Source organism: Thamnophis elegans, chromosome 3 (genome assembly GCF_009769535.1).
Source record: "Thamnophis elegans isolate rThaEle1 chromosome 3, rThaEle1.pri, whole genome shotgun sequence".
NCBI lineage: Eukaryota > Metazoa > Chordata > Lepidosauria > Squamata > Colubridae > Thamnophis > Thamnophis elegans.
The window spans coordinates 140,385,902-140,457,990 of record NC_045543.1 but is presented as its reverse complement, the minus strand read 5'-3'; the positions used below and the strand labels follow the sequence as shown (position 1 = coordinate 140,457,990).

The 72,089-nt window shown below is 42.7% G+C and overlaps 1 protein-coding gene across 3 annotated transcripts; it reads right to left on the bottom strand.

The window, feature by feature from the left end:
- Positions 1-14,310: 14,310 nt before the first annotated feature.
- Positions 14,311-65,397, bottom strand: LOC116505859 (mothers against decapentaplegic homolog 2). Of its 3 annotated transcripts, none has more exons than XM_032213302.1 (12): positions 65,299-65,395; positions 63,140-63,229; positions 48,814-49,095; positions 29,381-29,470; positions 28,070-28,263; positions 25,808-25,942; positions 23,974-24,048; positions 22,973-23,026; positions 20,383-20,595; positions 19,474-19,611; positions 19,032-19,176; positions 14,311-16,473 (listed from the first exon to the last, which is right to left on the bottom strand). In XM_032213302.1, exons 3-12 carry the CDS (start codon positions 49,047-49,049, stop codon positions 16,350-16,352), a joined length of 1,404 nt encoding a protein of 467 aa, XP_032069193.1. In that variant the 5' UTR covers positions 49,050-49,095; positions 63,140-63,229; positions 65,299-65,395; the 3' UTR covers positions 14,311-16,349. The 3 variants fall into 3 exon arrangements, with proteins under 3 accessions (XP_032069193.1, XP_032069194.1, XP_032069192.1); XM_032213303.1 differs by lacking the exon at positions 65,299-65,395 and adding an exon at positions 63,498-65,103; XM_032213301.1 differs by lacking the exon at positions 63,140-63,229 and having other exon boundaries at positions 65,299-65,397.
- Positions 65,398-72,089: the final 6,692 nt, after the last annotated feature.

Sequence of the window (72,089 nt, the reverse complement as noted above, 5' to 3'; positions counted from 1 at the left end):
AACCTGGAACGCCCACTAGTGGGCGGTAGGGACCAGGTTGACTACCACTGTTCTAGAAAGAGTACAGAGAGGAGCAACAAAGATGATTAGGGGATTGGAGGCTAAAACATATGAAGAACAGTTGCAGGAACTGGGTATGTCTAGTTTAATAGAAAGAAGGACTAGGGAGACATAATAGCAGTATTCCGATATCTCAGGGGCTGCCACAAAGAAGAGGGAGTCAAGCTATTCTCCAAAGCACCAGAGAGTAGAACAGAAGCAATGGGTGGAAACTAATCAAGGAGAGAAGCAACTTAGAACTGAGGAGAAATTTCCTGACAGAACAATTAATCAGTGGAACAGCTTCCCTCCAGAAGTCGTGAATGCCCCAACACTAGGAAGTCTTATTGGATAACCATTTGTCTGAAGCGGTGTAGGGTTTTCTGCCTAGGCAGGGGGTTGACTAGAAGACCTCCAAGATCCCTTCGAACTCTGCTATTGTATTATTGTATTGTACCTCCAATGATGAAGCACCCACACTTCAGAGACAAGCTATTCCACTGGTTGATTGTTCTCACTGTCTAGAAATTTCTCTTTAATGCTAGGTTGGTTCTCTCCTTGATTAGTTTCCATTCATGGCTTTTTGTCCTGCCCTCAGTTGCTTTGGAAAATAGATTAATCCCCTGGTTTCCGTGGTTCTGTGGCCTGCATGACTAAATGTCGGAAGGCGCACGGAACACTGTTACCTTCCCACCAAAGGTGGTTCCTATTTTTCTACTTGCATTTTTTTACGTGCTTCAAACTGCTAGATTGGCAGAAGCTGGGACGAGTAACGGGAGCTCACTCCGTTACCCCGGCGCTAGGGATTCAAACCGCCAAACTGCCGACCTTTTGGGTCGACAAGTTCAGTGTCCTAGCCACTGAGCCACCATATCCCTGCCGGGCTACAAGGTTGCAATTCTCTCCTTGAGCTGTATTGTGAACAGGTGAGAGGGGTGTGGAGGCTCCTCTTTGAATCAGAGGACTTTGTCCCAGGGAGATCAGTTTGCGTTTGATAGGATTGGACGAAGAGATGACCAGGACCGGACTCTACTCCTGTCCAAAAGACAGGGGAGAAGGGGATTTAGGTCTTCGGATACGCTTCAAGGCGCTAGTCGTCACTTATAAAGCCCTTCATGGTATTGGACCTGGGTACTTGAGAGACCGCCTGCTGCCAATTACCTCCAATAGACCGATTAGATCCCACAGATTAGGCCTCCTCCGAATTCCATCCGCCGGGCAATGCCGACTGGCGACTACCCGGAGGAGAGCCTTCTCTGTGGCTGCTCCAACCCTCTGGAACGAGCTCCCTGTGGAGATTCGAACCCTCACCACCCTCCAGGCCTTCCGCAAAGCCCTTAAAACCTGGCTGTTCCCACAGGCCTGGGGCTAAAGAGCTTTTGCCCCCCCCCCCTTCGAATGGTATGGTTGTTGTGTGCTTTTAAATTGTGTATTGTTCTGTTCGTCTTTTTTATCCCTTATCTGTACCCCCTTCCCTGACTTGGATTGTGAGCCGCCCTGAGTCCCCTTCGGGGGAAAGGACGGCATATAAGTGCAATAAATTCAATTCAATTCAATTCAATTTAGCCTCCATTTTTGTCTTATTTTTCTCCACCACAAGCCAAATCTCACCAATGCACAATTTTAAGGTCTCCTTGCCACTCAGTGACCTGGATTTCAAGGAGCAGAGAGCCAGGGTTACCGAAGTGATAGCGCCGTCCTTCTACCCTTCCCCAAACTCTATTCTATCTTGAAGAACAATGCAAAACAAAGTTGTTGTGGCATCGTTGCCAACAATTCTCCGTCCCCACCTTCTTCCCCAGCATCAACAACATCCTGGGATCTCATCTCCTTTCTGCCTCCCGTGACGTTTTGTTTTGATAACCTGCCCCAGCAGCTCCAGCGGTATCTGCCCAACCTTTCTCCAGAAAGTCTACCATCCAGCCTTATCTTCGGTCTCCTACGGCGAAGTTTCAAAACATTTTTTCCCCTCTCCCGCCTTGCTCCGGCTCCTTCCATGTCCCACGTGACGCTTAGCGCCAAAGGCCTTGGATAACCGAGACACAACTTTGCCTTTGTTGACAAATCGCTTCCCCGAGAAGGTTTTTCAAGCTTACGCTTGGAGGCCTCCTCTTATCTTCAGGTCTTTCTAGGTTAAGAATGAGGACATTGCATGGCTATCTTATCTCTCTGTTTGGTAGTAAAGCTTTGGGACTGTTCTCCAAAATATTTTCCTTCTGCTGTAGAGAGGAGGTGTAGTAGTAGTTAGAGTAGAATAGAATAACAGAGTTAACGGGACCTTGGAGGTCTTCTAGTCCAACCCCCTGCTCAGGCAGGAAACCCTACACCAGACAAATGGTTGTTCAATATCTTCTTAAAAACACCCAGTGTTGCAGCATTAACAACTTCTGGAGGCAAATTGTTCCACTGGTTAATTGTTCTAACTGTCAGGAAGTTTCTCCTTAGTTCTAAGTTGCTTCTCTCCTTGATTAGTTTCCAACCATTGCTTCTTGTCCTACCCTCAGGTACTTTGGAGAATAGCTTGACTCCCTCTTCTTTGTGGCAGCCCCTGAGATATTGGAAGACTGCTATCATGTCTCCCCTAGTCCTTCTTTTCATTCAACTAGACATACCCAGTTCCTGCAACCATTCTTCATATGTTTTAGCCTCCAGTCCTCTAATCAACTTTGTTGCTCTTCTCTGCACTCTTTCTAGAGTCTCCACGTCTTTTCTACATCGTGGCAACCAAAACTGGATGCTGTATTCCAAGTGTGGCCTTACCAAGGCCTTATAAAGTGGTATTAACACTTCACGTGATCTTGATTCCATCCCTCTGTTGATGCAGCCTAGAACTGTGTTGGCTTTTTTTGGCAGCTGCTGCACACGGCTGGCTCATATTAAATGGTTGTCCACTAGGACTCCAAGATCCCTCTCACAGTTGCTACTGTTGAGCAAAGTAATAAGTTGTTATTATTATTGAAGCAATGTGTTTTGGGGAGAAGTATATCAGGGTTTGGAACAGAAATGCCAGAATTTACATTACAGAATACGAATGTTGGAAGGGACCTTGGAGGTCTTGTAGTCCAACGTGCTGCTCAAACAGAAGACTCTTTGCTGTTCTGGATAAATAAATGTCCGGTTTCTTGATAAACACCTCCAGTGATGGAGACCCACAACTTCTGGAAGCAAGTCATTCTATTGGTTAATTGTTCTCTTACTGTCAGGAAATTTATCCTTAGTTCTAGGTTGGATCTCTCCTTGATAAATTTCAAACTGTTTTGCCCTTTGGAGAATAGATTGACACTCTGTTCTTTGTGACAGCCCTTCAAATACTGGAAGACTGCTAATACGTCATCTTTCTCTTTGTAGACCAGACCAGGGTGTCAAACGCAAGGCCCAGGGGCCGGATGTGGCCCATGGGGTGCTTAGATCTGGCCCACAGGGCCACTCAGGAAACAGTGAAGGACCGGCCTGTGGGCGGTCCTCCGAACTCCATTTTCACTGGCAGAAGTTTGCAGGATGCCGTCGCAGCCGAAAACGGAGCTCAGGAGTCTGTTTTCGCCCACAGTACTCTCGAGCTCCATAGGCTCCTTCGAGTGATGTTGACCTGACCATACCACCCTAGCCCCCCCCAAGATCAAACACAACCCTGATGCGGGCCTCAATGAAATCGAGTTTGACACCCTGTGTTGCAGAAAATGACAGGCTTTAGACTTCTCAGGATACAGGAAAAGTTTATTTGGCAGCCAGGTTCAGAAAGCTAGCCCATGGCTTAGCATTGCAAGTTCTGAACAACCTTCAGTATCGAAGCACACATTCTTATACATTCTCAAAAGCATTGCAGCACGGAAATACTTAACACATTTCTAGTGGTTACCTTGAGGAGAAAGCCTTATAAGGAGATGGGATCTTTCTTCTCCTTTGTTTATGGAGTACGTGTCATTAACGAACTTAATTGAACCTTGGACTTTTGACATAGATTTTGACATAGGGACATCTTGTGGTTAGGCACTGGCTTCCTGTTCTTTTGCAAGCTGCAGCTCTGCCTATGTGGCTTTAATATAGAAGTAAGGGGCTCTAAGAGGCTGTCCAGCCTGATCCCAGTAGGTTTCACACTTAATGTCCAAATCTCACTTTACGTCTGCTTTAACCTGGACTAGACATTCCCAGTACCTGCAACCTTTCATCATATGCTTTAGCCTCCAGCCTCCTAATCATTACTTTTGCTTCTTCTTGCACTTTTACTAGAGTATCAACATCCTTCTTATATTGTGGTGAACCAGAACTGGATGCAGTATTCCAATGTGAACTCACCCATGTGATATAAAACAGTGCTATCACTTCTGGGCGATCTAGGTTCTATGCCTCTGTTGAGGCAGCCTAGGATATGGTGGCTTTTTTGGCAGCTGCAACACACTGCTGGCTCATACGTCATTGGTGATGTACTAGGACAGAGGTGGGCAGCCCGCAGCTCTGGAGCCGCATGTGGCTCTTTTATCCCTCTGCTGCGGCTCCCTGTCACCACAATTTATATGGCTTTCGGTGAGGACAGGTAGAGGAAAAAGGATGTCGCACTAGGAGGAGAATCTATGGTGGGGGTGCTGGACTTCCAGGTTGGCTCTACAATTGAACGGGGGGGCTTCTGGTTAGGACCGTGATGGTGAAACTATGGCATGCGGAGGCCTCTGCCAGCACGCAAGCCATTGCCCAGCTGAGCTCCACACACATGCGCGCATTCCTCCCGCTGGACAGCTCTGCAACGCATGTTGTTAATCAAAATGCAGTTAAAACACTATACAAGCCATATAACTATATACACCAACAGGAAGAGGAAGTGCCTCACAGGAACAGATAGAGGTAAATCCTAGAGAGGCAGGAAATGCATCAGTGAACAATGGAGATGAATGCTAGAGAGAATAAAGCTGCATACAAGGCAGACACAAACACCTTTAACAACATATACATCAGGGGTGGGTTCCAACCGGTTCGCGGGGACCGCCGCGAACCGGTTGGTCAGCGAACCCGGAAGTAAGTAACTTCCGGGAACGGCGAAGGGTCCACCCGCCCGCCCGCGCTCCTTACTGGTCTTTGAAGGCTTCTGCGCTTCCACGCAGGCGCATGGCACATACAGCGCCTGCGCGATTCTCCGTGAGCAGCTGGATGGCACATACAGCGCCTGCGCGAGTCTCCGCGAGCAGCTGGAGCATCGTGCAGGTGCTAAGATGCCTGCGTGAACTGCGCACGTGCACCGGCCCCGTTCCAACCAAACCGGTTGGAATGGGATTAGCAACCCACCCCTGATATACATGCACAGGGGACCGAAGGCACAGGAAGGAAGCCTGCTAGGCCCAAAACAGAATCTGTGTGTGTGTGTGTGTGTGTGTGTGTGTGTGTGTGTGTGTGTGTGCACGCATGTATTGTATTATGGGTGTGGGCACGCGAGGACACAAGTTCATCACCTGGTCCAATCTTCCACTGCCACAAAGACAGATTCCTCCCATCCAGTTCCAGCCAGGTGCAGAGACAAAGACCACCTTGAGTTTCTAAGAAGAATGTTATTATGGCTACATATCACCCAACTCCGTATAATCCCCACTCCCATTTCCCCACAATAGAAAGTAAGAGTAGAAAGTGTGGCAGGCCTGAAGTCCAAAAGAAAAGATGGCTTGCAGGAATGACATTAATGCAGTGTTTCTCAACCTTGGCAACTTGAAGGTGTCTGGACTTCAACTCCCAGAATTCCCCAGCCAGCGAATGCTGGCTGGGGAATTCTGGGAGTTGAGGTCCAGACATCTTCAAGTTGCCAAGGTTGAGAAACACTGCATTAATATGTAAGTGTATCCCCAGAATTCTGGTGGGATGGAAATTTCAGCCATAACTTGGAAAGTATGGCCTTTTAGGTGCTTTTAGGAAACTCAAATAAGATGCATGAAATATACAAGAAGAGCATAATGTTTTTGATCCCCAAATATAGAAAATTACATTACAGTTAATCCTCGACTTACAAATATTGATTTAGTGAGCATTTGAAGATACAGTGTTCCTAGAAAAAACAAGTTGTTGTTTTTCACACTACCCATGATCCCATGATCAGATTTTGGATCCTTGGCAACCGGTTCATATTTATGACGGTTGCAGAATCATGTGATCCCCTTTTGTGACCTTCTGACGAGCAAAATCAACGGGGAAGCCAGATTTCACTTAGCAACTGTGGTGACTTAACGTCATATATGAAAAAGATGCCCCTTCCAACTCTGTTATTCTCTTAAACTGCACTGATTCACTTAAGAACGGTGGCAAGAAAGGTCGTAAAATGGGGCAAAACTCACTTAATCATTTTTTCGCTTTCCGAAAAAACTTTTGATTGTGGTCATAAGTCAAGGACCACCCATACTAGGATTGAATTTATACTCCCTTTTTGCCTATGGTCTTTTTGAGGTCTCTGGGTGTTTCACAGAAGGATAGAGTTCTTCCAATGGTGATTTAAAGCAGTGGTCACCAATCGGAGGTCTGTGGACCACTGATGGTCCGTGAGAAAATTTTGGTGGTCTGCAGAAAAATTATTTGCATTTTTTTATATTGCACTAAATCAGGGGTCCTCAAACTACGGCCCCTGGGCTGGATACGTGCAATGAAGGCTTGTGTTGCTGCCGAGAGTCTCCCCTTTGGGGTCTTTTTGTATGGGTCGGAGGGGAGCAGAAATTCCCACTTGGGGTCTGCTTCAGCCTCCTGGTGAGGGGCTTTGGGTGAAGGCTGGAGGGAAGAGCCACTGGTGGCGAAGAGCCGGACGGCCTCATTCCAGTGGGACTGCATCATGGCCTGGAACTGGCTGACCATCTCTGCCCGCTGAGCCTCCAGGTGTCGGTCCCTGGCTTGTACTCCTGCAGGTCTTCCCTCTGCTTGGAAAGCCTATGCTCGTAGTCCTCAGTGAGGTGCTTCTGCTGAGCCTCCTTCTCGGTCAGATCCGATTTGAGCTGAGCTGTTTTGCCAACCCTTTCTCATGGTGGCTGCTTAGCTCCAACAACTGCTTCCCGTTGGGGCCCTAAGGAGTCCAGGCGGGCAGGCAAGGAGGGGCTTGGAGGGGAGGAGCGAGTAGAGGCCAGCGAGATGCCCCTCAATGTGAGTAACATTGAGTTGGCCATGCCCAGCCAGTCACATGACACCCCCCCCAACCTAGCCACGCCCACCCAGCCAGTCATTAGGCAGATCATATTAGTGATCCACGGGATTTAAAATTATGAATTTAGTGGTCCCCCGAGGTCCAAAAGGTTGGGGGACCCCTGATTTAAAGCAAAAACAAAAGCCAGGACACACTCAGCGCTCAGCAGACGATACAAGCTGCTTATCAAGTGGAAAGAATCCCCTCCTCTCCAAAGGACCCAGAGCCCTTTTCCCAAGATCTGCTTTTGCAATTCCAAGATGCCTGTTTATGAAATGTGGATTTCATTTGCTTCCCCCCGCTCTCTGAGGCTGCTTGACTCTGGGTTTAAACAATCCCCAATTTAAATTTCCATGATTAGAGACTCGAGCCATTTTTTTTTTTAATGTTCCAAATTCAATTTAAAATGGCAGTGGAAAAAGTTTCCGAGAGAAAGGCATGATGAAAGGAGCAGCTTATGCTTGAAAGAGACACGTTTAATGTATGGGAGCTGTCAGTTCAGTCCAGAGAGCAGAGTGTTTTTCGGTCTGTTTTTTTTTTTTAAATTGTGCCTGTGTGTGTGTGTGTGTGTGTGTGTGTGTGTGTGTGTGTGTGTGCAGAGACTTTTGAATTAATGCTGACTCTTAGCAACTTCCTGGACTAATCACTGCAATTTTCTTGAAAAGATTTCCAAAGTAGTTTGCCATTGCTTTCTTCCTAGTGCTTAGAGAGCAGGAATAAGATCTTCCAGATGACTTCTTTTTCTTTCTTTTTTCTTTCATTCTCTCTCTCTCTTCCTTCCTTCCTTTCCCTCATCCCTTCTTTCCTTCATCTTTTTGTCTTCCTTCCTTCCTTCATCTTTCTCTTTTCTTTCCTTCCTTCCTGCCTTCTTTTTCTCTCTCCCTCCCTCCCTTTCTTCCTTCTTCTTCCTTCCTTCTTTCCTTCCTTCCTTCTTTCCTTCCTGTCTTTTTCTCCTACTCCCTTCCTTCATCTCTTTCCCTCTTTTCCTTCTTTCTTCCTTTTTCTCTTTCTCTCTCTCTTCTTTCCTTTCTTCCTTCTTCCTTCCTTCCTTTTCTTTTTTCCTTCCTTCATCTCTTCCCTTTTTCTTTCCTTCCTTCCCTTTTCTCTTTTTTTCCTTCATCTCTTTCCCTCTTTTCTTTCCTCCCTTCCCTTTATTTTTTCTCTCTCCCTCCCTCCCTTCCCTTTTCCTTCCTTCTTTTTTCCATACTTCATCTTTCTCGCTTTTCCTTCCTTCCTTTCTCTTTTTCCTTCCTTCCTCCATCCTTCCTCTCTTTCTCTTTTCCTTCCTTTCTTCATTCTTCCTTTCTTTTCCTTCCTTCCTTCCTTCCTTCCCTCCTTTCGATAACCTGGTCCCAAACCAGATACATCTTTAAAGGGCCTTAGAGCTCTCAGATTGCCTTGATGCTAACCCTGACTCCCACGTTCCCTCATCTGATTCAGCTGCTGGGCGGGGTTGCGTTCCACAGGCCACAACACAACCTCTTGAATTGTACACAGTCATTCAAGGTTCATCCTGTTGAATCCAAGAACTGAGCCATCCATCTCTGTGGCAAGACCCACAGCATCCCATAGAACAAAATTCCTTCAAAGATACGGACAGCCCTATCCTCTTAGCCTTCCATGGGAGGGGGCTACTCCTCCAGGCTTTGGGGCTGGATGGGTAGCCAAGCTCTACCGTTAAAGCCGGTTAATGTGGGTTTGCGCCAGAGATGGGTTAGCAATAGCAATAGGAGTTAGACTTATATACCGCTTCATAGGGATTTCAGCCCTCTCTAAGCGGTTTACAGAGTCAGCATATCGCCCCCCCAACAACAATCCGGGTCCTCATTTCACCCACCTCGGAAGGATGGAAGGCTGAGTCAACCCTGAGCCGGTGAGATTTGAACAGCCAAACTGCAGATAACAGTCAGCTGAAGTGGCTGCAGTACAGCACTCTAACCACTGCGCCACCTCGGCTCTTGCCGAGGGTTCCTGCCTGTTCTAACCTCTTGTATCCACAAATCTACAGTGCCGTTTAGAACCGGTTCCAGCTCCCTCCCCCCGCCCATTCCGCCCATCATCAAGATGAAGAGCGAGAGGAGGAATTCTGGGAGTTGAAGTCCACAAGTCTTAAAGCTGTCAAGTTTGAACACCCCTGGGTTTTTTTTTTCTATAGGATTAGGGGTGCAAGGGTCTTGTAACTTGACAGCTTTAAGACTTGCACATTTCAATGCCAGAGTTCCTGAGCCAACATTTTGGTTGCTAAGCAAGAGCGTTGTTAAGTGAGTCTCACCACATTTTACAAGTTGGCCACGCCCACCCAGTCACATGGCTGGCAAGCCACTCCCACAAAGCAGGCCACACGCACAGAAGGAGTTCTAAAAAAATTTGAAACCCACCACTGGTTTGCACTTGTGACTTCAGGCACAGCATTTGTGGTTAGATGGTTATTTTCAGTCCTTCTATGCTGCCCAGAGTCATTTTTGTGGGATGGGCAAATATTTTATTTGTTTGAGGTTTCCCTACAATCAGATATCATCAACCGATTTTATTTGCAGACTAGATAAAGCAGCACGAACATCTGATAAATAAGTAAATGCTTTTCCTCAGGAACATGTTGCGATGTGACAACGGCAAGAGTCTTTTGCATGTAGTCCTGGACTTATGACCCCAATTGCCCCTCAAATTTATGTCGTTAAGGGAGGCATTTATTCATTGAGTTTCGCCTCATTTTACACCCTCTGTTGCCACCGTTGTTAAGTGAATCCCTGCAGTTGTGAAGTTAGCCACACGGTCATTAAGTGAATCTGGCTTCCCCACTGACTGCTTGTCCGAAGATCGCAAAAAAGGATCACGTGACCCTGGGACACTGCAACCGTCATAAATATGAGTCAGTTGCCAAGCGTCTGAATTTTGATCACATGAGCACAAGGAAGCTGCAACCGTCGTCCGGGTGTGGAAAATGGTGTATTTTTGGCCTCCCAAAGTCCTATCACGTATCCTGTTTTTGCGAAAAACAGGCCGTTTTTCACAAAAACAGGCTTTTTTGCCTTCCCTCAGCCCCCAGCAGCCCTCTGCAGACTTCAGCAGGGCTGGGGCAAGGCAAAAATGCCCCCATTTTTGTGCAAAATGTGTGAAAAATGGGCCGTTTTTCACAAAAACAGAGACTTTTTTGCCTTCCTTCAGCCCCCAGCACCACCCTGCAGGTTTCAGCAGGGCTGGGGCAAGGCAAAAAACGGGGAAGTTTTTGCCTTGCCCCAGGCCCTGCTAAAGTGTGCGGAGGGCTGCTGGGGTCTGAGGGAAGGCAAAAACTTTTTTTTCTTACTAACCTCTTCAAAACCTTGGTGCGTTTTATACACCAGTGCGTCTTATAGTCTGAAAAATACAGTAATTCCCATAATGGAAGAATGGACGGCGAAGGTGCAGTTGGAGAAAATGGCAGGCTTGTTTTAATAAAAGGAAAGAATTTATCTAGGGTTTTTATCTAGGAAACCGTTTCTAGACTTTTTGCTTTGAATTGGGGGAAAAAATGAAACTTTGATTTCAGGTTTTGATGCTTAGAATGATTTTGCTGCTACAGAAACGGAGTATAAAATGCACCTTTCCCCCCACCAAAAGAGCGTGGAAATGTTGGTGCATCTTCCCCATAGACTTTGCTTGTCAGAAGATGAGGGGGACAAACTATTCTCCAAAACCACCAGAAGGCAAGGAAGAAATAATGGATGGAAACTAATCAGGGAGAGAAGCAACCTAGAACTAAGGAGAAACTTCCTGACAGTGAGGACAGTGGAACAGCTCGCCACCAGAAGTTGTGGCTGCTTCATCACTGGAGGTTTTTAAGAAGAAACTGGACAACCACTTGTCTGAAATGGTATAGATACTTCTGCTCATGCAAGAGGTTGGAGTAGATGACCTCCAAGGTACCTTTCAACTCTGGTATTGGGTGTTCTGCGTAGGACTAAAATTGTCATCGCTCTTTGGTTGTGTACCAAGATCGGAAAAGCTCTTTCACCGTTTCAAACTTTGCTATCTCAAGTCTTGCACTTGAACGCAAGTTCCACAGTTAAAATGTCTGTTCGGGATTAGGCTTCATCAGAGCAAAGCCAACTCTTTATAAATCCAAGGGGGTTTGTAGGTCGACATTTCAAACAAGCCGCAGTGCACTAAAAGAAATGCCAGCAGCACGGGGACGGAGGAATTTTTTTATAGGATGCATCAATTCAAGCTTAACTGGCAATGGAAAACCTGGGTTAAAATAAAACAGCTCAAAAGCACACACAAACACATACAAATCCCAAAACAGACCAGAGCCTGGAGATCATTAAAACCTCAAAAACACACCGATGCACTCAATGGAAGAGTCCTCTTTTTCAACACGCAGTCACCCTGGCAATGCCCAGATTGAAAAATGGAGAAAGTATTTCGCTGAATTCAATTAAAGGTAAATAAAACTATTCCTTGATTTTCCTATTCCCTCCTGCCACCCTTTCCATGCTCAATTCCAGTCACAATAGGCATTGCTCATCTGGGTGCAGAATACAGTTGCCAACCCTAATTGCTCTCAGGACAATTCTTCTAATAGATCAGGAAGTTATGGAAAGCTATTTGGGAGTTTTTATGTTGTAAACATGGAGCAAGGAAAAAGAACGGGTTGGGAAACCCTATGCATTTTTTTTTAAAAGGGTAGATTTCCGTTGCAGCTGCACACCAATTATTTGCAGGCATTTTAGTCCAACTGTGAACATGGAAACATCACAGAAACGAGAAGAGTCAGGATTTCTTCTTGCAGAGACATGTGCCAGATTTTTGGTCTGAGATTCTGCTTTCCTTACTGTCTCCAATGTTTAATTGGAGCATTACTAAGGGGAAAAAAAATATTTGAAGCAGATACTTTGAACTGCCACCCATTGCAAAAACCCAAAACGGGCATAAGACCATCCAGCTACCCTGTTTTCCTGAAAATAAGAACTCCCGGATAATAACCTAATCGGGCATATTTAAGCATATGCGCTAAAATAAGCCCTCCCCAGAAAATATTGCAACACAGCAGCAGCCATGAGGTGACTATGCTCGCCGCCTCCAGCACCTCAAAATAATAAGACTTTGAGCCAATCACCAGGAGATGTGAGTTCTAGTCCTGATTTAGGCATAGAAACTGGCTAGGCCACTTTGGGCCGGTCCCTCTCTCTAAGCCCAACCCATCACACAGGACTGTTGTGCGGAAAATAGGAGGAAAGTATATTTAGCCATGTTTGCTAGTTTATTTTTAAAAGTCATAAAGCTAGGTTTAATTCTAACAGCAAACATCTATTTCTATCCAGCCTTCGCACCAAGATTGTTAAGGCAGATTCCAGCATTCCCATCTGCCATTTTTCCTCTGACCATAATCTTGCGGTATCCACTAGGTGGAGTGAAGGGTTCCACCACAAAACCGCGTTCGACTAAAGCGTGCTCAACGAAACCGCGTAGCTAACGTCATCACAGCGCGACAACAGCGCGGAGAAAAAAGCACGCTGTAAACGCTAAACCTAAAATTAACCCCTAAACCTAACCCCCCTAAACCTAATCCTAAACCTAACCCTTAACCTAACCCTAACCCTTAACCTAACGCTAAACCTAATCCTAACCCTTAACCTAACCCTAAACCTAACCTTAACCCTTAACCTAACCCTAAACCTAACCCTTAACCTAACCCTAAACCTAACCCTTACCTTAACTTGAATCGGCTTGCTTTCAAAGCGCTATTTAAAACACCCTTCTTTCTCCGCGCTCGCTATTGTCACCCTGTTGATGACGTCAGCGACGCGGTTTAATCGGGCGCGCTTTAGTCGAGCACGGTTTTGAAGTCCCCAAGGAAGTTTATATGGCCACTCTCTATCACACAAACTTTAAAAATCACATCAAAAACACAACGTCCTCACTGTATGGAGGTGGAAGAGACTCTCGCTGATGATTTTATTGAGCTGACAGCCTTCCCCTGCTCAAGCGCTTCTGATGTCCCTTTTCCAAGGCTCCCAAAGGGCAGCCATCACTCCATGCTGGGGCACCAGAATTCAGACGGTTAGCCTGAGAGACGAAGGGACACTTCAGACAAACGTTCTGGGGTCACATCTTGAACCCCACCTGCCTTGGCTCAGTTACAGATACGGTATCATATCCAGATGGGTTATCATGGAGTTCTCTTCCCATCTGGCACCCAGATCGTCACACCTTAGGACCCCCGTTTATTCCGAGCTTTCCAAGTCAGGGATGTCAAACTCTATTTCATTCATCAGGGTTGTGGTTGACCTGGGGGGGGGGGGGCGAATGGGTATGGTCAGCTCAACTTCCTGCAGCCTCCATGCGGTCTTCCCGGGCTACATTTGATTGCAACAGGCTCCTGCAGCCCTCTGCCAGGGAAAGCAGAGCCCGGGAGGGCAGCATGCGGGAGCCCGTTGCAGCTGGAAACGGAGCTCAGGAAGGCTGACTTCCCGTTTTCGCTGGCAGAGGGCTGCAGGAGCCCATTGCAGCCTAAAGCAAAGCTTGGGAGGGCCGCACGCAGCCCTTCTGACCTCCATTTTTGCTGGCAGAACGCTGCAGGAGCCCATCACAGCCAAAAACAGAGATCGGGAGGCCGAACGCAGCCATCCTGAGTTGTTGTCTCTGGCAGAGGAACACAGGCACCCGTTGCAGCCAAAAATGGAGCTCGGGAGAGCCACGCTCAGTCTTCTCTGGCAAAGGGCTTCAGGAGCCTGTCGCAGCTGAAAACGGAGCTCGGGAGAGCCGCACCCAGCCCTCCCCAGCTCCGTTTTCACTGGCAGAAGTACCACGGAACGGGTCCTTCAGTTCTTCAGGGCAGCCCCGTGGGCCTAATCTAAGCACTCCATGGACCAGACGTGGTCTGTGGGCCTTGAGTTTGACACCCCTGACTAGAATCTTCCCACCAAACCACCACACAAACAAAAGTGAGAATTAAAACTTTTTATTAGTGTATTCACATATTAGGCAAATGCAACACAGATGAAAGCTTCCCTCTTAGTTTTACAAGTTCTACCAATACAGGAGGCTACTGGTAAAACTACACGAATTGGTAACTCTTTGCCCATTCTTCTGAATTGCCCGGCCCACACTTGAGTTCCCACCCACCCTCCCTCCCTCCCCCCGGCGTTATTGTTTTCAAATTTTTTTGGTATTGCTTCTTATGCCCTATTTTGTTATGGCATAAAAAAAATATCCCTCGTTGCCTTTCAGGTTGAGGCAGCCGATTAGAAAGCTTAACACTGGCCAAACATTAGTTGTCAAAGCTAGAATTGCCACTAGGTGTACTTACGAAGTACAAGACTAGTGAAAAGTAACCTTTGGAGAAGGGGGGGGGGGAGACATTGGTTGCGAGGGGAGGGGAAGAGAAAAAAAAGAAACAAGACAAAAGGCAATCCGGCTACTGCCACGACGAAGAGGACAGACGGCTAGATCACAAGATGGTTAGTAAGATGTATACTTTTTCAAGTCAGAAGAACGCTTCTGTACAGTTTTCCCAACCCTTACCCAACAAAGACCTATCTGTAGAATATAATTCAAAATATTTTTTTTTTAAAGCAAGGTCCAGGTGTAGGAGTGTCCTAAGATTCACCCTAACATGTACTGTGGAGGTTGTTCCTTTGGTCAAGCAATAAGCCACCCACAGAAGCTGCAGCCGTCGCTGCTTCTGCAAGATCCCATCATGGGTGCTCGTGGCTCAATTCTATCATTCAAAAAAAAAAAAAACCCTTTGGTGAAACGTCCCTTCCGTACAACCCATCCAGAAAGCCTGTTTGCCACCTGCAAAAAGGAAATTGTGGAGCAGGGATCTCCTCTCCAATGAAACAGGAAGCTTGGTGACCTCGTTTCTCCTCCTCCTCCTCCTCATGCCCTTCCTTCTCCTCGGACTCCAGGAAGACTTGGGGGAAATAACAGAAGAAAGCAGTCACCTGCTCGGCCTTCCCCTTCGTCGATTTGATTTAGAAGCCCAGCAAGCAAACACGTCATAAAAAATACTATTTTCAGGGAAGTAAGGCAGGCGTTGCAGGTCCACTGTGAACATCCGATGGTGTATTAGACAGAGGGCTGATGGATGCATTTAAGGAAGAGGATGCAAGCCCTCTTCCTGATCGGGAAAGAACGATCAGTCGAGCCGCACCTGACAATCTCGTTCTCAGAGACAAATAATATCCTGCCGTCTTTCTTAGGTAGGATTTGAAACCGGGAGCAAAATCTACTAATCACGGATAAGGGAGACTTTCATGTCCGGGAGGCAGCAAGGGGGCCGAGGAAGAAAGTTGACTGACTCACCGGTTAGGAAGTGATTTGGATTTGTTTCATTGGTTATAAAAACCAAACTGACCTACAATGACACTACTCCATTAGTGCGTAAATGATACAAAGCGAATCTGAAGGACCGCAGCAGGGACTGCCAGCAACGGATGCATTTGCTGAATGGACAGGGCATGTCCCAATTCAAACAGGATTTCATCGTTTGAGGGAGTGAGGAAGGTGAAGGAATTCCATTTATTTGGAACACGTTCGGTTCCACCACGCTTTCAGGTGATTAAAACCCGAAATTTTAATCTCTCTCTCTCTCTGTGTGTGTCTACGGTCAGCAGTTGAAGATAATGGAACTGGAAGCTTTCTGTAACAAGCACATCTTCGAGGGCAGTGTAAAAGCCTGCACGCATAACCAATATGTATACAAAAATATAAAAAATATGGAGAACCCAAGTATTTAGGCCTTTTATGAGATGTCTTCTTAAGCCGGAGCTCCGTACATCTACCAGTGGACGCGGTTAACTAGGATTGCAAAAACGGCGCCACGCTTTGGAGAGGCTTCCTGGCCTATTGCTAATTGTACTTGTCCATGTTATTGGTCAACCTGTAGGACACTCGATTTATATATACCCAATAAAAAAAAACCACCATTAAAAGTCTTTAAATGTCCCTCCCTCCTTCAGGAGAAGGTGTTTCTATACACTAACGTTTCACCTAGTATCAGAGTATAAGAAACAAAATCCACAAGGTGCTTGAAAACTGATGAGATTCTCAAGTGCTTTCTCTCTATCTCTCTCTCTCTCTCTCAGAACTTTTTTGGGGATTAGGAAAACAGTTCATGGAGACCACGCACGCGTTGACTGTGACAGAACGAGCCGTTGTCGGGACTTCCCATCTTCGGAGCCCTCCGAGATTACGACATGCTAGAACAACGCACTGAGGGAGACCCCATCTGAGTCAATACTTTATCCAGCCACTGTAGGGGCCCGTTCAGGTGCAGCTCGATCCAACAAGGAGTGCTTGTTACCGTTTGACGCCTGAAAAGAAAGAAAAAAAAAGGGGGGGGGGGTTAGAGAAGGAATGAATAAAATGCCTTTGTGGCATTTGCGAAAGCAACACACCAGCCGAACAGAATGCCTAGCAGACCTTGACTTACAACTGATGGTTTCGCGCCCCTACAAAGTTACAATGGCACTGGGGAAAAAATTGACTTACAACCTTTTTTCATACTCGTGACTGTTGTGGTATTCCTGTGGTCACGTGATCAAAATTAAGAACTGGCTCATATTTATGATGGTTGCAGTGTCCCTTTTGCGACTTTCTGACAAAGTCAATGGGGAAGCCAGATGCACTTAACAACTGGGTTATTAGCTTAACCAATTGCAAATGACTCACTTAACAATCGTGCCCAAGAAAGATCGTAAAAATAGGGCAAAAGTAAGTTTTGAAATGGGGGCAAGTTCAGGGGGGGCTGCTACGGGTTCGCCCAGTTTCGAGAGAACCCATAGCTAATGTTATGGCTGATTCGGAGAATCTCCAAATTCCATCCCTGGCTGGCCCTGCCCAACCCACCCCTCCCAGGAGTCTCCACGTGGTCTGTTTTGGATGCCAGGTAAGTGCAGGGCCTGCACGGAGGCTCTTGGAGGGGGAAAAACTGCCTCTCCTGGGCTCCAGAGCCCGGAGGAGCAGTTTTCGCCCTCCCAGAGGCTCAAGGAAAGCCTCCGGAATCCAGGGAAGGCGAAAACGCGCCCCTCCACTGCCACCGTGGTGCAGGAGGCTGACTAGGCCATGCCTACTATGGCCACACCCACCCAGCAATTGGGCAGAGAACCCGTTGCTGAAATTTTTGAAGCCCACCCCAGAGTAAGTTCGGTTGCTAACGTGCTTAACAACAGAAATTTTGGACTCAATTTTGGTCATAAGTCAAGGACTGCCCATACCCAGTTTAATTACAGGCCAGGACTTGAAGAAATAACATAGTCACCTTCCCCACCCACCGTGTATCAGCACTGCTGGTACCAAATTTTCACCTCTTTGTGGCCTCTTGGTTGGTAATCCCTAACCATCACAGAGGGCATGAAACGGCAACAGGGGGAGACTACCAGGAACACCAGGTTGATGAGCATAAGTTTAAAAACACATTTTTCAAGAGGAAATAGCCAACGCCTCCCCTATAAGCCATAGGGAGGTATCACTGGTAGTCAAGAATGAGATCCAGGGAGCTTCTATCTTCACCTAAATCTCAAGGAAGACCAATTTTATAAGGTGAAATAATAATTTTGTGATTGTATAATTTATAAATCGACTGGCGACTACCCAGAGGAGGGCCTTCTCTGTGGCTGCTCCGACCCTCTGGAACGAACTCCCCGTGGAGATTCGTACCCTCACCACCCTCCAGGCCTTCCGCATAGCCCTTAAAACCTGGCTGTTCCGACAGGCCTGGGGCTAAAGACTTGCTGCCCCACTTCGAATGGTATGATTGTTGTGCTTTTAACTATGTATGGTTTTTATGTTTTTTGTAACTCTGTTTGTATTTCCCCTCCCTTTTTGAGTTGTGAGCCGCCCTGAGTCCCTTCTGGGAAAAGGGCGGCATACAAATAAATTAAACCTAAACCTAAACCTAAATGTCTCCCCCCCTCCATTGATAATTACCTATTATGACATAGGGGATTACAAATCTAATGCTCACTGAGAAGGCAAAAGGGCAAATTTAATTCTTCTTGTGTCATCAAGGGAGCCTTTTTCTTTCCCTTCCCGTTACCTGTACCAACTACCCATTCCCTACTTAACCTATTTCCACACATACACACCCAACTCTGCTAAGAGACAAGGACTCTCTCGCGTGCAGTTTTTCTTTTGCCTATCATCCGCCTGGCCTTGGGGGTATCTGTCCTACTGCACAAGTTGAACTGTGAGCAATTTTATTATCTAGGTGCAAAAAAAGCAACTATCCCTTTTCCAAAACAAATTGCAAGTCCTACTTACTTCGGGCAGTTTATCTTTAAAATCTGTGCCACCCTTCGTATTACATTTTAAGATTCCATTTTCTCTTTCTTCGGAATAACATAATAATTCATAGAGTAGAGCAGAAAAGCCCCGATGTGTAGTTTAAGTGCTTAATAAAGGGAGTAGGGGTATGGGAAGTTATCAAAGTGTTTAATAAGGGTGGTGCGGTGCTGTTTTTTTATGGATTTTTACTATGCGACGAATTCGTAAAAAAAATGTGTGTGACCTGGGGGGGCTGTATGCATTTGTTTAATAAATCATTAAATTAAGAACTGTTTTGCAGCACTATGTGCTTTCAATCAAGGTTGGCACTTTAGAGAACTAAAGTTAAAACTAAAGGTTAAAAGATGTCAAGCACATATGGGACAGCTTTGCTGGCTGAGGAACTCTGGGAGTTGAAGTCCACACGTCTTAAGGTTGCCAAGGTTGGAGACCCCTGATCTAAAACACCATAATTTGCATGCAAAGAGAATGCCAAGTATGAGGCTAGACCAGATAGATTCTGTGAGAAGGCTAGGGTTGCGCCTGAAATGTAGGCTTGGCAATCCCACCCTGCCACAAGGAAATTCTTCAAAGCTCCATCAAGTACCTGTATTCAGCTCCCCACCCTTTGACGAAACTCATCCTGATGGTGCACATGCGGGTAAGCTGGTACACGGCCTCGAAGCCCTGATTCACAGACTGAGCCAGAAGAGCAGCAAATTCCTGGTTGTTGAAGATCTTCAGGTTGCAACCTATATGAAGAGGAAAAAGACAGCTGGGGGTTTACTACTGCCGAGTTATCAGCATCCTCTCCGGGTTAATATTATAGAACCCATCCCTTTAAAGATTATGCAGCATTAAAAAAAAATTAAACAGTTTTTGGAGATGCTGCAATTCATCCCCCAATATTCCCAGGCAAAGTTTCTGCTGATTAGAAAATAAGGATTTGACACTAAGAAGAGTATCATTTGGAAGAAATCTGCCTTACAGCTCTGGTCATGTATTTTAATATACTGAATGTGTTGTTTCTTTGGTTTCACCTATCTCACCTGGTGGAATTTTGCACACAGTGGCCGGATGCCAGCCGTATCTCTGGTTACAGTTGGGACTCTGCACGAAGATTGCGCTATCACTTAAGCACTCGGCAAAAACTTCCCCACCGATATAATACAGACGCACTCCCCTTCCTGGATGGGGGAATGAGGAACAGAGAAAAGAGAAATGCTGAAGGTTAACATCTGACATCATGCTTAGCTCCTTTTGTATCGATTTAAAAATCAGCTGGATTGCTAATTTTATTTTATAGCTAGCATGCCACAGTTATGAAACTAAATGAAAGAACTGAGTTTTACTACTTCTTGCATTACTTGCTTAAATGTTTTATATAAGGGAAAGAAAGAGAGAAGAAAGAAAAAAAGAAGCATGGAGAAAGAAAGAGAGAGGAAAGGAAGGAAGAAGAAAGAAAGAAGTAGGGAGAAAGAAAGAAAAAAGCAGGGAGAAAGAGGGAGGGAGGGGAAAGAAAGAGAGGAAGGAAGGAAGGAAGGAAGGAAGGAAGGAAGGAAGGAAGAGAGAGGGAGGGAGGGAAGAAGCAGGAAGAAAAAAGAGGGGAAAGAAAGAGAAAGGGAGGGAGGGAAGAGAAAGAAAGAAAGAAAGAAAGAAAGAGAGAGGGAGAAAGGAAGGGAGGGAGCAGAGACAAAAATAAGAGAGGGGGAAAGAAAGAAAGAGAAGAACGGAGGGAGGGAGGGAGGGAAGAAAGAAAGAAAGAAAGAAAGAAAGAAGCAGGGAGAAAGAGAGAGGGAGGGAACGAAGGAAGGAAGGGAGGGAAGGAGCAGAGACAAAGAAAAGAGAAGGGGAAAGAAAGAAAGGTAGGTAGGAAGGGGTGGGGGGAGAAAAAAAGAAAGAATCTGAACTGTGAATGGCAGAAGACTGGTAATTCACCAGGGGATCAGACCCCCTACCTATGTGGCGTCTTGTCATTTCCACTGTGGCGTTTCGGTTAACGTTGGAGAGCAAACCTAGGCAGAATCGTTCGGAGTTGGATGGGTCCGTGAAGCCATCTACCGTAAGGGAAGGTTGCGACGCGTGGAAAGTTTCACCCACTCTCTGATTTAGTTCATAATACGCTATCGAACACCAAAAGGCAGGCTCCGAGTAGGTAACTGGCTGCAAATCTGGCAGGGAGAAAGAAATCCTTCTTAGAAATCATTCTTAATATGACTCTACTTCTCAGTATTTGGCAAGGGTCTGATAGTCATGGCTACCATTACTGAAACAGAAAAGGAATGTCCATGTTTTCAGTGAAACCACAATCAAAGCTCTGTCGGCACAGTGATTGAGGGACTTCCTTCGCTTACACCAAAAATTAACTGACTGTTGCTTAAACAGGTAAAAAAAGAAAATAATACATTTTATTAAAAAAGGCTGTTTGCTCTAATTCACCTCATGCAACAAAACAATCTGAACGTCTTAATTTTAAGGGAATGCTCACTCTGTCTCCTCGTTTTATTTGCAGGGGAAAACTGAGTTGAAAACATACTCTGCCTGAAACATTTATTTTCTCTAATCATTTCATATCTTTATTCCCCTTTCTGTTCCACTCTTTGGCACCACATTTTCCAGGGTAATGTGGTCCTAGATGAAACCATCTTGATTTAATTGCCCACAGCACTGTAAGGGATTCACGTTTTAAGAAGCTCATTTCCAAAAACACCGTCCATAGAAATATTAATACAAGTTGCTGGAACTAGTTAAAAAGACTCACCAAAACATTTGATTTTTAATGAATTATATGAGCACCTATAAACTGATAGAATTGAGGCACCCATAAATTGATACAACTCTCATTAAACATACCATATGCTAGTAATATCCCAACAAAGTACAGGTAGCCCTCAATTTATGACTGATCACTTAGCGGCTGCTTGAAGTTACAATAGACACCCCCCAAAACCTAATGACTCACTTTCAAAGTTATGACTGTCTTATCCCGCCCCTTGTGCTCATTTAAATGTATTTTGGGTGCTTGGCAACCAGTTTTCCTTTATGGCCATTCGCAGCATCCAACACAGTGTCATGTGACCACAATTTGCCTTGTTTTTTAAATCAGTTTCTGGCATTTCGTTCCAATTGTTGGCAAAAAAAAATAGTAATCATGCAATGGATTTGCTTAACAGCAGTTTAAAAAATTGTCAAAAAATTGGGTCTGGACACGCCGCCTCAAGGTATGACCGCCACGACTTATGACCATAATTCCAGTCTCGAGTATGGTCATAAGTTGAGGACTGGCTACAGTTTTACTGTTGGGAGTTTGGAACATCCGGAAGGAAACCGATATGTGTCCCGTGTAGTGTGGAGTGCAACACTTTTATAGTGTCCCCGATAGTAGGAAAAGTTAATTTAACAGTATATCTAAGCAGTCCAATGGTGAATCAAACTCTTCTACTAAGCCTCAGTTATCTATTTTACAATAACACCTCTCAAGGCTATTCAAAGATATTGGATAATTCACTTCGAGCAAGGTCAGCATTCAAAACAATTATGTACATCCTTATTAGAGTTATATGTTTAGCTCAGGATGTGTCCATAGGAGCATCTAACTTCAAGTTGCTGATAGCAACATGCAAGTCTTTAAACTTTTAAATCTGGGGCACCTTTTTACCATGTTTGCATACTAACGTTGCTCTTCACATGATTCTAGAAGAGAACCAAATAATTATTTTGTTGAGGGAAATATTTAAATAAGGAATAGCTGTTCTTACCAGGGCACAGAAGGCTTTATTTACTGTCTGCCTCTCACAGTGGAACCTTGCCATATCCCACACCTGGAGGTGAACTCAAAGTCTGAAGCCCTAAAGCAGGGGTATCTAACGTTGGCCACCTTGGATTTCAACTCCCAGAATTCCCCAGCTAGCATGGGAGTTGAAGTCCACAAGTCTTAAAAGTTTGGTCAAGGTTGAACTCCATGTCTCAAAACACAGGGCGAGTTTTTAAAAAAACATATTTCAATGGTGTACCAGGTGGAGGTGCCAACTATTGCAATTTCTGCATTTTTTGCCACAGGCAGTGGTGGGCTGCAATCGCTTTAACCACCGGTTTGGTGAGTGCGCGCTTTGTGTACGTGTGTGCCTAATGCGCTTGCGCGCAGCATTCAGAATACAGCAATTGGAAGCTCAGCTGCTTACCCTCTAAGGCAGTGTTTCTCAACCTTGGCGAGTTTAAGACGAATGGATTTCAACTCCCAGAATTCCCCAGCCAGCATGGCTGGGGAATTCTGGGAGTTGAAGTCCACTCGTCTTAAACTCGCCAAGGTTGAGAAACACTGCTCTAAGGCAGCCCCGGTAAGTAGAACAGTGGAGGGGCGGAAATCAGCTGTGCCGCACAAATCAGCTGAGCCAGAAAGAAGGAAATATAGGACAGGATAGGGCGGGGCCAGCTACCGGTTCATCTGAACCTATCCGAACCGGCAGCAGTCCACTACTGGCTTCAGATAATAAGAGTTCCTATTTCCTAATACAAAGACATTTATCCAATTCAGTGTTCCCGCCTTACCTAGGCTGTGATTGACAGGAGAGAGTGTACTAGGAGACAACTCTGCCGGTGATCCTGGGGAAACAATCAAGGACATTATTTCATTGTTGTTCTCCTGCCTGTGTGCAGACACACACAAACACTCACACAAATCATTTAGACAGCGATCCAGGTGCCATATTTTTTCACACGCTACCATTACCTTTGGACAGGGTAGTTAAAAGAATCTGGAATCACTTTTATTCTTTCCCCAACTCAATGAAATGTTGAAAAAAATGGAAAATGTTTGAACAAAGGATGGGAGGAACTATGATTGCCATGACAGAACCTTAGCATTAGTTCCACTAACTAGCTTAGAATTTATCTTACTCCTATTAGCAATAACGTAACAAAAATCAAGGTTGAGAGATCAGGATAGGTGATATACTATATATTAACCTACTGAAAAGGGCATTTAACTAACCCTTTGCCACTTCAGTATCTAATAATCCAAGAAATATGAAATGTACGGGTGGTCTTTGACCTATGACCACAATTGAGCCTAAAATTTCTATTGATAAACAAAGAGATTGTTAGATGAATTTTATCCCATTTCACAATCTTTCTTGCTACAGCTGTTAAGTGAATCATTGCAGTTATTAAGGTAGTAACACAACTGTTAAGTGAATCTGGCTTCCATTGACTTTGCTTGTAGTTTAAACTAGCCATTTGCTGTTACACCGTATCTATTTTATCCGTAAACCCAAAATCAAAGTTTCATTTTTCTCCCTCTACCTCAAGCACAAAGTCCAGAAGTGGTTTCCACATAGGAATTTTTTTTCCTTGCAGGCATTGAATCTTTTTTAATTTATGTATAGCACCAGGGTCCACTGGAGTTGGTTTAAACAAACAAATAAACCAACATACCCTTTTAAAACCTAACACTGATACAACCCAAGAACATTTTTGTCACAGAGATACATGCAAACGTAACAAAAAATGAGCATAAGACTTGAGCACACCATAAAAATGAAGGCATTTACCCGTATCCATGCTTTGGTTCAACTGCTGGTCACTGGTTTCCCCATCTTCACTGATATAGCCAGGGGGTGGTGTTTCTGCCAAGAGCAAAATATAATTGAGAAGCCTTTAAAATAAAAACATCACTCAATACCATGGACGCTAGATGTTTGATCAATAAACAAAGAATAGACAAAATGTTTAGGAATTTAGCCCTTGAGCCTATTTAAATACACCTCTGGCCGGAAATCACACTGCCACAATTAGAACAGCAAAAAAAAAAAAAAAAAAAAAAAAAAATCCATGTCAGGTTTAGAGAGGGGGAAAATGTGTCAGTCACTTGCGTTTCCCTTTTTCCTTAGCCTTATGTTGCAATCTTTATACACCCTAGACATGCTCAGACATTAAGAGTTGTGGAGTTTTAAGACTGTGGAGTGAGTTTTTGATTTTTTGGAAGATTGGGGGATGGTGGTCATTTTTAGAATGGGAATAAAAAAGGGGAAGCTCTGGACATTCTGGTCCCAAACTGTACATGGGCATGCATGTAAGTGCATAGAGCTTTTCTACCCGCCCTCATTAAATCAGTAAAGTCCTGACCAATGTGGAGCTTGTAATCCTTTCAAGTCTCTACTCGAAATAGCCCTTAGACTTATATACTGCTTCACAGTGCTTTAACAGCCCTCTCTAAGCAGTTTACAGAGTCAGTCTATTGTCCCCCAACCATCTGGGTCCTCGTTTTTACCGACCTCGGAAGGATGGAAGGCTGAGTCAATCTTGAGCCGATCAAGATCGAACTCTCAGCAGTTGGTAGTCAGGAGAATTAGTCTGCAGTACTGCATTCCTAACCACTGGTCTCAAGCAAACACAAGAAAAAGCCCAGTATGGACTTCCCAATTTCACAAGAAACACCCTAAGGAAGGGAGGGGAGGGGAGGAGAGGGGAGGGGAAGGATGCTAGTTTTCATAGCCTCAATTCCCACACAGTAAGCAAGCTTGTGAATGCAGTTACCTAAATTTTTAAAAAATAAATACTCATGCTACAGATTCACTTAAAGGTAAGTTAGGTAATAGCTAGTTTAACACACGATCCCATGTGTGGCTAGAGATGCCTATAAGGCAGTTCCCTCCCCAGCAAAGGTTAATATATGCATGGCCCATGAACTCATGAAGGGTTCCTGAAGTTTATGCATTCTTTTTGTAAGAAAGGCAACTTCAAGTGTATTCAATTATACCTCATGCACAAAAGTTATTTTTCAGAATTTATATGTACTCCAGCTTGCAGAACACATTTTATGATTCACAAATAAAACTAGAAGTACAACCCACAACATCAAATGACAGTGGAGAAACACAATTGGTGCATTTGAAAATATAACTGTCAGGGTTCAAATATGGTGACTCTGTAAACCACTTAGAGAGGGCTGTAAAGCACTTTAAAGCGGTATATAAGTCTAAGTACTATTGCTAAAGCTAGCATCTTGCCCCCAACAATCTGGGTCCTCATTTTACGACCTCGGAAGGATGGGAGGCTGAGTCAACCTTGAGCCTGGTGAGATTCTAACTGCCAAATTGCAGGCAGCCAGCAGAAGTAGCCTGCAGTACTGCACTCTAATCACTGCGCCATCACGGCTCTTAAAGATGCTGTTAAAAGATCTTATTTCTTCTTTTCTTTATGAAAAAGTATACCGGCAAGGATTGGGATGATGGTTAAAAAACTTTTAGTTGGACCCGGAGCGCTCCAACAATTACAAAGAAATACCAATCCTAGCAAAGAATCCGGCTTCCCATGCTGTTATTTTAATTTTGGCACGTTATACAATGGATTTCAGTTTAGTTCTATTTGCTTTTACAGGAATACCTGGTATGTAATTGCTTTGTGGTTCTATTCCTGCTGGAAAATTAGTGTTTTCGGGAATGGAATGAGTGTAGTCATCGAGAGGAGGAAGTTCAGTCAGAATCTCAGTGTGTCGTGGTACCAAAACAGGAGGCAGAACTGGGAAGAGGAAAAACATCCCAAAAAGGTTTAGCACAATTTATCATGCTTAAATACACAACAATATGCATACCCCTCTATAGAATGTATTTCAGACTCTACAGTCACATGACAAGGTTTTAATTCAAAGCACTCACTGGTCGTTCAATTTTATGCCTATTAAACCCAAATTATTATTGCTTATTTCCAGGTAAGCATGGAGAAAACCACACCAATTAGCCTAAAATGCTAATTTAAGTATCAACACTTGCGGGAGGAGGGGAGGGAGAAACTTAATATATATTACATGCTAATATCCATGGTGAATATGAGTACTGCTGTCTGCAAACTTAGCCAGAATCTCCTAGGCATATTACTAAAAAGGTTATCTTCTTTATTTCACACTTTCTTCTGACAAGTAGAAATGTGTCTTATTTTTCCCAGAATCACCCCAGGAGGAAAGGGTGGAAGTCTAAGGAACGGAAAGCAACCACTGAACCAAGGGAATGAAGTTGTCTTTAAGGCTGAGATCCAAATGGGACCTCTCTGACTCTGGTTTAACCGTAAATATGAAGTGTAAAAGGAGAGGGATGCAGATGCAAAATTCGCTAAAGTCACTTTGGAGCCTTTTTCTCAGCTCATATATCTCAAAGGTGCTTTTTCAAAAGGCAACTGGACTTTTGTTTTTCCTTGAAGATGTTTCGCTTCTCATCCAAGAAGCTTCTTCAGTTCTGGGAACTGAAGTTCTTCAGTCCTTCCAAGAAGCTTCTTCAGTTCAAGCTTCTTGAATGAGGAGAGACACATCTTCAAGGAAAAACAATAAAACAAGCAGAATGAGCTGGAAGGGACTGTCTTCTAGTCCAACCCCCTGCTCAAGCAGCAGACCCTATACCCGTGATGGCGAACCTATGGCACGTGCGCCCAAAGTGCCACGCGGAGCCATGTTGTCTGGCACGTGTGGCATCACCTGTTTTCTCTTCCTGGTTTCTGGCATGCAGGCGAAGGTGATGATCAGTTGGACTTTGTGTGTGTGGCAGTGCAGGAAACTGGAAGAGCTGGTCTTCTGTTTTCCTGCGTATGTGCGCTGGACAGCTGATTGTTGCACACCCATGCACACCAGAAACCCAGAAGACTAGCTGGCCGGTGCGCATCGGAAGTTCATTTCTGGATGTGTGCATACACCCTGGGCAGCTCTTCTTCTGCTCCTGAAAAGGTTTGCCATCACTGCCCTGTACCATTTGAGATAGTTGGCTATCCAGTCTTTTCTTAAAAACCTCCAGGGATGAAGCACCCACAACTTCTGAAGGCGAGCCGTTATACCGGTTAATTGTCCTCCCTGTTAGGAAGTTTCCCCTTACTTCCAAGTTGCTTCTCCCCTCGATTAGTTTCCACCCATTGTTTCTCGTCCTGCCTTCGGGTACTTTGGAAAATAAAGTGAAATAAGTTCAAAGTCCAGCTGCCTTTTGAAAAAGCACCTTTGGGACAACCGTGATTCTGCATGGTTGTGAATCTTCATAGACTCTCAGTTCATACGGTAGATGTGAAACTAAATTAGTGTGGTACCAATTCTATCAGTCTCAGTTCCTTGCACTGATGACATGTTAACAATTAAGCAATAACATGCCCTAAGAAACACTTTTTTATTCCATCTGAACAAACTATCCTTTAGAAATTACAGGGGATTGGGGGAAAAACAAGCAATTAAGCACTCTTAAGTGGCTGCTCCAGGTTGTGATGGAATCCTTTCCCTGGAACTACCAAAGAAAGGTGAACAAACATATCATTCAGGTGTCTCTATATTAAAAATCCTGGGAGCCACTTGAGTCTCTACAACAAAGCAGAAAAGAAAGACAGTTGAGGAGTTCTGTCATTTTAATTGAGGTGAATGCTTGCAGCCCTTTGCAGCTCCAATTTATACCAGGGAGTGCCAAACACATGTATTCAATTCAACCGAACAAAGCTTTTCAATATTTACGTGCCACTGTGGAAAATTAAAAGTTGGAGTAACTCCCGCTCAAACCCTTGGAAATAACGCAGACACTCCTTTTGATTCAACTTTGTACACACTGAGCGTTACGTCGGAGGCTTAGTAAGGGAAGCCTGCATTAGCCAAGCCCTTTACGTCAGCCGTGCTTGCCATCTTCGTACCTGGAGTCTCCACTCTCTGGTAATGGTAAGGATTTACACACACTTCATCCTTTTTAAGATTAAAAGCATATTCACAGTTTTCAATGGCCTTAAGTTCATGGTGGCTGTGAAGGTCAGGCCAGCGCCACAAGCGGCAGTAAATGACATGCGGCAATCCTTTACGGTGGGACACTTGGAGGCGGCCATCGAGAGACCTGGAGAGAGGGGGAAAAATATTCCAGAATGTTCTGAGTTGTTGACTTGTAGCATATTTAAGATGACCTACTCAGAACTATGGCACTTAGAGCACCCTTCCGTCCTACCCGAAAAAGAAAAATGCAAAAGAGCTGCCACAGACATTTGTATCTTTCGACACTGCAATATTCTTTGCAATAAGAGAGGTCGTTTCATGGTTAGTGTGCACACACTGCTATTACTGGCCCTTGAATCAAAGGATCTGTGTGTGTCATAATGGCTGGACAATAAATAAGTCTGTTCATCAGCAACACTTGACACTGGGCTAAAACAGGCAATTATTGCTGTTAAGAATATAGGTTGTACAAGACTGCACATAAAATTATAGCAGTCAGATCACCAAAGGAAATTCACATTGCATAAAACAGTGTTTCTCAACCTGAGCTGCTTTTAAGGCCTTTGGACTTCCAGCAGGGCTGGCTGGGGAATTCTGGGAGTTGAAGTCCACAGGTCTCAAAGTGGCCGAAGTTCTTGAGAAACCCTGGCATTAGAACATGCAGCGTCCACCAGACATCATGCCTGCCTGCGATTTCTGCATCCCTTGCTGCTACCAGTTGAAAAGTTTTGCTAGTTTTAAGATAAAAGACTGCCTGGGCCTACACAAATGCAGATGGATTTATGACTCATGGGATGGGAAAGACAAAAATCTCAGCACACAATGCAAATAGGGTGACATGGGAAGAAAAAAAAATAAAAGGAACCACCAAAAGCCAGACAAGTTGTCTCCTTGTCTCTGAGTGAACATACCTGATTCTTTAAAAAAATATACATACAAATATATAGTGTGCAAGCATTTTAAAGACACACTTGGTAACCTGGTATGAAGTAAAATGCCCCCTTTGTTGTTAAATGAAGAACAGAGTATGAAGTCACACACACCCCTCCCCCACCCACCCCCCCCAGTCTTCCCACAGCACTAATAGGAAGAGAACTTTTGTTGGTTAAAACATCAACTGAGAACACAACATCCTGTTTAAAAGGCTCTGTTGCTAGGAAGCACTGCAACTGGTAAAGACCCCTGAAAAGCCGAACCCACCCGCAAGATCTCTATGACGAGACACAGGGCAGAATATTCACCTGGTTTGTTCAGAGAAGCTGTATAGGCCTGTGGTATCCCACTGATCTATCGTATTTGGTGTACTCAGTCCCCAAATTTCAGAGCAAGTGCTGTGTATAAATTGGAAAAACAAAAACAAAAAAAGTTGATGTGAATATGGAAGCATGGTTATTCAAACTACCATGATGTAAAAGACATGGGAGAAATGTACAGAAAACTTCCTTCCACATAGAAAATACTGGAGAGTTTGCTTTTTTTTTCCTTTTCTTTTTTTTTTTCCTTTTCTTTTTTAATACTAGTATCAAAAAGAATGTATTTTCTATATGAAGGAGGCCGGTAAAATGGAACATGTGATTTTAAAGGTAAAATGATGTTTTCAAAACGGTGAGCACGTCGGCTGGATTGATGCAATTCGCATATTTGTAATATACCTTAAAACAGGCAAAACCTCGTCAACCTGGCAGTACACAAACAGTCTCTTTGCAAAAAGTAGGAAAATTATTTACAAAAATAATAATAATGATACTAAAAATAGCAAGTCAGACTAAAATCATGTCAGTAAAGTATTAAAAGTTCAACAAACTGTTAAACCAGAATTCAGGAATCACCAAAATCAATTTGTTACTAGCTGGAATGTGCAGGTTTCCCATTACTTTGCTGAAATACCCTTCTTCTTAGCCCACCACCTTCCCCACTTCGTCTTTATTGAGAATGAAAGGATACATCCAATGTTTGCTGTTAACAAGTGTACAAATACAAGATGAAATCAAATAGAAGGCAAGCAATTTTCAAATTAAATTTTTTAAAAACCCTGAAATTAAAGGTTTTCCTCTATTTAATATCCCGCCTTTATTATTTTTATAAATAATTCAAGGCGGTGAACTTACCCAACACGCAACACGCTTCCTCCTCCTATTCTCACCACCCCCACCACCCTGTACAAGTGGGATGAGAGAGTGTGACTGGCTCAAAATCACCCAGCTCGTTTTCATGTCTAAAGCGGGGCTAGAATTCACTGTCTCCTGGTGACTGGCCCAAAGTCACCCAACTGTCTTTCATGGCTAAGAAGAGACTTGAACTCACAGTCTCCTGCTTTCTAGCCTGGGGTCTTAAGCACTAGACCAAGCTATGTCGCTTCTATTCCTGAAAGAGAAGTGTCATTTCACAGGAATCTCAGCACCCAACACTTAACAATTTGAAAACAGTATCACAGCAAACTTTATTTACACGAATGACCCCAAATCTATCGGAAGTTATTTCTTCTGGTTTTGTACTTTTTTTTAGAAAGTGGTTCATGTGCTTTGGTTTGCACCAATCAAAAGGAGAAACTATCTAAGATCTGACCAATCAATTTGGTACAATAAGCAGCTGGAGTTCAATATGCTGTACTAATTGCTCCCAAAGGGGAGAGAATTATCACTCAAAACTGCCAGTACTTACCAAAAGGCAATCGAATTGAAACTCTGTCCACTTTGCAGGCTGGTGATAATATTCTGGATAGTGAAGTATTAGAAGTCAATTCAGGTAGACAGTTTACATGTTTAGTGGGATTAACATGGACCTTGAGAAGAATCACCCAAGAGGGATTGAAAAGGTGCCACTATGGTTTTTTTTTCCTGATTTTTAGCTACGACAGAATAACATGACTATGTATCTTAATAGATCTAAAGCATTTCTGAAAACCCTTTTCTTGTTCAGCCAACAAAACAAGGTCACGGCTGCTTATTTGTTGCTCTCAAGATACAAAATATATACATTATGTGAACTCTTTGAAACAACACTCTTGTCATACCCCAAAACTCAGAATGGGGATACCTGATTATATTTAAAAAATCAATTGTTATCAAGATGAACATTCTTTTTTTTAATATTCCTAAATTAAAGGTAAAGTAAAGGTTCCTCTCGCACATATGTGTTAGTCGTTCCTGACTCGGGGGTGGTGGTGCTCATCTCCATTTCATGTGGTCATGTGGCTGGCATGACTAAATGCCAAAGGTGCACAGAACGCTGTAACCTTCCCACCAAAGTGGTTCCTATTTTTTTTACTTGCATTTTTTATGTGCTTTCGAACTGCTAGGTTGGCAGAAGCTGGGACAAGAAACAGGAGCTCACTCCGTTATGCGGCGCTAGGGATTCAAACTGCCGACCTTTCTGATCGACAAGCTCAACATCTTAGCCACTGAACAAAGCCTTGCTTTATATTCCTAACCTCCACTATTTCTGAAATGTTAAATAAATGCAGAAGATTCTGGAAGCAAGCACAAGCAGCTCAGTTCTCACAAATCAGTGCTCACAAATCTTTTATTGCAGAAACATTGTGGATTTTCCACTAGTAATGCTTTATTCCAAAGGTTTTTTCCCTCTGAGACAAGAACTTCACCATTATGGATCAAGGTTACCATTACGTCTTCTTTGTTAGTTGCACTTTAATATGTTTTGCTGTTACAGTATCTTTCCAATTCAGGATTAGGGCTGTCATAAGAAAATTAACCACAACCTAGGAATCGGTATACCTTTCCTGAGATGAATCTCCGATTATACATGTCATCAAATGCCAATCGAAATGCATATTAATGTTAAATTATGAACCAAGATCAGGAGATTTTTTTTGGGGGGGGGAAGCGGGGAGAAATGTACACCTACAAAACTAGAATCCAGAAATTATTATATGTAATCATCATAGCTGTATTGTCATAAATCAACCATAAGTCAACAACAAATTGACCTTCTAAAGAACTCTGCAGTTCATTAGATGGTAACAAGAACAGAATCAAACTGTATCTTGGAAGCTGTTAAGTCATCTTTAGAGTGCTGATAGGCCCAATCTACTAGAACTCTCCATGTCATTCAGAGAGACAGTTTGCAAAGTGAATGGCACAGAGGCAGCCAAAAGCTGCTGTTACCCCCTGAACCCACTTGCTCAAAGCATTAATTTCCTCCCAAAGGCTCAGCATGGCCACTTCACTCTGACAGCAATCCTAGTTTCTTCATTATGCTGACCCTGCTTCCCACTGTGGATTCAAACCAGGGCTTTCCGATGGTCTTCTGAACCATTTGCACAAGCCTACAAATAGATGGCAAAACAGCTCCTAAAATGAAAGGAATCCACTGCCCTTTATTTCTGCATTTTATTAATAATCTTCATGACACTACATTTATTGGAATGATATATAGCCTGGCCACAAGAATAAAAAGATACTACTGAAAAACAGTTGCTTCAGTTGCACAAACCTGAAAACAATTTGCTCCTTTGGAAGAAGCCTGCATACTTAAAAGGATTGGTTCATCTTTAGACACTAGCTCTGTTCTCCATACTGGAAAAGTTTGGAAAATTAATACCTCTAACGTTGACCAACATTTCCTATTAAGCTAATGATTAGTTTACAGCAGGGTTGTCCAACCTTGGCAACTTTAAACTTGTGGACTACAACTCCCAGAATTCCCCAACCAGCTATAGTGGCTGGGGAATTCTGGGAGGTGAAGTCCACAAGTCTTAAAGTTATCAAAGTTTGACACCCCTGGTTTCCATCTATTATCTCCTTGCAGCTGTTGAAAGAACACTTAGCAAAACATCAATATCTGAAATCACTAGTGGATTTTTGCTGTTCTGACATTACTGAATTCATAACAAAATTTACAAACACTGTAAATAACCTCATTTGAGTCCCTATTTTCCAACTGTCTCTAATGGAATGTTTGTGAGAATGGTGTCTGATAAAGATTAATGTGATGTATTTTATCCATGTGTACAGGCAGATGTGGATCAGACATGCTGTCAACGTTCCAACAGATGCCCTAATTAATTCATGAGTCTCAAGCAAGTTGATACATACATGGGATTTGATATATCCATTTTTTTGTGCATGACATTCTCTTGATTCAAAATTGTCCCCATAACTTAAGAGATGACAAAAGCTGAATTAATCTGTATTATGCATTTTCAGACAATTTTTATAGAGGAGGAGGGGAAAACTTCGATAAACAGTATAAGCAACCCAAGGTGAAAAATTGTCTGAAAGTCAAGTGGAGCTGTCTTTTCAGGATTTAACTCATCTATAAAGTTCTGCATCATTTTAGTTGTAAAACTTTAGAATTTATAGATGAGGTCAATACAAACCAGTTGTTTTATAAACTCCCACCAATAAAACAGGCTCCAAGAGATGGTAACAAAAAAGAAACCCAACAACCTGGAGACACAACTTAAGAAGCACAGAAAATAGGTTAAAAAGCATTGAATAACCCAGGTTATTAACCTAGGTTTCATGTCCAAAATCTAAAAAAAAATTGAATGAAAATGTAGCTCTCAACAGCACCAACTTCAGTCTCGGAATGAATACCCTTATACCCTTTGATGGGGGGAAAATGACTCCCCTTCTGCACAACAAACAATAAATAATCTCTAAAGAAGTTGAATGAATGAATGAACACAAGAAAATGCTAAGCAAGTCTTGAGGGTGCTTGGCATTACAAGAATATCTGGAACATGCATAACCTAAAATAAATGAAGCAAAGAGAATTGGAGGAGTTTCTCAACTAGTGTTTTCAAATGGTACTGAGAACTCTTAGGAAAACTGCATTACTCCAGGCATCATAAAATGGCAAAAAGGACATCTATTGCACATCATCTTTAGGAGGCTATAGTCTAGTCCCGTAACAGTGAAACTATGGCACGCCATTTTGGGGGGCACGCTAGGCGTTGCGCTGGCCAGCTGATTTCGGCCTTGATTTTTGGCCGTTTTTCACTCTCTGGAGGCTTTCCTAAAGCAACCTATAAGTCCGTTCCCGAATTTCCGGTTTGTGTGTTGGACCATTTTCTTCCTCCGGAGGATGAAAAACGGCCCAATGGGCAACTCGGAACTCCGTTCCTGAACTTCCTGAACTTCCCGAACTTCCAGTTTGTGTGTTGGGCCGTTTTTCACCCTCTGGAGGCTTCAGAAAGTTTCCCTGAAGCCTCTGGAGGGAGAAAAAAGGCCCAACGGGCAACCCGGAAGTCCATTCCCGAACTTCCTCGCCTAAATCTACAAGCAAAGTTGAAGAGAATCTATAGGTATCCAGCAGTCACCAATACAATGAACAGAACAATACAAAATACAGTGAAGCAGCTGGATGATGGCTCCATATGGCTCTGGAGTCTCACTGGAGAGACTTCTCTGCTGTATTTCTAAATAGAAAGGCGTTATCCTATCCTTGATCCATGCACTGGCACTTGGGTTTCCTGCTCAAGGACAAGGATGATGATGGCTCACTTGAACTCTGGAACGTTTTGAAATGCTGTGGTGAACATTAACAGATCCCATATGTCTATTGCAACTTGCTAATTGTTTCTGTCTACCGAATGTATACATAAAATTTATGTGCGCTGCAGAAAGTTGGGGCTGGGATAGTTATCAGGCTTTTCAAAACTGGCAAAAGTTCACCAGACTCTTCAATATTCACAGGGGTGGGGAGGATGGGGGACGGGCCCCAATCTATCATATTTCTGTAGGAGAGGAAGAAGCCCAATGTTATTCTGAAATGAACCATCAGAGGTTTGGCTGCTCCAGCGCTCAGGCCCAAAGGAAATCTTCTATAAGTTTTCTCTGAGTTATAGAGCACATACTGTGTGTGTGTGTGTGTGTGTGTGTGTGTGTTTTTAAGAGGAACAGTTGTGTAAATCTGGTTAAAGTGCTGCAGAGTAGGAAAGAGCTTGCTGCTTGGAAGCTGCCTATTAATACTGCTTGCACAGACTGAAACAATAGGAAGAAATTTGCTTCTCCAGCAATTAGAAGTGAAGAGACAAAACAGATTGTTCTGAGCAACAAATATCATGTCTAAACTACACATAAAGTAGAGATGCTAGGGTTTTTTTTTTTAGCACTTAGCTCCGTCAATAAGGCAATTAGGGCTTAAAAAGAAAATAATCTTAAAAATAAGTAAACGTAAAGGTTTCCTCACACATATGTGCTAGTTGTCCCCGACTCTAGGGGGCGGTGCTCATGTCTGTTTCAAAGCCAAAGAGCCAGTACTGTCCGAAGAGGTCTCCGTGGTCATATGGCTGGCATGACAAAACGTCGGAAGGCGCACGAAATGCTGTTACCTTCTCACCAAAGGTGGTTCCTATTTTTCTACTTGCATTTTTTACGTGTCTTCGAACTGCTAGGTTGGCAGAAGCTGGGACAAGTAATGTTCTGCGGCGCTAGGGATTTGAACTGCTGATCGACAAGCTCAGCATCTTAACCATTGAACCACCGTATCACACACACACACACACACACACAAACACACACACACGTACACACGTACGTACGTGTCACTAGGGATTCAAGCTGCTGACCTTTCTGATCGACAAGCTCAGCATCTTAGCCACTGAGCCACCGCGTCCCCTACCTTAAAAATAATACAATGCTGAATACAATGCTCCAAAACAAAAGTGAAGTGATTTACCATATGTACTGAAGACTGTTACACAGGATAGATTTATGACCAGAGAGACCGCATTTAATTAACCACAAAAAACTAACGACAGAAAGTGAGGGAAGAACACTTTATAACACAGGCTCCACTTTTGAAATGTACTAATCAAACTACAGGCAACCCAATTACCAAGGCAGTTTGCTTAAATGGAGAGTATTTTTAAATCATGTTGCTCCTCGGATCTTGATATAACTGTCTTTAAACAGCCACTCATTTATTGGTAATGCAATGGAGAATGTTTTTTTTTTAAAGCTTAGTGAAATGAATACTGTCTTTGGCCATGGAAACAATGGATGGCCATCATATTTTGTAATTTGTACTGTTTATTTCTAACAATCATTAAGGTTAAATCATAATTTCTCCACTGCTTCAATCCAAATCCAAACTCTGCTTCGTAACATGCAACTTAGGGTTCTGTAGCAGAATTTAAAATCAGAGTTGAAGAGTCTCCTAGTTCAACTTCTCTTTGGTATAGGAGAGAAAGTTTGACATATGGATCTGCAGCCTCTACCTGAGAAGGAACCTACTAACTACAAGTGATTCCACAGTCAAATTGCTTTTACGAGTAGTCCTCGACTTACAACAATTGGGACCAGAGATACTAAACAAGGTGGTTCCTAAGTGAATATGCACTCTCATATTTACACTTTACTTTACTGATTAGCCCTTGGGCCATATCAAAATGCAGAGTTCCAGACATAAATTATTACTAAAATCTGACAGAAAACAATTTAATATCTGGCTTTTAATAAAAGGGAACCTGGATTCAAAGTTCCAATGGGGAGGGAGGGCCCTCTCCACAATCATGGAACTGAATTTCAGGTGCTCAGAACATGAGCACATCTGTAGCTGTTGGCAGTGTCCCACTGTTATGTGACCGTGTTTGAGGACAGTTTGGGCGAAACCCAGCATTGCCAGTTTTCAGCAAAACGATGCCCATGGATTTACTTAGCGGCCAATACATAAACAGTTTAAAAAAATGGTCGTTTTATGAGCATTATGACATGCAACTGTAATGGGCAGGTTCCACCAGTCATATATACGCACACACGCACGCACATACATACATACATACATATACACACATACATACATACATACATATACATTACATACATACTGCATACATACATACCAGAGGTGGGTTCCTACCGGTTCGGACCAGTTCAGCCGAGTAGGTAGTAACTTGGCCAGACACGCACCCGAACCGGTTCTATCCTCGCAGCCACCATCTTAATTTTCTGTTCTGCACATGCGCAGAACAATCTTCTTTTTAAAAATGTAATTTTTCCCACTTTTCTAATGTTGTGTGCATGCACCGACCTTTTTAGGTGCAAATGTGCACGGACCAAAAAATTTTGCACGCCGAACTGGTCGCTTCTACAGAAAAGGGCTTCTCCTAAACCCCATTTTAAGGCCTTGGGATCAGGTAGAAGAAAATAAAAGGAAGGGGTAAGGGAACCACACTTTCTGAAAGCGAAAGAGCTAGAAACAAAAAAGAACACTGCCCTGTGTTTACTCTGGCAGTGTAGTGGAAACTCAAAAAAGATGAAAAACAGCTGCAGCATTCACAAAACAGGCTTTCTTCATTTACGCCTCATTAAAGTAAGCAGTCAGCACAGCAAGCAGAGGTAACTGGGGCCCTTCCCCCCCTGCCCCCTGCAAGATTCCACAATCTTTCAGTAAGGTTGGTTATGGAAGATGGCATGAGAAGAGTGATGGAGCCGTGTTCAGCAACTACACGGATGCCTGTGATCAAAATGCACCCAGTTTGGCTCCATTATGTCTCCAGTAACCCCCACCCCCTTCCAATAGGAACCTTGGATCTAGGCGAGATTCTATCCAAGCAGTAGTTTTCTCAACAGCAGAGTTTTCAATGCCTCTCAGCCCTCTCCTACCTGGAAGAAGTAAGACATCCCTCCTTCACTTATATTAAAACAGCAAGCAGCAAGAAAATAAACAACAAACCTGAGGTTTTTGTCTGAAGAAAAGATGGCACACCCAGTTGTGCCTGAAAAACACTTGGGAGTAACTGGATGGAAACTAATCAAGGAGAGAAGCAACCTGAAATTAAGGAGAAACTTCCTAACAGTGTGGACAATTAACCAGTGGAAGAGCTTGCCTTCAGAAGTTGTGCGTGCTCCATCACTGAAGGCTTTTAAGAAGACAATGGACCATCACTTGTTTGAAATGGTACTATAGGGTCTCCTGCTTGAGTAGGGGACTGCACCAGGGGTGGGTTCCGGCTTCTTCTACTGCCAGTTCGCTCAGGGACGTGCTTCGAGCGCTTGATGTGTGCTACCTCGTGCATGCGCAGTAGGTAACAAAAAACAAGATGGCGCCACCGGAAGAACCAGTTTGGGGGCATGGCCAGCCGAGTTACTACCTACTCAGCTGAACCGGTAGGAACTCACCTCTGCATTGCACTAGAAAACCTGCAAGGTCCCTTCCAGCTTTATTCTGATTATACTAGATCAGGGGTGTCAAACTCATGTCGTCACAGCAGCATCACGTGACATATCATGACTTTTTCCCCCTCTGCTAAACTGGGCGTGGCCAGCCCGTGACGCATCCAGTCAGGGGTGAAATTCAGCAGGTTCTGACAGGTTCTGGAGAACCGGTAGCAGAAATTTTGAGTAGTTCGGAGAACCGGCAAATACCACCTCTGGCTGGCCCCAGAGTGGGGTGGGAATGGGGATTTTGCAATATCCTTCCCCTGCCACACCTACAGAACCGGTAGTAAAAAAATTGAATTTCACCACCGCCGGGAGTTTGACAGCTATGAATTAGATGGTCCAGGACTGGGGGAAAGGCTAGCTTCGTTTGGAAGCCAACCTATCCACTTTAGCAGCTCCATCTCCACCAAGCTCTAAGTAAAACAGCACTGCAAGCTATTCTTGAGATTGATTAGTCTGACTGGATTAAAGCAGTCACAGTACATTCAAGCCTGAAGGATTCTGCTCTCCTTCACAGGCCCATCTCTGAAGATTGTCTTGCATGCCTCATTTTGCTTGTACAAGAGACAACTATAAAAATGTACAGAGGTCTTCTCAGGAAGAGAACAGGAAAGAGACCTGGAGAGAGAAGCGGTGGGAAAGGAAATTCAATAGTACTTGCTTGGAGTTAATGGGATCATATGTATGAAAGAGGGAAGGAAGTCTTTCACAGCCAGATTGGCTCAGCAAACAGTCAACAAACTCAAGTTTCTTCTAAAGGTATGATCAAGAATAGAAGTAGAGAGAGAGAGAATAGCGACACTGGATGTTCCGAAGATTTTTCAACTTAGAATTCTACAATTCTTGTGATAAAGAATTTGGGAGGATGTTGGATCTGGATATTAAAAAAATCACTGTCTTCCCAAGTCACGTCCCTTCATCTTGACTTGCTGCCTGTCTCCTGCTCAGCCATGTCTCAGCTGGGGAAGCTAAGACATAAAAGTTGTCCTTTAACATCTTCCTTGAGCAATTCATGCACGCATTCGCTTCCTTTTAATTTGAATACTGTTCTCAGATCTTCATTAACGTCTCTTTGTGAAGGTTTCTTCTACTAACTGCTTTTTCTTTTCCCCTTTGTGCTTTTTTGTATTTTTATTTTTAGGAAATTCCATTCAAAGGCAAACAATCATTAGATATAGCATGTGAAAAGGATGCCCTTGAGGAACAGAGGGCACAGCCATCACCAAAGACACAAAAGAAGAGGACACGGATTTAAATCTGGGACAGGTAAAAACTATGTGCAAACATCTCAAGAAGTAAAGGTTTCCCTCGCACATATGTGCTAGTTGTTTCCGATTCTAGGGGCCAGTGCTCATCTGTTTCAAAGCCAAAGAGCCAGCGCTATCTGAAATGTCTCCGTGGTCATGTGGCCGGCATGACTAAATGCAGAAGGTGCATGGAATGCTGTTACCTTCCCACCAAAGGTGGTTCCTATTTTTCTACTTGCATTTTTACATGCTTTCGAACTGCTAGGTTGGCAGAAGCTGGGACAACTAATGGGAGTTCATTCTGTTATGCAGTGCTAGGGATTCAAACCGCCGAACTGCCAACCTTTCTGATCGACAAGCTCAGCATCTTAGCCACTGAGCCACTGCATCCCTCCATCTCAAGTAGATACCTCCCTAATTCAGATGGTTATAAAAGAAAAGAAGGGGAATCAGACTTAACAACAATTGAAGCTAATCCAAATAAAAGTAGTCTTTAGTCTTCTATGAAGATTTCTTGGTCTGTTCTGCCTCGCAGGACTGATATCGGCTTAATAACTATCAACAACCTGACTTTCTTATATACCCCTGAAGTCTTGGCTTACTCATAAGAAACAGTCATTTAATCACTCAAACAGGAAATCAGCTCTCAGGAGCCAGTTCTTGCAACCAGCAACTACTCAGAAAATGATCTTTTGACTCCTCTCACCATTGAATACACAACTCCTCACAACACACAGCTTCCTTGACCATTCTCCTTTCTCTTGGTTATCTTTTCCTCCAGTTGAATACCACTGGAAAATTCCTATTTACTCTCTCTCTGTTATGCAGTCCTGATAATCAGGTATTCTTATTATCTCTGCCATTTCCACCATAAATTGTACTTCTAAACAAATCCGTGGCTGAAGAAAAGATACACAGAACTAGTATCTAAAAACCGTCCAACCTGGACGCTAAGTTCTCTACAGAGAAAATAGTTCTCGAAGAGTTTGGGAAAGCATTACAATCATGCTGTGAATGCCCTTGAGAGTTTTAACTTTGCAGGTTTTTTTCAAGCCCTTTTATTCAGCTCCAAATATAAAAAAATGAAAACAACCTTTACTGTTTTAAACCATGAGTTCTTTGTGGGTTCAGAACTTAGGAAAATAGAATTTTAAAATAAAATTTAAGAATAAACATGTTTTAAATATGAAAACATTCAAATTCTGGGGTGTAAGCTGATTTTTATTTTTTGCTTATCCTATGGTTTAGGTAAACTACAGTTTTCCATGCTTGACATTACAGGGAACAGTTTAATAAGTGAATATTCTCTTCAATTTTAATTTCCATCTAAGACCAGTTAGAAAAATAAGTGAACATATCAGAGTAGGTCAAAGGAAACATAAAAAGAAAATCGAAGTCAATGAAAATGGGGATACTTAGGCAGCATGTCTGGTAAAACAAGGGATGGGATTAAGAATGAATAATTAATACTGCAGACTGAATATGTGAGTAAGTGAATGGAATGAGATGGCTAGATCGTATAAAATAGAATTCTTTATTGGCCAAGTATGATTGGACACACAAGGAATTTGTCTTTGGTGCATATGCTCTCAGTGTACATAAGGAGAATAAAATACATTTATCAAGAATAAAAAGATATAACCACTTAGTGATAGTCAAGGTTACAAATAAACTATCAAATCTTACTAGGAAACAAATAAAAACAATATAAATTGTAAAGATATAAGCAACATGCTTATTAGTCATAAGTGGGAAGAGATAGATACTAGGAAGGAAGAGAAGAATAACAGTAATACAGTCTTAGTAAATTACTAACAGTGTTGTAGGAATTAGTTGTTAAGCAGAGTGATGGCATTCGGGGAAAAACTGCCCTTGTATCTAGTTGTTCTGGTGTGCAGTGCCCCATAGCGCCATTTTGAGGGTAGAAGCTGAAACAATTTATGTCCAGGATGTGAGGGGTCTGTAGGTATTTTCACAGCCCTCTTGTGCAGTATAAAATGCAAAGCGAATATATGATGAAAGAGTAAATGGGCCAAGAGGATGGAATTGAGGAGATCTTCAAAAGGAGAGTTGAGAAGTTTAAAAAAAAGAGTGCAATGTGTGAAGAAGTGTGTGAACGTGGTGAAAACCAGAAGGGTGAATAACATTAGATTCCTTTCCCTTTTCTTCTATCTTTAGGTTATTTTGCTTACTGTTGCTTACTCTTTTCTAGAGTTTTGTTTATAACACTGTTAATAAAAGGGAACAGCAAAATATTAGGTACATATGCAACAAATGAGGCATGAAAGATGTTTTCAAAGTGGCAGTGAATTCTTTGAAAAGATCTTGCATACCTGATTTGTCATTTTATTGCCATTTTAAAGGAACAGCAATAATATACTGAAATCACAGGAAATCTTGACAGAATGAACTCCCATTACTTGTCCCAGCTTCTGCCAATCTAGCTTTGTGACTTCAAAATTGCTGTAAATTATTTTCCTGGATGATATCCAAAGGAACTCTCTTCATCGTGTCCACTTTCATTTCCTTACACAATAATCAGCTTTTTTAAAAAAAAATCAGTCACTAAGATTAGTTATTAATAGTGACATGACTATCTCATATAATAGCACACCAAATATTTACTTTGGCATTCAGTCAATAAAATTCATTCTCCTCTGGAATAATTCAAATCATATGTAAAGAATTATTGTATCCAACCTGATCTGTTAGAAATTATTGTATTTCGAACAGATCAGGTATTTAAATTGGATTCAACATTTAAGTAACAATCTGAAATGTAAAGGTCACAGTTACTGAGCACTTAATCAATCAGAAGATTAAAATAATTGCTTTCCTAAAAAGCTGATGATGAAGTAAAAGATGTGCCTGCCTTGCCAACCATCAAATATTTCAATTCCAATAAATGCAAAGACTTTGCAGACAAAGGGTGCAAGTGTGTGCAAGAGACTTTTCTTCCAAAGTTCATCAGCATTCAATCTCTTATTAGTTATTTCTCTGCATTTTGTTCAAGGCTACAGAGACTTTAATGTTGCACTTTTAACTCTATGTTAAGAATGTTGGCTATGACACCTCAATCTACTTTTTTCATGGTTATTTTCATAAGTGCCATCCAATTATGCCATTTCTTGATATAGTGCACCAAACAGTCGACTAACAAGTTTACTGGATGTCTTGTGGGAGTGTTATTTTTAATTCAAGTGTTTCAATTCCATATGCACATTCTGCAGAATAGGACAAAGCCATCCCCGTTCTTACTTTCAATTGTGTATTGATGTTTTAATTTTTCAAGATGTCATTCGTAGTGATCCCATGCACAAACTGTTATGCGGACAGAGCAACTGGCTCTGAGTGGTCCACATTTGGAGTGGACATGCATGTTTTGGAGTAGCAACATTTGAGGTAGGGGTAATAAGCAGGGGGGAAATCCAAAAACCTTAGCATCCCTTGGTTTCAAGCACAACCTACCTAACCAATTCACCGGCTGTCAGGGTTCCAAGTAACAGACCCAACACAATTGGAACTCTGAGGTCTGTGGCAGCCCTGAAGATGCTCCAAAACAGCTTCCAGGTTGACACCTGCCTGCTTACATGTCAGGTGCAAGAAGTCAGGAACCAGAATAGTGTTCAGAAATATTACAACTTTATTTCATGCTACCTACACACAAGAACCTGAACCACTAAACGTCAAGGTGAACTGGTGCTAAATAAAAGTCAAAGGACTTGGGGGCTGGACTTAGGTCTCTTACATGGGCATAGAGATTCCAAACTGATGATGCATTTGACCCCACCCTCAGGCTCAGCGTGGTCAGGTCCTACAATACTCTCCCCCATCTCTGATTATCCACTTCCATTAGGCATGAAAGCCAGTTGGATGACTTTAGGCCAGTCGCTCTCTCTCAGCCAACCCAACTTTACAGGACTGTTGTTGTAGGGAAATTAGGAGGCCAAAGTATTAGATATGTTCATCTCCTTGAATTACACATGCACCTGGGTTCTCAACTGCTTTGAAACTCATCGAATTTGGTACTCAATGCATTTTGATGCAAACATTGTGTCCCGGTACTCATCATTTGTTCGGTATTCAATGCACAAGCTAGAACTTGTTGGTGTCGGCTGCCTTGTGACTCACTGCTTTATTCCTTATGGGAGAAATGTGTTTGTTACCCATCATTTTTGGTATTCATCGTGCTTCCTGGAACCAATTAACAATGAATACTGAGGTACCACTGTATAAAAAAGGGCAAGACAAAAATACAACAAAATATTGTCTTGTTCATGCACAGAAGCCTTTTCAGAATTGTCTGGACCAGAGATTTTTAGCTGCAAGTTATCCTATTGTGCATGCCTAATCACTCAGCTCCCATTTATTCCTCACTTCTCCTATGACTGAAAGCACTTAATGGAGTAAGCATCAGTGGAATGATTGTATTAATATACAGATGACCCTTCAAAAAGTACTTTCAGAGGAGACAAAGAGATTGTGATTGATCTCTCCTGGTATCTGAACAGTGTATGTGTTACATTCCTATGAAATATTCTTGATTTACTTTAGCTTCTACACTTACCACACCTACTAACGTGTTGATTGGATCCTGTGAGGCTGCCTACCAGTGGAGGTAACTGGTGTGCGGTGGTATATTTTCAGAATTGTCCAATTAGGCACAGAAGGGAACATTATTTCACACTTGGCTACGTGTTGATTTGACTGAATGCAACTGAAGCGTCAGAGACACTATGTTCTATCCTGTTTTATAGTACTTGTTCAAATGTGTGGCACTCCCTCCTTACCATCAACACGCCTCTAGACAACTGATAATGACCCTTGGCATCCTTGATGATTCCAACATCCTCAGATACTTTTATCATACAGGATCTGTTCCCCAGGTTTATACTGCTGGCCAGAAATAATGTGGGAAGGGAATTCTCTCTTATAGTTGGGAGAATTGACTACCATTGCTGAATACTTGATATTAGATTGTAGTTTGCCCTAAGATGAAAGGTCACTGAATGACTTTGAACTAGTAACTCTTCTCTTACTGAACTGTTTATTAGTTTGTTGTTTTTAATTGTTTTAACCATTTTAGTTTTAGAATTGTAAGCTGCCCAGAGTCACTTGGCTGAGTTGGACAAATGAATGAATGAATGAATGAATGAATGAATGAATATTATTATTATGGCCCAGAGCTGGTGGAAGACTCAGATGATGAGGAGGTTGGGGAGGAACTTGGGCCAGTTCTGGAGTCTGGGGAAGACTCTGATGGAAGCTCTGCATCAGACGCAGAGATAAGAGCCAGGTCGTCCGACATTTCCCAGCCACCAGAGAGGCAGCTGCCTTTGGAGGCTGAAATAAGTGGGGTGGAAGAACAGCTGGGGCCTGTTCCAGATGTGCTTATGCATAGAGCTGTTAGGAGAGGAGAACAACTGAGGACGTCAACTCGAGAAGCAAGGGACACGTGGACGCTGAATAGCCTCTCCCTGGCTGGAGAATAAATAGAAGGAAAGGGGAGCGGTGGTCGTGTTTGTGGCAATTATCGCAAGGAACTGCTAAGGTCTGTTACTGCATTGAACTCCTTGAAGGACTATTGCTTGGACGTTTCAGTGGTTGAATGCAGTTAATTCACAAGAGGTAAATAAAGAGGGGATTTTCGTGACAAGGAGTCTGTTTCCTGTTTCTGCTAAGGCTGGGTCAGAACAATTATTGTGGGGGAAAGTATAGGAGGGTTAGGGTTCTCGAGGTCCTGAATAAAAAGCAGAATAAATCAATAATGGGGAAACTGTGGCCTCAATCAAGTTTAGCAACACCCCAATGTTCTGAATTGATACAAAGATCCTGGGAAGATGTAAAGCAAAACTGGTATCATAGGCAAGTTATGACAGGAGGTAGGATGAGTAGTCACTTCAAGCATGGATGTACCTGTACTTCTTTTAACCTGAAATAAAACTATGAATACTATGAGGTACTTCGTTTTAAGTTTCTAGGGGTCCTCTCCAACCCAAAAAGAATCTGAAGAAAGTATCCATATGCATTTTGTTGCTGAATCTGACTTACAATACTGATCATAAATATCTTTTGTCAGAATCCTTACAATGTGAAGGATGCTGAATCCAATGATCGAAGGGAAAATCTGGGGTGATAAGCTAGGTGAATAATCAGATCTAAATTAAGAGTGGGTATTATAGTGACTTCCATGCATAACCAGTAATAGTTGGGTGATGCAGCAACAGGGTTATGCTCATTGCAGTGGCCCCCTTCAGAAGCAGGAAGGGGAGAAATGCTGGATCTCTGGGTTTAGTGATGGTGGGTGATATTATACTTGTGATGGAGGCAGGCATGCTGGTGGAAGCCTTAATGGAGGTGATCTCCGCCCTGAGTCCCCTTCGGGGGAAAAGGGCGGCATATAAATTTAATAAATTGAATTGAATTGAATTGAATTTATGACAAAGAGGCTGAATTTTTCCCCCCACTCCAGTGCTGTCACCTGTACTTTAAAAATCTCTTTGCATGATTACTATTTTTGTCTCCAGCAGAAGATTTTGTGGGCAAGCAATTTCTATTTGTCAGTGTAGGCGAGATCAGCAGGTGATGCTTTATCACTTGGGCTATGATTAGGGCTGATTACAAACTGAATGAGCTCCATGAACCTGGTAGATTTGGTTCTTAATAGAACCTTTGATTAAAGAAGGCCCATGCCTTCCTAAAATTTCTAGCAGTATACAGTTATCAACAGTATGACCCTCTTCGAACCTGGGTGGATAAAAATTGATGATTTTTTAAAAATAAAATAAAAAAAAAGGATTGTTTCTATTTAAATAGGATTTTTTAAATTTTTATCCATTTATTTTAATAAAATGCTTTTGGAGTAAAAAAAAACTATCAAGGTAGTTTATTCAGAATGAAATGTAACTTAGTTATGTAGGATGGGGCTGTATATTCTGCAATATTGGGGACTGTCAGTGAGTCAACAGGAGGTCAGAGGAGGAGGAGCTGCTGCGGAACAGAGATGACAGTTGCTCTTTAAAAATATGATTTAAATCGAGTTGATTTAACTCAAGCCTTTTTACTAGTGATTTAAATCACGATTTAACACAATCGTGTTATCCAACTTGATTTAATAGCAATAGCAATTAGACTTATATACCGCTTCATAGGGCTTTCAGCCCTCTCTAAGCGGTTTACAGAGTCAGCATATCGCCCCCACAGTCTGGGTCCTCATTTCACCCACCTCGGAAGGATGGAAGGCTGAGTCAACCCTGAGCCAGTGAGATTTAAATCAAATCCACCCTGCTTCCAACTGAAAAAGGTAGAGTGAGCACCTGCAAGCATGGCGTCATTTACTGCCAAAATTAGTGCATTTGTGAATGAAGGACCCTAGAGCAGTGATCCCCAATCTTTCTAGGTTGGTGGCCTGACCCAGCGTAGGGGGTGCGAGTGGCAGGCGCATGGGCGCATGCACAACTCCATTTATGCGAGCGGCGGGCTCACGCGCCCACTGCTTACGCAAATGCAGTTTCATGTACGAGAGGAGGGGTGCTTGCACTTACACGCAAAGCTCCACTCACACGTGCGAAGCTCTCGTTGTGCAAGCGGAGGGCACTCATCTGAAAAGCTCAATTCGTGAATGGAGCTTCTCACGTGAGCGCAAGCATACACACACACACGCTCTTGCCAGAGGAGCTCTGAGTCCGCACACGCTCAGCCAACTCTCCTGCACTCCTTTTTCAAACAGGCCATGCGCTTAGGTAGTTGGGAGACTCCTGCCCTGGAGGAGGATATATAGCATACTTTTTGCAAGGAAGGCTATTGCCATGACGACTTTAAAATAGCAAAATATAAAACAGAATCAATAGCTCTTGTCAGGCAAAGTTTTCAATGAGGTTACTGTTGCAACACTCAAGCATAGAGTAATTTTAGCAGGCCTCTTTCCATTATGGCTTACAAGGCATGCTCCTCAGAGTCAATTGCACCTAGGTGGCTACAATAAATTAAAATGAACACATACACACGCAGGTGTATGCATTTGCTTCAATTTACCATAGCTATCCAGTCCCAACTGACTCTGAGGAGCATGTCAATAAAATCCATACAAATAAAACCTAAAACCCAGGCAAAAACAATCTCAAAATGACACAAATCAAACGAACAAACGAAAGTAAAACCTAGTACCCCCAAAATGCAAGGCTTTAACAATACATTAACCCCAGGCCAGGGACCAAAGCCAGTTTAAAGAGCTTGCTTGAACCCTAGAAGAGGACACGGTCCTTGGGTCTGGGATGGAGGAGGAGAAGGGTGAGGCTGTGACAGAGAAGGCTTCCTTTCTCAGTCCTGTAAGAAGACAACATTTGAAAGAGGCGACCTGGAATGCACCTAGCCTGGTGGAACACAGTGGGTGTGCACAAAGAACTGAAGGCAAGTATTCCCTTAGATAGTTAGGCCCAATGCCATGCAAAGCAGAGACATCACCCTGCCAACAAAAGTGTGTATAGTCAAGGCTATGGTTTTCCCAGTTGCAATGTATGGCTGTGAAGGTTAGACCATAAGGAAGGCTGAGCGCCAAAGAATTGAGGCCTTTGAACTCTGGTGCTGGTGGAGTCTGGGCAAATGAATGGAGCCGTTTACTGGCCAGATGCTCTTCCTGTCGCCAATGCAGTTTTGTTCAGCAGATATATTCTCATGGTGCCGAGAGACAAAAATATATGCCTCTACCGAGGATCGAACTCACAGCCTTCTGATTGTGAGGCGAGAGCTCCATCTCGAGGCCATGGCACCACTCTCTAAGGCTATCATTTATGCTTTATAAATATTTATTCATATTAAATCTTTTGGTTTTCATTTGGGTATTTCATCTATATATATATATATATACTGTTTTTTTTTTAAAGAAAGCCGGGATACATGAAGGAATCAGGTCTGAGTGCATAATGTTCCAAAAGAAAAACTCATTATTATTTTTTTTGGTTAATAAATGAATCCATATTCTCTTCTGGGAATACTTCCCAATTCATCACATATACAGCTTCCCTACTTGTAATTCTTGATACTCAAGAAGAAAAGTAGACATCACGGAACCAATATTGACAACTTAGACAAATTATTGCAGCAAATTTTGGCTTAAAAAACTGAAGTTAATGTTCCAAATGGGAGGATGACATTTAAATGTGGTTAACTGACTGAAGAGCCTGGTAAAAAAGTACTGCCGTAACCAAAATATTGATAAACAAACGGGAAAGAAGATTGCACCCTTGCTGTATACTTATTAAACTATCACAGTCCATTTTTGCTTTAGAAAATTCTTACCTTGGTATTGTAACACATTTTGTATTGCAGTTCTGGGTAGTGATTGCTTTTTCAAGCTCATCCAGTTGTCCCGTCTTCTTCAGCTTCTTGACCAAACTTTTCACTGCTTTTTCGCACCACTTTTCTTCCTGTCCATTCTGCTCACCTCCACCAGCACCTCCTGAGCCACCAGCAGATTTCTTCCACCCTAACAGTCTCTTCACAACCGGCGGGGTGAAGGGCAATATAGATGACATGGCCCAGGTAGAGTACACCTAACACAATTCAGCTGCCTTTCACGACCTATTGGGGGGGGGGGGAGAGAAAGCTGTTAGATTTAAATAAAAGAATTCCTCAATTCTTCCATTGTATCTCAACAAAGTGAAGACTTCTTCCGCTAATAGTTATTGGAAATGCGCTTATTTATAAATATGAGATCTATTTTGTTTCCATGTAATTAAATAGGTCAGATTGAAAGCATCTGTCAACTCTGAAGCTAGCCTGATTGAGGCCATCTTGGAGGCTTCAGCGTTGCCACAATGGACCAAAGACACTCAATTGGCTTCCAAAGACACAGATACAAAATAACAAAGTTGGAAGGGACACCACTTCAGAAAAATGGTTATCCAATCTCTTCTTAAAAACTTCCAGTGTTGGAGCATTCACAACTTCTGGAGGGAAGTTGTTCCACTGATTAATTGTTCTCACTGTCAGGAAATTTCTCCTTACTTCTAAGTTGCTTCTCTCCTTGATGAGTTTCCACCCATTGCTTCTTGTTCTACACTCAGGTGCTTTGGAGAATAGCTCAGTGGTGGGTTTCAAATTTTTTTAGAACCTCTTCTGTAGGTGTGGCCTGCTTTGTGGGAGTGGCTTGCCGGCCATGTGACCGAGTGGGAGTGGCTTGCCAGCCATGTGACCTGTGGGAGTGGCTTGGCAGTCGTGTGACTGGGTGGGCGTGGCCAAATTGTAAAATGTGATGATTCACTCAACAACGCTCTTACTTAGCAACTAAAACTTTGGCTCAGAAACTGTGGCATTTGAAGCACGCAAGTCTTAAAGCTTTCAAGTTACAAGACCCTTGCAGCCCTAACCCTTTAGAAAAAAAAACCCAGGTGTGTTCAAACTTGACAGCTTTAAGACTTGTGGACTTCAACTCCCAGAATTCCTCCTCTCGTTCTTCATCTTGATGATGTGTGGATGGGTCGGGAGAGGGAGCTGGAAGTGGTTCTAAATGGCACTGTAGATTTGTGGAACCTCTTCTATAGAAGAGATTAGAACTGGTAAGAACCCACCCCTGGAATAGCTTGACTCCCTCTTCTTTGTAGCATCCTCTGAGATATTGGAACATTGTTATCATGTCTCCCTTAGTCCTTCTTTTCATTAAACTAGACGTCATCTCAAAGATGAGGGTGCATAAAAACCTAGGACTCTCATTGGACCAGGCTCCTGCAAATTTGCTCCCTGTAGTTGTGCACATTTCAGCTCCTAGAACCTTATAGCATTAATTATATTGGCGAAAAAATTCAGAGAGCTCATCTACCTCTTTAGGATTTATTCAGGCTGAGAAGGCTAAGACAAGCTAAAGTGTGGCGCTAAAACTTAAAAGCTCACATAGGAGGCTACTGTTAGGTGTGAGATGCCTCCTTTGCTTGATACCAGAAATCTATCTTTATCAATTCACAGAGAGAAAATCTCATTCCTTCCTAGTACTGATGATGTGACTAAGCTAGGTAATAAAATGTTTGCAAGAAAAGAACCAAGCTCAGAGAGCACCGAGGATCGCACACTTCAATCTCCTCAGCTATGAATTTTCTCTTCTATTTACACTTACTTAAAACTGATCAGTGCATTTTCTCTCCTAAAATATTGGAATTTCAACCTATCACTTACAGTACTAGATGCAATGCATATAATGTTACAAGAAAATAAATGTACGTAATTGTTGAAAGCAAAACATTGATATACTGTACATATATAAACTGTCAATCCTAAAAAAACATGAAATCTATACATTGTGTCATTTTTTATTAGTATAGAAAAAGTCAATAAATATTTGCTGAATCTCATCTTTAATAACTAGAAACATTACTTTTTCAATCTTTCAGTATAATTATTTGACTACTCTTAACACCCAACAGATCCAAAGTTTCTCAAAACTGGTCAAATTCACAATTTTGGTTATAATTCAACACAGCTACCACCTACTTTTAAAATATAATTCATCCATAAAGTTATATATTCATACAGTTCAGCATCAAAACCCAACCTATAAAGATTGGCATATTTTATATTTAAAGTTCTTCTCCTGCAATCCCAGCAGGCAGAAGGAGCAACTGGATGCCCAAATGTCTGCACATGGGCAACATAGGCATAGAAGCCTTTTCACATCGCTAGGAAAGGCTTCCAGGGAACTCTGAAATTTTAAAATATTTAACCTCACATTTTTACTGTAATGGGGGAAAATGTGTACACATAAACCCCTACATATGCATAAACAAACCGTGTATTTATAGACAATCTAATTATTATGATCACGTCAAGATGTCTTAGATTTATATTTAAATCACATAGTCAGAAAAAATGTTTATATTAAACAATTTGTCCTGTCATTGCTATATTCCATCACACATCAAGTAAAATAATCACAACCAGAAGCAATGGCTGGTAATAATTACTGAAAGGGAGGAATGGGGAGAAGGCATAGAAAATGTGTAAACTGATACCCTGGTTCTTTTTTATTATATATTCAGAAGAATGCAAACCTCCCAAGATTCACAATATTACACAGAGCAAGCAAGAATCTCTGTGCATAGGATAAGCAAAACTGTATCACTTATTCATAGTTTGGCATCCAGATTTCATTTAGCAAAGGAATCCCTTCCATTCTCCAAAGCTCAGTTCAGCCAAAAGACCCTACAATCAACTGGGGTCACAATGAGTCATGCACCCTCTCACAGCCCTAGGAAGAAAGCAGTGGCAAACCATTTCTGAAAATAATGTTGAGAAAACTGCAGGGATTAACTCAGGCGTTCATCAGGCCTAGTCATTGTTTCCAAAAAGCCATATAACGTATATCTATATGAATTGTTGTGCACAAATGTCTATCTATGTATGTTGGGAAGTTATTCATGAGTTCACATGCCATTTCAAAGAATGGCAAGGGAAACTTGTGGCATTAACAGCTAAAACAATGCCTTGAATTTATGTGCATAAAGCTTTATTTCAATACATTATACTACTTACAATCAAAATATAATTTATGAAGCTCCATGTAATATAAGCATGATTCTGGGGGTGCGGATATATTTAAATTTTATATATATGAATGCCTTGAGCAATTTCAACCCAACTTGGTATACAGATGACTTACTCTCTGGAAACAAATATTGTGGTGGTAAGACACCCCTAGGGGTGTGTGTTCTGGTAAGATACAACCTGTTGTGCCTTAAAATGTCTTACTGCCGTAAAAGGGCTTCTACTGTACAGCATAGTGGAGTTGCCACAGTAACGGCTTCACAGTACTCCACAAAGGGGCTTCCTCTGGTAAGGGGGAAAATCCAACATTAGAAATTACATTCTGACATTTTTCTCCCTATAAATAAATACCTGGGCAACAGCAGGTTATCAGTTAGTTCTATATAATAGTAGATAGGATGTAATCTACCCAATTAATCTAATATTAATTATTGAAAGGACTCCCTCTCCCTGGTTACATCTACCCATCTCACCTGGTCTGGGAGTGACTTGCTATGGATCCTGTCTGGTAAGGTGTGCCATCTGATGGGACCCAGAAGATGAGCCTTCTCTGCTCTGGAATCCATCCAATGGGACACTGTCACCCCCTGCCCCAAAGTGAGATTGGCCAAGAGCCTCCTGATTTTCTGGAAATCTCATATAAAACCCAAGTTTTGTCAGCAGGTTTGGGGATCCTATACAAGTGGGGAGCCCCTGAAATGTTACATGATAGGAAAGAGCTCAAAGGCGCTCTCCCAGGGTTTTAGTTATATTTATGTTTTAAGGGTTTTTTAATTGGTCTGTTTTTATTACATGGCCCCACTCTCAGAGTCACATCCATTTGACAGGCAGCCATATAAATGTGGTATTTTTTAAAAAAAAAACTACAATAATTCAATACAATAAATGAACTAGAATGTATTTGTATTCCTAATGTAAAATCATTGTACAGCTCATTTAGCAACCTCCTTGCTTAGCAACAGGAATTCTGGTCTCAATTGTGGTCATAAGTTGAGGGCTAAGTTTAGTCAAATTAATGGTTTGGCTGACATCTACTTATGCTGTAAAATACATTATGCTGCAGCCACAATTATTTTGGTTTTAAATAACTTCTGGATATCATGAAGAGCTGAGACCATCGTGACTTTTTATACTCTTTTTCACCAGTCCCTGCGTATTTTAGAAGTTTCCTCTTCAGAAGTCAAAAGTAACTAGGTTGGAATTGGCTGGTAATTTCCCACTTCCTTCTATTTCTTAGAATTGCACCATGATTCTTTTTGGCAACAACTCTCCATGTTGTGCAATGTGCCATCCATTGAAATTCACTGGAGAATAGGATAATAATAAAATGCTACGGAAATATTTCAGGCAGACCTGGCATGTATTACTGAAACCTGGCTGGGCACAGAAGGAGGAGTCCCCCTTGTAGAGATGTGCCCAGAGGGATTTCAGGTGCTTCATCAGCCGAGAGCCCAGGGAAGGGGTGGCGGTGTGGCTATTGTAATCCGGGAGTCTCTGTTACCTCGTAGGGTCCCTGCTCCGGAGCTTGTCGGGTGTGAGTCTCTGCTGATAAAGTTGGACCTCAAGGGTCAAGTGGGTTTGCTGCTAACGTACCTGCCTCCCAACTGCGTTGCAGCATCCCTCCCCTCGCTCCTCGAGTCAGTAGCCGAGCTGGCAGTTGAGTTCCCCAGGCTTATAGTTCTGGGGGATTTCAATCTGCCATCGCTCGGTGAACGCTCTGATGGGGCGCAGGAGTTCATGGCTGGTTTACCGAGGAGCTCCGGGAGAAGAAACGCCGGAGGAGGTGCCTAGAGCACCAGTGGAGGTCCGATAGGTCCGAGGCGAACCGAGCACTCTTAACTACCTGCACCAAGGACTATGTCCGAGCACTAAGAACTGCAAAAAGATCATATATTTCAGCCTTGGTTGCGTCCGCCGAGTCACGCCCAGCCGCCCTGTTTAGGATAACCCGCTCCCTCCTCAATAGGAGGGATGCGGGAGACCCCTTGCAGGGTAGGGCTGAGGATTATGCTCAATTCTTGGCGGACAAAGTAGCTCGGTTTCGATCGGACTTGGACTCCACCGCAGTAGATCCAGCTGAGACACAGGAGGATCACTTGCCACACCAGTTCTGGGTTGAGTTCCAGGACGTTGCCTCTGGGGATGTGGACAGGGCCATTCGAGCTGTAAGTGCCTCCACTTGTATTCTGGACCCGTGTCCCTCCTGGCTGGTTGCCAACAGCAGGGAGGTGACACATGGCTGGATCCAGGCGGTTGTCACCGCCTCCCTTCGGGAGGGGCACTTCCCCGCTGTACTTAAAACGGCGGTGGTGAGACCCCTCCTGAAGAAACCATCGTTAGATCCAGCCATTTTAAACAACTTTCGTCCTGTCTCCAACCTTCCCTTTATCGGGAAGGTTGTTGAGAAGGTGGTGGCCTTTCAGCTCCAACGGGCCTTGGAGGAAGCTAGCTATCTTGACCCCTTCCAGTCCGGCTTCAGACCTGGTTACAGCACAGAAACCGCTTTGGTCGCATTGACCGATGATCTCTGGAGGGCCAGAGATGGAGGCTATGCGTCCATCCTGGTTCTCCTTGACCTCTCAGCGGCTTTCGATACCATCGACCATGGTATCCTTCTGCGACGACTGCGGGAGGTGGGAGTGGGAGGCACTGTTTTGCGGTGGTTCTCCTCCTACCTCTCGGACAGGTCGCAGTCGGTGTTGGTCGGGGGGCAGAGATCGTCCCTGAGGCCCCTAACGTGTGGGGTGCCACAGGGTTCGGTCTTATCCCCCCTACTATTTAACATATACATGAAACCGCTGGGCGAGATCATTCGGAGGCACGGGATAAAATACCACCAATATGCGGACGATACGCAATTGTATCTGTCCGCCCCGTGCCAACTCAATGAAGCGGTGGACGTGATGAACCGGGGTCTGGAGGCCGTTAAGAACTGGATGAGTGCTAACAAACTGGTACTCAACCCGGACAAGACCGAGTGGCTGTTGTGCTTCCCCCCCAATAATTTGGCTAACATACCAACGCTTAGGCTGGGGGGTCAAATTTTATACCCCTCAGATAGGGTCCGCAACTTAGGAGTCCTCCTGGACCCACAGCTGACTTTTGATCACCAGCTGTCAGCTGTGACCAGGGGGGCATTTGCCCAGGTTCGCCTGGTCCGCCAGTTGCGGCCCTACCTAGACCGGGGGGCTCTCACAACAGTCACTCGAGCCCTTGTGATCTCTAGACTGGAATACTGCAATGGGCTCTACATGGGGTTGCCCTTGAAGTGCATCCGGCGACTGCAGCTAGTCCAGAATGCAGCCGCGCGAGTGATAGTGGGCGCACCGCGGTTCGCCCACGTTACACCTGTCCTCCGCGAGCTGCACTGGCTACCTGTTGGTCTCCGGGTGCGCTTCAGGGTACTGATGACCACCTTTAAAGCACTCCATGGTAGTGGATCTGAGTACTTGAGAGACCGCCTTCTGCCGATTACTTCCCTAAATCGACCAATTAGATCGCACAGACTGGGCCTCCTCCGAATCCCATCTGCCAGTCAATGCCGACTGGCGACCACACGGAGGAGAGCCTTTTCTGTTGCTGCTCCGACCCTGTGGAACGAGCTCCCCATGGAGATCCGTACCCTCACCACTATCCAGACCTTCCGCGCAGCCCTCAAGATCTGGCTCTCCCAGCAGGCCTGGGGATAGGCTTCCAATTCACCCGCCCGAGTGTTTGATTGTTGAATGAAAGTTGTGTTTTACTATCTTTTCTTTGTTCACATATTGTTTTGTTTTTGACCTTGCACCCCCCCCCCCTGTGGTTGTAAGCCGCCCTGAGTCCCCTCAGGGAAAAGGGCGGCATATAAATCCCAATAAACCTAAACCTAAACCATAAACCTAAAACAGGGTGGTGGATAAAAATCGATGATTTTTTAAAAAAAAAAATCAGAATTTTTAAAATTTATTTAAAATTTATCAAATTTATTTTAATAAAATGCTTTTGGAGTAAAAATCTATCTAAAGGTAGTTTTCTATTTAAGATGCATTGATAATTTAGTTTATTCAGCATGAAATGGAGTTTAGTTATGTAGCATGAGGCTGTATGTTCTGCAATATTGGGACTTGCAGTGAGTCAACAGCTGCTGCGGGACAAAGATAACAGTTGCTCTTTAAAAATTATGATTTAAATCAAGCCTTTTCACTAGTGATTTAAATCACGATTTAACGCAATCGTGTTATCCAACTTGATTTAAATCAAATCCATCCTGCCTTAAAACCAGTGATGGGATTCAGCTGGTTCGTACAGGTTTGGTAGAACCGGTAGCTAACTTTGTTAGTGTGGCCGCTGCATTAATTTTGATTAGGTTCGAGTCACGACCAAATCGGGTTGTGACCAAAGTTATAGAACAAATTATGGTCATGACCAGAGGTTCTACTGTACATCATTGTCAAAACTACAAAGAACAGGCAACATTTCCTCAACTATAAGTCCTGAGTCCATTGTTGCTTTCCAGAACAAGGATCATTTTGAATATGCAAGTCCAGTCTCTTATTTTTCAGAAATGAGTTAGGATTATGAATGTAGATGTTGAGATGGTAATACAGTATACTGACAGGGCAACAAAGAAGGCCAAGAGAAGACCAAGAGAATAAGGCAGCCAACCTTTGCTTATGGCCCTGCGCTAACACTCAAATAAACTGGCACAGGGATCATTTAAAACAGTTTCATTACAAGCTGGGGGAAAAAGAGCTATGAGAAAAAAATCAGGTAACATGCATAATCACGAACAAAGGTGAATGTACATATCCCAGGATAATATATGCAGGATCCAATCTGGGCTGATCACTGGGACCAGAGCTTTAGTCTTTCAAGCTTCCAGACTCAGGCTGGAGCTCGTCCTCAGGGAAAGCTCAGAATACTTAGCTGCTAGTTCTAGTGATTGACCCAGATTGAATCCTGCAATATGCATGATCCATATAAATGTATCTTCAATGCACGAAATAAAACTTTCTTCAGAGCAATGCCTTATTCTTCATACAAAAACAGAAATCAAGATTTTAAAACTGTAAATATATGTCGTAACAATGCATACAGAATGTTTAAAACCCAGTGTATCAATACTACTCTGCAGAAGTTATGCAATTCTAACTAAAGCAAAGCGAAGCATATACATAACTCTGCATGCTAATAAACAGAGTATCTATCTATCCCTCTATTCATCCCTCTATCCATCCCTCTATCCATCCCTCTATCTATCATCTACCTACCTACCTACCTACCTACCTACCTGATTTATACAGCTACACTTTCCACCAGAAACAACAATGGGAAGAGCACAAGATAAACATGTTTAGAAAGTGTAATAATAAATACAACAAAAAACAAAGATATAACCCTAGGCAATGAGAGAGATAAAAATGGCTGTCTCTGGTACCTTGAGAGCCCTAGATCTGATAATCTAACCTGCTCTTGAGGGCTTTTTGGAATATTAAAAGGGATGGAACTAACCTAATTTCAGAGTGAAGGATGTTTCATAATAAGGCAGACACCAGACCAAAGGCGGCATATCTTCTGTGACCCCATCAATGGAACCAAGCACATACACTATCTGCTAGCACTCATTACATGCTGATGTAACAGGTGAGAAGTGTCCCTCATCCTGGCCCCATGCAATGAAGGGCTTTAAAAGATTAAAATCAGCATCCTGAATTGGACCTGGAAGCAAACAGCCAGCCAACGCAACCCTCGGAGTAAAGTTGTAACATGCGCTGTTCTAAGACTGCATCAAATCGCCCACCACCCTGTTCCAGTTGAAGTTCCCAGATTACTCTTCAGGGACATATTGCTGTAGTCCAGTCTGGGGGTGACTAGGCCAGGAGCGATTGTAAACATCTTAGGTGTCTTGGAAAGGCTCTTTTTCTGTCATAACAGTTTTAATGTTATTGATGCCTGTGAGAATGAGGCAGAGTGGGGAAAGCGGTTAAGGTGTTGACTGGCACTGAAAACATACCCACAATTCATTCACAGCCAAGGAAGTTCCCTGATCAACTCAAGTTAACCCCTCTTTCTCGGCCCAACTTTCTTACAGGTGTTATTGAGGGGGAGAATTGGAGGAGAGGCGTTGCTTATGCTACCATGAGATCCTGAACAAAAGGCGAGATACAAATCTAACCAAAAAAAAAAAATACACCCTAATCCTTTTAAAATTACTTTAAATTAGTACTCTTGTCAACTGTGACAAACAACTTCAGTAATTAGATACTGAATGAAGTAATATTTTCTTTAAAAATTAAGGTTAAGATCTCATTTGAATCGAGCTTAACTCTAAGGTAAGTTTACTTCATCCCACTGCTACATTGCAGGATGTTTTGTTTTTTTTCAATTTAGCAATCTGCCGGGCAGCCCTGATATTCTTTGAAACCTCCCACACGATTACAACTTAGCTCCGGAGCTCTAAAGTCAACCAGGAGCTGCCATCAGTTGAGGCAGTACCACTTTAACCTGTCCAAAATCAAAGTTAATCCAATTTATTGGCAGGTAGTTGGAATCCTTGTCTTACAACCACAAATGGGACCGGGATTGCTGATTCACTTAACAAACGTGATGAGAAAAGTCGTAAAGGGCAGCCAAAACTCATTTAACAAATATCTCACTCAGCAACATACATGTTGGTCTCAATTGTGATCTTAAGTTGAGACTACCTGTAATAATAATTCTTAAATAGAATTATTTTTAAAGCAATGAATACCATGCTTTATTCATTCATACCATGAATGTTTGCTGGCACTTGGTGGGCTGGGATGAGGAGCCACTTGGGGATGCACAGAGATTACAGCTGGGCGAATATTTGCTGGGGCAGCTGAGCCTTCCAGGGGCATGATAAGCAGCCACACACCCATGAAATTTTGGGATTGCTTGTCGCCCCACAAGGCAAGGAAGTAGGAGGTCCAAAAGAGCATAGATGGGATGAGATGGGGGAGGATTGAAATTCTCTGTGATTTTAAGAACAGGCAGGCCGCCATTCACTGGAATTTTAACCAGGGCACTGCAGTGGTCATAATTTTAGGCATGAGTCATACATGTCCATTTTTTCAGCATTGTAGTAAATTCAAACATTAGCCTAACGAAAGGTCCTAAATTGAGGATTACCCAAAAACCTACACAAAAAGCAAAAGAAGAAAATAGGAGAAAGAACATGTGTTGGACATGTTCATTGCCTTGAGTTATTTGTAAAAATAATAAAGGCAGGATACAAATAATTAAATAGTGCCTTTATTATATTCAACCTATTATACAGAAATATCCGCAGAAAGTTTTACTTGTCTTGACTTAGGAACACATATAAGTTAAGACTCTATGAGATTTAGTGGTGTCAGGTCTGGATCGTTTGTAGCTGCGCAAGGATTCAAGGCTAATTCCCTGCCTCCTCCCTGGCTAGCTGGGTATTTCCCAGCAGGCACCCAATAAAATATGCCTCCTTCCAAAAATGCTTAGAAGAACATTTGGCAAAGAAAACGAAGATGAAAAATATTTTCTTCACATTCAGAAGAGGAAACCAACCAGAAGAGCATTAAAAGTGTGCTAATAAAGATAGAAAAACAGCAGATAAATGTAATGATTGGTTTTCATTACTGAGGATTTAGGAGATATTCATGCATATAACCCTTTTCAAGAAGACTTTCAGATGGTTTAGAACGGAAGGGTGGTAGTAAAAGATATGGGTAAATATTATGAAACAATGAGAATGAAATGTAATAACTATGACTAATAGTATTATGTCTATTTGTATTGAAATGTATGATACTCAGGTATCACACCATTCACGCACTGATATGTATAAACAATATAAAATAAAAAACTTGGGGGGAAAAGAATACTTTCAGATGAACTTAGGCAAATGGAGGTAATCTTAGGTGAAATTATAAGGCACACTAAAAATAAATCAATCCTAGGTCTGGAGGATACCCATCCTAGAGTTCTTGGTGAACTTACTTATGGAATAGTTGATCTTTCACAAAAATACATATCTTCCCTTTTACAATCTGTCTTTGAGACTGGAAAATAGGAAATGTGGGCCTGAAGTTTAAAAAGAGATCACAAAGTTGAAGTTAAACCAGCTTAACATCTAAGAAATGGTTAGAGAGAGTTCAAAAAGAAAATAAGCAAACACAAAGAACGAACCTTTATAAAAAAAGGAATCAGTATGACAAAGATAAGTGTTACCTCACTAATCTTGAAGATTTACCTAAAAGCATCAACAACCACGTGGACAAAAATGGTCCAATAAATATTACATACTTCCGCTTTTTAAAAAGGTCTTTGAAAAATTCATTCATCAAAGTTTCCTGAACAAATTCAATTGTCAGTAGTTTTATGGAATGGCAATTAATTAAAAATAGAACATAGAGAACAGGAACAAATAAGCAATCCTAATTCTGGCTAGATGTGCAAAGTGGTTTCTCCAGGGATCAGTGTTGGAGCCGATGAGTTCGAGCTTATACGTAACAACTCTGGAGTTAGGATCGAGTAGTGAAAAAGCATGCTTACTGAAAATTCCATAGGAATGCAAAGAACTTCAAAAGCAACACTTCAGACCAGGTAAATGAATTTAAAGGGTAAATGTATTTCAATATGCATATGCAAAATTATGTATGTTGGAGGAAAGCAACTTAAGAATCATGATGTATAGCTTAATGGAAGTATCAACCTAGTGTGCAAAAGCTGCAAAAAGTCAAATTCCACACTTGAAGACCCAACTGCCAATACAGTAATGCCTTTATACAAATCCATGGCAAGAACACACTTGGAGTATTGTATACAGCTCTGGCCACTGCACCTTAAGGCTATGATAGAAACTAAACAAGATGCCCCCCCCCAAAAAAAAGGGGGCAAGGGCAACCAAATAATCAGGCAGCTGGAGTAGTAACTAGAGCTATTCAGCTTGGAGCAAAAGGAGAACAAGGAAAAACATACTGGTGCATAAATTCACACACTGCTTAGATAACATGAAGTTATCTTCTGTTTCTTAAAGTTAGATACATGTAGTGAGAGAAGGAAACACTTATTCATACAACACCTCAGACTGTGGGATTCATTGCCAATTGACAATTATTGCAGCCAATTTCAATAGTTTAAAATGGGTACAAGTTATCAACGCTTACTAATATCGATGGCTCTTGACTATCTTTACTCTTGGCTGCTGAAAAGCAATATGGAAAGGGGTTATTTTACTGCTAGAGCTTATTCTATTTTACTTTTGTTGAGCATCAACATTAATGTCAAGGGGGGATGCTTTGAAAAGCACCAAAGGAAGACCTTCCCCTTATAAATGGAATCTTGCGTCTTTTGCCTATCCTACTCACAGAGAAACTGAGATGCAAACAGCCTATTATTTACAACATCTACTAAACCTTGTAGAAAGTGTCCTGGGGTCATGTGATCACCTTTTGCAACTAACGGGGAAACTAGCTTCACTTAACAACCGTGTTACTAATATAACAACAGCAGTGATTCACTTAGCAAATGTGACAAGAAAGGTCCTAAAATGGAGCAAAGCTCACTTAACCAATTTCTCATTTAGCAACATAAATTTTGGGCTAACCCACAGGGTCAACCCACTTCACACTATGAATTGTCTTAATAGATAACAGAGAAATATTTAGCACATAGCTCTACAATTAGAAATCCAAATAAATCTTCCATCTATAGATGAAAAAGCAGTATCTTAAAACTCATTGCACTTTTTAAACTGTAGTTGTTAGTGTTCAGAACGTTAGCAAACTGCCTTAGTTTTAATATACACAAGTAACAGGGACACATTGAAATGCAGACTCAATTACCATATTAGTAATAGGTGGCCTTGGGCAAGTCAAGTACAGTTTCAATTCCCCTTACATGTTATAAGAGCAGCAGCAAACTATTTTATTAGGATTTCTGCAAGATCAAGCACAAAATGTTGCTATTTAAAGATGCATACAGTATGCTGTAAAAAAAATAAATCCTCTTCTACCTTTCAGAATACAAAACTGGCAGTATTCTTGAATCCTTAACTGGTATAAGAAAGATTTTGCAAACCTGCACAGGAAAACAAAATCTGACTGCCTCATTTCCAGACAATGAAAGCTGCAAAAAGGTAAAACTAGGGAAAAAAAGTTCATAATTTATTAGCCCAGTTTCACATTAGCTGCTATCGATAATACAGAGCATAAAAGAATATACAACCCATTTTAAGCATGTTAGTGAGTTGCATCAAGTTAAGTCAAGCTTTCATTCCAAGAAATGTGTTAGAATCAACACTATTATTAAGTGTCTTCAATTAGTTACTTTAAAACAGCTCTTAGGCAAAGAGATATTTTACAAGGCTGCCACAAAGCTATGATAGATGATCGCAAGACATTACCAGCATTTTGCTGTCAATATTCATTAGAAATTTTGTTACACGTTGAAAGTGTTAAACTATCTTTCAGAATAACAAAAATGGAAGGGAGCTTTAAGTTCTAGTCCAACCCCCTGCTCAGGCAGGAAATCCTATACCATTTCAGACAATTGACTGTCCATTCTCTTCTTAAAAACCTCCATTGATGGAGCACCCACAACTTCTGGAGGCAAGTCGCTCCACTGATTAAACTAAACTTTCTGTCGAACTAACTTTAAAAAGACCAACTAACTTCATAAAGTATGTAAGCAGTATCAAATGTAACAAAACTGACTCTCAAACAGTTTGTAAGATTGCATTTAATGTATTATGGCACTTTAATGCTAAAGAAACTGCTTCTGTCAATGGAAGTAGAGGACCAATCCTCTTCCCTGTAGTAATCAATCACACCTTCAAGGACTGCAAATTTATATTTTGACTAAATTTTGGGGTGAAGTGGGTCAGAAGAGAGAATTTACAGGTATGCTATCAGATTTCATTCTCTACTGTGCCTCAAAAGTCAACCAAGGGATATTTTTACAAGTAAATAAAATTAGCGAATAAAGTCTGGGCACTTCCTAGACATTGCCTTCCCCATTTCAATAACTGCAAATTGTACAGCTCCTACCTCTACCTCATCCCTTTGGAGAGCATGTCTCATTTAGAATTCTTTCCAACAGAAGTTTTGTGGCTCACCCTGTGAACATAGAACTGTTCAGTCTTGATAACAGCAGGTGCTTATAGGCATGTTTTCAAAATGCATTTTCTTCATAAGGAAACTGGGCTCTTGTATAAGAAAGGAAAAAGGGGGACATAAATTACTCTGAAGTTGAATTCACTCAACAGAATTGCCATTTCCAAGTACATTACTTCTTACAACGGAGAATCAACATTTCCTGTATTACGAGAATTTTATCCCATTCACTATATTAGCACAGAAACATAACTGTAGCCAACATCCTGACAAGAACACCAACAATTCCCAGAAACCATGCATGTTATTAGCTCATAAGTAGTCAGAATTTTGTATTGATTGAAAACACCAAATGCTTACCACTGAGGTGACACCTTATTTCTGAAACAAGCATCCCATTTCAGCTGTTGATTAACACTCATCTAAATACAGGCAATTGTGTACTCTTTTTGTCACAACCCTGGCTTTTCTGAAAGACAATATACTTTCTCCATTAATGGTTTTTTTTAAAAAAATACTGTGAGTGGCCAACATCAAGGGAAAAGGTGCCAAAAAAAAGAAGAATGGACAGATTCCTTTCTTGGCATGCCATAACTGCCCAAAAAAACAATCTTCAAATATCTCATCCATAAGTAATTTTGTGCAGAGAATATTTTGTAGCACTATTTGAGAAAGAGGAGACAGAAGTTCAAGTCATTTAATCTTACTGCTGGTTTATCATAGAGCAGTGCTTCCCAATGGGGTGCCCAGGCCCCACAGGGGGGCAATTTGATTTTTAATGGGGGCAATTTGAACCTTGTTTAAACCAAGTAAATCGCCTTTGGGGCTTCCTCTGCATGAGTAGAGTTCACTTTTTGAGTAAAGTAACAATTATACGTCACAGGGGGATCAGGATTTTAAAGATGCTTAGGTGGGGCATGGCCAAAAAAAGGTTGGGAACCAGTCATAGGGGCAGGAAAAGGGGTAAATAGCATTTAAAAACAAAACAAAAGCTGTATTCTATTCTAAAATATATAGTTTGGGCAATTTCCTTTCTTCTTTTTCTTCTTCTAGGTAGGATTCAATCCTTCTAACCATGCCCCTATTTAAAGACCTAAAAGGGGAAACTTTCCCATCTAACCGTGATTCCTGTGCTTTTTTTTTTTTTGAACCTCCTTTTTCTATGGAGAAAAAACAATCCCGGAGTACGGCACAAAGTCAAAAACCACAATACCGAACCAATTTACCAACTTCAGTCCTCCCCCCACCACCCTCCCCTTCGCTCTCCGCCTACTTCGCCTGCTTTAAACCCAGCCGCCTTTGCAAAAGGAAGAAAGCATTTCGCGAAGCTTGCGAGAGAGCAAAGGAGAGGATGGAGGCAAGGTTTCCATCCTTTTATTTTATCCTCTCCCTCCCTCTCTCTTGCAAAGCCATGCCTGCGCCCGGATACAAACCCGGCCTCCTTCCAGGGGATCCCGATGGCCGCCCCGACGACGCCCCTCGCTTTATGAAGGGAAACTCGGGCTGGGACTCCCGGGGGAGTGGGGGGAGAAGTGAGACTTGGCAGACCAGCTCCAAGGAAGCCCAAAATTGCTGCTGCTGCTGCTGCTTTTCGCCTGCCTCGGGAGGGAAGCGGAGCCCCTCGAGCGGCCGGCCGAGATGCTGCTGCTGCTGCTGCCGTTCCCGCTGTTGCTTCCCCCGCAGAAATCCCCGCCTCAGCCCGGGGAGGCTGTCGCAGCAACCCCGCAGTGGCGGCGAAGGGGCTGCAAAGCGTGCGCCGCGCGAGGGAAGGAGGGAGGGAGGCGATCCTGCCCGGGCGCGCGCTTGACGCCCGAGGAGGAGCGAGGCTCCCGGAATGGGGGCGGGGAGGGAGGGGGGGGAGGAGAGGCCGAGCATCCACGGCCGGCCCATCCCGCTGCCTGAGGCGGACTCGCACCGGGGGGGCAGGAAGGCGGGGTCGTTTTTCTTTCCCCCCCCCGCCGCTTGTATTGCCGCCCCTCCCCCCCAGTCAAGAAAGGCCTGCCCCTCCCCCACCACAACAAAGCGAGGGCGCCACCCCCACGCGCAGCGCAGGCTTTGAGGCCTCTGCCGCCCCCACTCCCTCTCTCCCTCCCTCCGCGGCCTCTCGTCCCCGCCGCTCCCGCTCGGCCACCCGTGCCCGGCGGCCGCCCCTGAGACCAACCTCCGCGCCCCCGAGCTGCGCCTCTGCCGCCCTCGTTCTTTCTCGCTGGCTTGCCCCTCACCGCTCCGCACCCGCCATTGGCTGCCCGCACCCGGCCCTGTCCCGCCTCTCTTATGGGCTCCGGCCGCCGTTGGGTGGCGCGGCCGTCCATCCAAGACAGCGTCGGCGCGGAATGGAGAAAGCGAGGGAAGGAAGGAGGGGGCTTAGTCGCCGAACGCCTCTTTCTCCGCCCATTCCTCCTCCTGCCACCCCGCCTTCGGGCCTGGCTTAAGCCCCGCCTTTCGTTCGCGGCCTCAGCAAACGGCGATTGGTGACGGGAAAGGCGACTCATCGCTCTGACGCGAGGGGCGCTCACGCCGCTGGGGGGAGGGAGGCGGTTGAAGAGGGCAGAAGGAAGCTCCGGATTGGCCGCGGCGCGCATCAAATCAACCCCCCCACCGCCCCTCAAATACTGGGCCCCGCCTCTTTCCCCGCCTCCTCTTCGCGTTTTTTCGCGACCGGAGTCCTGAGAGGGCTTCGCAAAAAATTGGGTTGAGACGCATGTAGGGGATTAGTGGATTCCTCCGCGTTAGTTCCGATAACGTTCCGCGCAGTAGGAAGAGAAGAAATAATCCCCGTCGCCGCCACGTCCCGAAATTCAAATTATTCAGAAAAACAATAAAAGCTTTTCTTCTCCTCCCCCCCTCGAAAACCACAGAAAACCTCTTCTTGTCCCAGAACTAATATTATTTCTCTCAGAAACATTGCTTTCTCACCTCAGCACCACGCCCAGGTGTGTGGGGGGGGGTGGAGGCTTAGGCAGCCCCAGACTTTCTCCCGGGAGAAAATTGAATGGGGAAACTCTTTTACCTGAACGTGTTTTTTTTTTAATTGCAATAAAATATTCTGCTCAATTGTTGCGCGCTGTGTGATTTGCACGTCTTGCATGTGTGCAACTGGCTATATATGATCGTCTGTCTGTGTTATGCAACCTCAGGAAAAGATATTTCCAAATGGTGGCATGTATATTAATTGGTCCATTTTTTAAATCTCCCCTCCCCTGCCCTGCAATGGAAAAGCATGCATTCAACAAAAGCCAAATTCAGAGGGTTGTGGGGTAGTTTTTTGGTCTTTGCACATCATTTTAACCAGGTTTTCCTGATCCATGTTCACCCATGATGCTGAACTGGGTTAGGAATTCATTTGGGATTGTGGGGTTTTGTGTATGTGTGTGTGGAAATGCATTGTGCAAACCTGCCACTTGGTTTTTTATGTCTTGAGCAAACCCAGAAAGTGAGCTGATCCAGCATCCAGGTGCAGCATGTGTGAATGCACGCAATATGGCATCAAGGAGCTAGTTTTGATAGGGATGCTAGCCAAGGGAAAAACTTCCATTTGTGCAGCCCAGAAACAAAAATTATTGCAAAGGGCACAGAGAATTCCCCTCCACACACCCAACCAAAATCAAATTTTCAAGGACAGGTAGTTTTAGTCAATTGGAAAACCTGAAGGACCAGATTAAGGATAGATTGTCATGGAGAAAATCTATCTGTCTGGTCTTTAGGAGTCAAAAACGACTTAATTGCCCAGAATCAACAATTGATCAAGGCATTCATAGGACAACACAAGGAAGGGGGAGATTGTAATCCACATTTTTAATGTATTTTAATGATTGATATGGTCACCCCATTCATAATAGTGACTTCTGTGGTGGAGAAAAACTATTCAGTTTTTAATAATCTCAATAAGACTGGCTTGAAGTCAGAAACAGCAAATTCCAACTTACAATAAAAAAACATCACCCAGTAGAGTTTATTTATAGCTACCCATTTTCTTTTTTTTTGTCTCCCATTATTTCTTCGGAAAAAAAGAGATTACAGGTAGTCCTCAATTTATAACAGTTTGTTTAGTGTCCATTCAAAGTTACAACAGCATTGAAAAATGGGACTTAGGACCAGTTACAATGTTTGCAACATGTCTGTGGTCAAAATTCAGGTGCTTGGCAACAGATTCATATTTATGACTGTTGCTATGTCCCACGGTCATGTGATCACCTTTTACGACCTTCTGACAAGCACAGTCAATCGGGAAGCCAGATTCACTTAACAACCGGATTGTTAATTTATCAACCACAGGGACTGACTTAACAACTGTGGCAAAAAAAAGTTGTAAAATGAGGCAAAACTCACTTAACAAATGTCTCACTCAACCACAGAAATTCTGGGCTCAATCATGGTCATAAGTATAGGACTACCTGTATAGGGTATGATCAGAGGGACATAAAACCCACCTTTTTCCTTGTTACCCCCTCATTGTGATTTATTAAATTATTGGCTGATTTGCAACCATTTGTAAAAACAGCTCCTAATTGTTCAAACAGGCAAGAGAGGGGAAGAGAAATTCTCTGTTCTGATAAAAGTGTGTCGGAAGTAACATCCCATTTCTTCCTATCAACTGCAGGTAAAAAAAAAAAGATGCAAAAAGTAAAAGAAAATTTATTTTACGTCCTCCTTGGCCAATTGTTTCCCCTCACTCTTAATGTGCAAGTGGCATTAATCTTATTTGCAGGGACATTTTCTCCTCTCAAAATTTCCCACCCCGACTCTACAGAGACGGGCCTCCCTTCCTTCCTAAAATTATCTTTTCAGAGGGCCTGGGGGGTGGGAGAAAAGGTGCATTTCTTTTGCTGATCTACAAAGTGCCAAGGACATTGAGCTAAGCCATCCTGCCGCTTTGTTTGATTTAGGGATCAAGTAGGCGAATCCAGACATTGTTTCCCAAGGCAAGGTTTAGGGCTTAACTTTATGTGTGGATTCAGTAAACACACCATGGGCTGAATGACCTTAGTCAGGAAACAGATGATTAAGTCTGTCTTACCTTTCCTTGCTAGTGCTAAACACAAATTAATCATCATAATAATAACATCATTGCCCCTTGCTTCACAATGTGGTGGGCAGCCGGCACCCTTCAAACAAAAATGCCCCACTAATTTTTGTCTATTAGGAAACAAAGTTCTTCTACCCTGTAAGGATGGTTTCCAGGTAGCCTGATTTGCAGCCATTAGCAAATGATAAAGACTGCCTTCTGAACAGCATTTAGACAACAGAGTTTGCCACCTCCGAGTGATAGCACTTTCTTTTCACGCTGTGAAAATCCTGCATACCAGCCAGTGTTTAAAAAGGGGGTTACATAATAAGATGTTAAGGGCTGCTCTTTAATTGCTGGCCCTTATGATTACTTGAATTACAATTACAATGGTTTCCTTAGGATTTTGCTGAAACCAGACTGATAGCAGTCTCCCTTGGACAGTGCCGGCAAGCCTATAACACGTGTGTCAAAGGTGACACACCACAACAGTTAGGGTGACACGCCAGCATTCAAGCCTATAACACGTGTGTCAAAGGTGACACACCACAACAGTTAGGGTGACACGCCAGCATTCAAGCCTATAACACGTGTGTCAAAGGTGACACACCACAACAGTTAGGGTGACACGCCAGCATTCAAGCCTATAACACGTGTGTCAAAGGTGACACACCACAACAGTTAGGGTGACACGCCAGCATTCAAGCCTATAACACCTGTGTCAAAGGTGACACACCACAACAGTTAGGGTGACACGCCAGCATTCAAGCCTATAACACGTGTGTCAAATGTGACACACCACAACAGTTAGGGTGACACGCCAGCATTCAAGCCTATAACACCTGTGTCAAAGGTGACACACCACAACAGTTAGGGTGACACGCCAGCATTCAAGCCTATAACACCTGTGTCAAAGGTGGCACACCACAACAGTTAGGGTGACACGCCAGCATTCAAGCCTATAACACGCGTGTCAAAGGTAACACACCACAACAGTTTGGGTGACATACCATAATAGTTTGGGTGACACACCAGCATTCACCAATACCTGACAATTTCGGGAACACAATTCCAAAAATGAGTTTGTTTTACTCGTATTTCATTATGTCATTATTTGACATTTCGATATATGACACATAGCACCAGTAGTGATTGGACTGCATTATTTTAAAAATAAATAACTGTGTAAAGGATTGTTTATTTTTTGCTGGGGGAGGGTGTGTGTGACACGCCAGCAGAGTCAAGCGAGGCAATTAAAAAAAAAACTTTTTAAGAATTGAACCCAAAAGGTTCACCATTACTTCCCAAGGGGAATGACAACCCCAAGATGTCTTTACCAGAATACAGATTTCAAGTGATAGAATCTAGCTCATCTTTAAAAAAAAAATCCTACAGAACCCTGCAGTAAATATGTAAATAAAGGTTTACTAAGTCAGTTGGAGAAAATGAAAACGTAGTTTCACTTGGCATTTGATATGCAACCGTGTTAGACTGCAATTTTACATAACAAGTATTTAAAATACAGAGGAATTGTCCTCCTTTGAAATGATTATGAGGGAAGGCGGAAACTGTTTGTTTGTGGGATTTACAGGCTGCCCCAAACTGAAGCCATGATTGTTAGAAATTTCAATAGAGATGCTAGGATACTCCTCCCTCCTCCTATTTTCCCCACAACAATAGCAGTTATAGCAGTTAGACTTATATACCGCTTCATAGGGCTTTCAGCCCTCTCTAAGCGGTTTACAGAGTCAGCATATTGCCCCCAACAACAATCCGGGTCCTCATTTTACCCACCTCAGAAGGATGGAAGGCTGAGTCAACCTTGAGCCGGTGAGATTAGAACCGCTGAACTGCAGATAACTGTCAGCTGAAGTGGCCTGTAGTACTGCACTCTACCCACTGCGCCACCTCGGCTCTTACAACAACCCTGTGAGGTGGATCGGGCTGAGAGAGAGTGACCAGCCCAAAGTCACCCATCTGGCTTTCGTGTCTAAGATGGGACTAGAACTCAGATTGGCCCAAAGTCACCCAGCCAGTTTTGGTGCCTAAGGTGGAACTAGAACTCACCATCCCCTGGTTTCTAGGCTGGTTTCTTTACCACTAGACCAAACTTGTAATGTTTTGTGATAGTGTATACAAAACATACAGCTATACATCACCGAACAATGAACTGATAACCTGTGAAAAGTCTTAAAGTCATATAGAAAAATTGGATCCCCCAGAAAAGAAAGCATTCCATCAACTGTATTTTGCTCTCTTATTTGCAAGTCTCTGAACGAATTTTCTTTTTAAATTCTCCTTTAGTTTGCAAAATTCATTAGGTTTTAATATTTGTGCCAAGTCGCTTTTGTATGCTTGCCATTTTAATTCATGAGAATATATTGAAAAGTCTAATTGAACATTGCTTTTGTATATGTGTATATTATAAAAATGTTTCATAAATATATAGTTCTTATGTGCCCCTTGAATTCTTAGCTAATATGCATTATAAATCAATAAACCATGCCAGTTTTATAAATTGTACGATGTCTTGGCAGACAATTTGCTTTTTCCTTGCCTATTTATATTCAAGATTTTTTGTGTCAGTTCTTCACACATTAAAATTAAATATGATGTTTATGATTTAAAAAATGCATACTAATTTAAAACCTCAGCAACAATTTGCTTTTGTCTGTATGCATTGGAAGAGGAATTGAATACAGTTATATTGTCAATCTTTGAACACATATTTTTGCATTTATGTATTCGATATACGTATTTATGAGTATTAATACTTTTTTTAAAAATATACATTAATACGGTGGACATACAAATAGCAATAAAAGTTGTTCATGATCCAAGCTGTTCTTAAAAATGCAATTTATCGTTCTATCTGCAGAATAGAATTAAGATTAGAAGAATTTTATTCAGATTAGAAGATCTTCTAATCTTAATTATACTCTGTAGATAGAAGAATAAATCAATAAAGCTCAGATTAGAAGATACATTGATATGGTTCACACAAGATGACAAATCACATATTAAGTCCTGGGGGGGGGGTTAAGTTTCACAAATCATGGTTTCTAAACTATGCTTTTTTATTTAGCATTAGCAGACGATTGAGCCTACTTCATTCCATCATAATTAAAACAAGCTATAGCTAACACAGCTTATGCATATAAACAATATTGTCTCACTTTTAACAATACATTCTTTAGGTGTTATCCATTAGAATTAAATTTGGGGATCTTCTGGACAAATAAAAGGAAAATCTCCATATACAACACATAATTAAACTGAAATTCACTGCCATCTGATGAGATGATGGCCACTATGTTAGATGATTTAAAAGAGAATTGAACAAATTCATGGAAAATAACAATAGTTACTAACCTTAACAGAAGTTTAGTATCTCTGAAATGTCAGCTGCAAAGAACAATATGGAAAAGAATTATTGTTGTTTGCTAGATTCCCAAATGCATCTAGATTACTTTTACACAGAATATTACTACCAGTAGGGCCATTAATCAGATCTGGCAGGATCGTTCTTAAGATCTTATACATTACATTCTCTTGAACAGCATGATCCTAAAATGTTAAATAAGGTGAGCTTGGAGGAAGCTAAGCCTGACATAATTTATCTGTATTTCCTAAGGCTGTTATAATGAAATATTCCCAATGGATATAACAAGCTTCCAGAATGCCACAAGGAGGTTTAAAAATTAAGAATAAAAAAAAAATCTAACACATAAATATCCCCACCAAACATGGCAATAAATTTACTGGTGTCATTAAATGTGTTTGTCCAGATGAAAATCTGTTTAAGGTTTCTCCCAACTTCATATATAATCTTATAACATCTAGAAGAAAACTGAGGTCAGAATGTATATTAATATACCGATATGTCTGCAAATCAGATACTTCCCCTACTTAACTAAAAATGCATTTACATCTGTAAATGTTCATTA

Excerpts from the sequence above, each read along its gene's own strand:
- LOC116505859 (XM_032213301.1), bottom strand. The coding sequence starts at position 49,049 with ATGTCATCTATATTGCCCTTCACCCCGCCGGTTGTGAAGAGACTGTTA. Across the intron at positions 29,471-48,813 it reads AAATGTGTTACAATACCAAG|CACTTGCTCTGAAATTTGGG; the intron begins GTAAGAATTTTC and ends ATTTATACACAG. Across the intron at positions 23,027-23,973 it reads GAACCAAAGCATGGATACGG|GATCACCGGCAGAGTTGTCT; the intron begins GTAAATGCCTTC and ends TTGTTTCCCCAG.